Source organism: Heterocephalus glaber, unplaced genomic scaffold (genome assembly GCF_053883595.1).
Source record: "Heterocephalus glaber isolate CG9 unplaced genomic scaffold, H.glaber_assembly_v1.0 deba00000331, whole genome shotgun sequence".
NCBI classification, from domain to species: domain Eukaryota; kingdom Metazoa; phylum Chordata; class Mammalia; order Rodentia; family Bathyergidae; genus Heterocephalus; species Heterocephalus glaber.
The window spans coordinates 30360071-30432159 of NW_028258142.1; the positions used below are offsets into that span (position 1 = coordinate 30360071).

The window sequence follows — 72089 nt, forward strand, 5'->3', positions numbered from 1 at the left end:
TCAAATGGGAGATATTAAAGCCAAAATCCTATGAACTATGTCTCAAGAAAATACTTTTAGCAAGAGAAAGCAGAGCAAGGGAAAAGACAGAGTTCAAACTAATATTAGAGACCAGGTTTGCTGGCAGACACACCCTACCCTTTGAGTACAACCACCCTCACAGGTGTGCATACCCGGAGGTGTCAGGAGCACGGTCCTGGTAAGAGAGAGGGAAGAGCTCACCTTTTCCCTGATGTCAATGGCCCAAGCCCCCCACCTTCTCCATGACGTTTTAAGAAACACTTGACCCATATTCACTTTACCTTCACCTGCCACACTTCCACCACAATCACACAAGCCTTTCCTCTGCCCAAGCCTCCAGGCCGACCCCTCCCTGCATCTCAGGAAGACTAGAGCCTTTCCTTCTTTCATATTTCAAGACCATCTAACAAAGCCCCTGAACTCTGTCCCCTGCAGAACTCCCAGTGCATATGTACAGTTTCCATGCCTCCATTCTCAGAGGAAGAAGTCTCCAGGTACACCCTGGTTCCAGCCCTTTCCTCATCTTCTGGCTCCCTTGGTTCTCCCACTAACACCTGAAATCTGGTTTTTCTATTTTTTTTAATATATGCTTTTGGCTGCTTAATTGTATCTTTCATTTATTCATTTATAAGAATTTATTTATACTGATCTGTTATAGTATTTTCCAAGTCTCATCTTCACCTAACATATTGTATATAATATTGAGCATGGACTTGCATTTAGCCTCGTTACAAATCAGCCAGGGTAGCTGACCTTTGGTCCACCTTATCTTCTTTGTGAAGACTATAATTTCACTGCTACTTTAACAGGAAAAAAATTAAATTACAATTGCAACTTTTCTGCATTTTACCCCTATCAGTTTTCACTAGTCTTTTCTCCATCTTATAAATAAATCCATCACAAGTGAACAAATACTGTCAAATTTTCAATACATTTCATTGTTTCTTTTCAAATTTGTTTGCAAGAAAGTAAAATTCACTTCCTTCAAGCCTATAATTTATTATGCACCCAAAATTTACCTTTTACAATCTTTTTTCACATTTATACAATCAGATATTTTCTACTTTAAGACAAAACTGCTTCCTACTCTATTTTTTATTCTTACCATCAGTCAACTTGTCTCCCTTCTTATTTTTCAAACAAACCTAAAATTTCCAATGATTGTCCTATGGCAGTTTATTTCACTAGTCTAGAATACAGCATTTCATTTTATATATATTAATCAACTCAAAGTGTTGCATCTTAATAACTACAATTTTTAATTGTCAAAATAGTGTGGCTTAGTTTCACTTGGTAAAACTGATATAGTCACACACATTTTTAATCAAAAAAGAAAAATACTTTATACACAAGCCCATTGGAAAAAGCAGCAAAGTAAAAAATAAAATATTAAATCTACTTTACAATAAAAAATAATAATTACTGCGCAAGCGCAAGGACCCAAGTTCGATCTCCAGTACAAAAAAAATTAAAATTAAAATTAAAAAAATAACAAACAGGTTAATAGATGGAAAATGAGGAATATGCCAAAAGTCAAAAAAGCATTCTAGTGAATTAAACGGAAAATCCTGTTAAGTTACATGATCTGTTCTCCAAAGCAGTTATGTTTTAATGTGAAGTTTTAAATACCACACACATACATTCAATGTAGAATTTAGACGGTGATATTTAAACTTTAAATTTTATGTTCTAGGTTTACTGAAAAAACACTAATAGCCTAGTATTTGCAGAAATCTAAGTTTAGTTAAATATTGTATGTTATCACAATTACTTGATACTACAAAGTCATGATAAATTCAGAATTAGGAGAAAATTCATCTTAGTAATATTTCATTTGATTAAAATACAAGGCTTGCATTTTCTAAATGAATCCCCAAAAATCTTTATGATCACCAATTAAACATAGTCTGTATACCTTTCATTGCCACAGAAATCAAAACAAAACGACACAAAATGTTAAGGCTTTTATACCTCATCATGTAATTCTTCCGCACTTACATTACAAGCAAGAACCTGTGTGTCTTTGTAAATAGTCTAGCAGTTAATGCTAAAACTCTCCTGATACCAAAATTTCCTTGTAGTGACCACTTAACTGGGTTTTCCTGGCTTTTATAAACCCAGATCATGTACTATGTATTTTTATACTTTTGGTGTCTTCTGCTTTCTGCACAGGGGAACCATATCCTGAAGCTTTTCTTTCTGTTTGAGTTACATTAGAAACTCGGGGTACCTGTCTCAGGCTTTGCTGGTTCAGGCAGAGGGTGGGTCTCTTCACACTCCCTAAAGAGCTCTGGCAAGTCCGCAGACTTTGTTGGCCAGGTGGTCTGCTGTAAAGGGTAGCAACTATTTAAATACAACTGAACCACTGATGATTATGAAATGTCTTGTAGAACGTGGGACTGGCCCAGAAAAGGGTGTTGGAAGGGAACACCAAAGACATTTTTAGCTTTATCTGAATTACAGAAAACTCTTCAAAAAGACCTTCCCATTCTCATATCTCCAACTCACAGGTCTTCAAAGACTAGGTCTTTGAAGCTCTTAGACTAGAGTTGATTGCCAGTAAGACTGGTAAAGGTAATGTTCCTTTCATGTTTCATGTAACAGGTCAAGTCAAAACCAAGAAGTCCAGAAGCAAGGACCTGTTAAGTCAATGTCCATACTATTTTTCCATTCCACATGGGAGAGCCATACTTTGCTTTTTTCAATTCCAGGGTCTTTCCACTTTGTCATCTAAATACTCCAGTTTGTCAATATAATATTAGAATTCTGATTCGCCTTTCTTCAAGTAACAGCAGAGGTAACTCTTGTGTTATTAATACAACATTCACTAAAGCTCAACAGCAAGGCCTCTCAGAGCATGTCTAATATTCTCTTTGAACACTAAAGACTGTTTAAATAGTCAAGGTTGAGGAACATCTAGGAAGTTCCTAAAATGTTGTTTTCAACTGAAAGGAGACTCGAGATATTCTCAAAAGTCAATGACTCCTGGATCTTGTTTCTTTTGAGAAAGAACTTTGACCACCAGCTTAAACCACAGTAGTCTTTAGACACATTTAAATTTGGAAACCGGTTCACAAGCAAGGACACAATCTGTTCCTCTATTCTACCAGTTTTGATTGTTTTTCCTATTCTTGCCAACAAATCTTCATGCAGAGGTATGGCAGCTTCAAATCACCAAATATATTCATGAGTTCATCCTCAGAAACAACAGGCAACTATAATATGAACACATGGTGCACTTTCTTGCAGCCTCCAGACCTATTATGAACCCTTGCTCCCCTCAGGACATTTCTCATGTTAGCATCAAAGTTTGCATTTCTCAGTAATTAAAGGTTCCCCTACATGATTATGACAGCCCTGGCCACTATGCATTTCTTAGTACGCGTTGGAACCACCGATCTGCTAAATGACTTTTGGGCTCAAGCCTGGACTGTGTTGAGAGAGAGAGAAAGAGAGAGAAAGAAAGAGAGAGAAAGAGAGAGAGAGAAAGAGAGAGAGAGAGAGCGCTAAAGCTCATGACCTCACCAACTTTTTATCTTCATTTTCTTTTCAGAATGAAGTCCAAAGTGGATGAAGGCATTTAAAAATGTGAAGGAGCTACCTCTCCAAGACAGAAAAAATCTCTCGTCAGGATCCGGTCCTGACTTGAAGTGTTGGTTGAAGCCTCAATGATACCAAAATACCAAGCCCTGCGATCCAGAGGCTTTGTTTCTGTGGCTGAGCTACTATCCTTTTGTTCCCATTTTTTAAATAAAGAATAACTTTTTCCAGTTCTCCAATCCCCCTTTCCTTTACTATAAATCATCTTAAAAAGTAATAATGATAATTCCTCATACTGTTGTCAATTTTCTGATGTTTCATTCACCCTCCTCACCTTCTCTAGCAAATATAAACTATATTCTTAAATTTTATGCTATGATTTGCTTACTATCCATTGTCATAACCCAGGCTTCAAAACACCTGACTCCACAGCTTCAGAACAGTGCTATTAACTTCCATCCCCAAATTCTCCCCTCCCTGTACTATCAGAAGACAATGTCACATTATTGTATTCTGACCTCCCTTCCTCCTTTAATATTATTCCTGGGTGATCTGTCCTCAACTACTCTTTCCTTTTCTTTCTTATTTTTTATTAGTACACATTTGTGGTACATAATGTTTACACTCCTTGGGGGAGAGTTGGTACATGTACATAAAACATCTTAATTCCTTCTTCCCCAATCTCTTCTTTGCCTCTCCTTCCATCCTTCTCTTCTCCCTACTTCCTACTGTCTATCTCTTATTTTGCTCTTTATTTATATTTTGGGTTTCTCATATAAGAGAAACTATGCAATATTTAAGCTTGTATGTCTAATTTATTTCACTTAACATTATGGTCTCAAAGTACATTCATTTTCCTACAGATGACTCAAGTTTATCTTTCTTTATGGCAGAGTAGTACTGTAATGTGTATAAATACCATACCTTCTCTTTTGACGCTCTCTTCTCTATACACTTTAGTCTGATAAAGATTTGCACTGCAATCTTTATGAAAAAATATTATCAAAATCCACATCAGTATTGTGTTTTATGAATATTCATGGGGAAAAAATGGTCAAATGCAGCAGGGAGGGCAAACTCAAGAGAAGTGGTATTATGGTTTTCATCTGGGGTGTCACCCAAAAGCCTCATGTGTTCAGTTCAGAGGTGGGGCTTTTGGAGGTTGATTGGATCATGGAGGCACTGTACTCACTGGTGGATTCACTGACTAAGTTTGCTGTTGGGAGGTGGGACCTGGTCAGAAGAGGCAGTGGTCACAGGGGATGTGGCCTGGAAGAGTATATCTCCCTCTTCACTCCTCTCTTTTCTCCTTCTCTGCTTCCTTCCCCGCCTTGACATGGGCAGCTTTCTTCTAGGCAGGCTCTTCTTCCATGCCATTTCTGTGCATTTCAGCCTGCCAACTATGGACTCAAACTTCTGAAACCAAAATGAACTTCTCCTCCTTTAAATTGTTGGTGGCAGTTATTGTGTCTCAGCAACAAAGAAAGTAGCTAAGACTAGTGAATTCCCAAAGAGACAGTGTTATCAACCCAGATGTCTGTGATGAGGTAAGGCTATGTAATTCACAATGAGCTATCACTTCACACCCAGTAAGAAAACTATTATTTAAAACATGGAGAAAAAATAAGTGTTGGTGGACCTGTAGAGAAATTTGAACCATTGTGCATCACTAATGGGAATATAAAATGGGGCAGCTACTGTGAAAAATAGCTTGGAGCATAAGATTTTCATATATTCCAGCAATTTTATACTCAAAAGAACTGAGAACAAGACTCAAATACTTATGCATCAATGTTCGTAGCATCACTGTTCAACAGCCAAAACATAGAAATACTTAAATGCCCACTGACAGATGAATGCAATGTTTAAAATGTGGTGTATACATACAATAAAATGCCATTCAGCTATCAAAAGAAAGGAAATCCTGACACATGCTGCAGTGTGGATGACCCTGAAGATATTATGCTAAGTGAAGTAAGTAAGCCAGGCACAAAAGGACAAATGTTATATGATCCCACTTACAGGAGGGACTTCAAACAGGCAAATCCATAGAGATATAAAGTAGAATAGAGATTACCCTCGTCTGGTGGGGGGGCTGTACGGATTTGTTGTCTAGAAGACACAATTTCTTTTGTGGATGACAAAAGTTCTGGAAGTGGGCAGTGACAATGATTGGATGACACTGCCACAATTATGTACTTGTCATAATTTCATATTACATATATTTTATCATAATTTATTTTTTATTTTAAAAAGCAAAAAGCAGACTATGTGAATGGCAATAGAAGTAGAGGGCAAGATATATCTGAAATGATTTCAAAGGAAAAAAAGAGTTAGTAGCAGATAATCACACAATCATACAAAAATACTATCTGTCAAGGGGTAATAAATACCCTAAACAAATTACAAAACTAGGAAAGAAGAAATGAAAATAATGGACGGGGGAGTTGGAATGCTATTTTATACACTGTAGTCAAAGAAGACCTTTCAGTTAAGTGGCCCTGATCACAGGGGAGCAAGAGAGTAAGTCACATAGATATTTGAGTAAAAAGCTTTTCAGGCAGAGGAAATAGTAAAGGCAAAGATCTTGAGGTTAGAGAGTTCAAGGAAAATAGCAAAGAGCCCATGAGTCAAGTCTGTGAGCAACAGAGAAGGAAGAATTGAAGTCAGAAAGGAAGTGAAGAAGAGATGGTGGTGCAGGATCCTGTGGACTTTGGCTTTCACTCTACAAGAAACTATAATCTGATTCATATTTAAAAGCTTGTTATAAAGAAAATGCATTGTTGGGGGGGTTCAAGGTGATCTTTCATGACCACTTTTAGACTCAGTGATTTGTTAGAAGTACTCACGGGTTTTAGCAAAAAGGTTATACTCACCATTATGGTTTATTTCAGTGAAAAAATACAGATTAAAGTCAGAGCAGTGAAAAAAGGCCTAAAAAGGGACAGGCTTCCATTTATCCCTTCCTTGTCAAATCATACCAAAATTAATTCTTGTGGCAACTTTGTCTGAATTGAAAAATCTCTCAAAGCATTGCCACTGAGGGAAGCTCACCAAAGCCTCAATGTTCAGGGTGTTTAGTGAATGTTGGCCCTGTAGTCATTGCTGACTACCCACGTAGCTGACTTCAATTACTCAATATATTAGTCAATGTTCTCCAGAAAAACAGGACCAACAGGATGTGTACAGATAGACCTATTTTAAGGAAGTGGCTCATGTAATTGCAGAGGCTTGGTTGTCCAAAATCTGATGGGGTGGTCAACAGGCTGTAGACTCAGGAAAAAGCTGAGGTCCAAGATTTGTCAGCAGAATTCTCTCTTGCTCCAGAAAGGTCAGTCTTTTTTCTACTAAGATCTTCAACTGATTGGATGAGGCCTACTGACATTATAGAGGGTAATATGCTTTACTTATCGTCCACTGACTTAAAAGAAAGAAAGAAAGAAAGAGAGAGAGAGAGAGAGAGAGAGAAAGAAAAGAAAGGAAAGAATAGAATCTGGCAAGAAACATCCAGAATAATGGAATAATGTTTGATCAAATATCTGAGCTGTATGTAAATAGACCAACTCCCCATGATGAATGTAATCAACACGTACTGAAAACATGTATTAATAAAAATTTCAACTTTCTTTTAAAAATGAACAAATAAATATTTTAAAAAACAAATATCTGGGCTGGGCAGTAGACCTGTCAAGTTGACACACAAAATTAACCATCACACAGCCTCTGTTCCTCAGAAGCAAAGTTCATACCGATACTGTGTGGCTGAGGCTACCTCCATTAATCACGTTGTTAGTATAAATTATGTACAGGCCTGAGATCTCAGATAAGCAAAGGCACTATTATTAAGCAGGATATTCCAAAGGCTTTAGGTTATTTCCTAGCAGCCAAGCAAGGGCCAGCTGTTCTTTAAAATGCACAAGTTTTGAACAACCAAATGTGCTGTGTTGATCCTCTACCACTCGGGGGGGGGGGGGGTAAGGGAGAAATAGAGGGGTGAGTTAGGTTTTTATCCATCTATTGAGAAAAATTCAGCTGAGAAATGACAGTACTGTAGTTTGAAGGAGGGCAGTAATGATGAATATGAGAGTGGACAGATCTTAGATACATTTTCCTTGTACATGTGACAGGGTTTGCTGTTGGACTGGATATGGGATGCCAGAGAAAGGTTCAGGGATAACACTAATGTTTTTAGTCCACACAGAGACTTGGACTAAGGCTAAAGAACACAGATTTGGGGCAGCAGGAGAAGGAAAGATAAGTTTGATTTGGACATGTTAAATTAGCCTAATCTCAGAGGAGATCCAGCAGTTGCAGTTGCAAGTGAGAAGAGTTTGGAACTAGAGACAAAAATATTAGGAGTCATTAGTCCATAGGTTGAGTAGGAAGAAAAATGTCTAAGGATTTGCATTCTTGACCACACCAACAGAAAGAGTGACTCTCAGATATTCAAAAAGAGCACCCAGGAAAGCAAGATTGAATATATTTACAGAGAAAGGAAGATTTTCCAGAAGCAAATGGTCAGTAGTGTCAAATGTGTATGAATGGGTCAAAGGGAATACCTTCACATTCATCACTGGACTTGGTGCTTCATGTGTCCTAAGTGACCTTGGCAAGAGCAGTGTTAAGGAATAGTAGAGACAAAAGTCTGACTGAAGTTGGCTAAAGAGAAGAGCAGAAATAGGGATAGTAGCTATAGTTAGCTTTTGTCTTTGTCTTGTTCTTCTCCCTCCAGTATCTTGGCACCTACTCACTGCCCTGTGCCATTTGCCTGGACTTCTATAATTTCAGCCTTTAACAAATGCTGTATCAGACCTGTTGGCCTGTGCAGCAGAGTCATTTTAAGGAAGCCACACTTCTCTCTACTGCTGTGCCATGCTCCCCTCATGACACCATGTAAATACACTGTATGTAAGTAATAGCCCTCACTGAGGCACAGGAGCTAGTCAATGAACGATGACACTGAATGTCAAATACAACTATTCCCAGAGTCCAAAGGAAAAAGACTAAAAATTAAACTCTTCATAGGAGGTTACCTTCATTGGCATACCCTAGTTTCTGATCTTTCTCTATCTAGATCTTCCCTTCCCTCTCTCCTCTCCCAATGAGCTACTGTTATAAAGACGGTCTTGGCCCAAGATTTATCCTCCACCACCAGCACTGCAATCCATAGGACACAAAAATTCCTCTGCTTTGTAATATGTAGTCTTCATTTTCCAGTTGAGAATAATACCATTGAGAACTACCTAGAGACATGTTGCTTCAGCTTTAAAAAAAAAAAAAAAAGCTTCATATCTGAGCTATTCCAGGATTTAAAGCAATGGTTCTCAAAGGTTAGTCTTAGAAGCTTAATATTCATTTTAGGATTTGTGCATATTCCTGAGCTCCAGCCCCCCACAAATTTTCATTCAGTGAGTTTTAAATGAGGCCTGCCATTTTAAAGTCATACCTAAACATTTCTTTTGCAGATATTCCCCTGGTTTCCCCAGTTACAGTGCTGTGGTCTTCAGAAGTTCATTGCGTCATCAGTGGTCCTGTTTTCCTTCATTGTGTGTGACACCCTGTTCCATCTGGTTGGGCCTACAGAACCCTGTACAAGAGACGGGAGGGTGAGCTACAAAGGCTCCTCTTCCCTCACTATCCACAGAGTGTGCATTCATCAACACAGAAGGGAAACACACTAAAATCAAGCACTAATTAAACTTGGGTCTGGTTTCTTGGCTGAAATCTAAATAAATTCATTTCTCTGTCCCTGGGGCCTGCTCAATTTCATACATCAGTCACTTGGTGAGTCCCACTTACAGAAAATTAAGTGAAATAAAATAACCATCCTACTGAAACCAAACATCTGTTAGATGATATGCAAGACTCGAATCTGCATGTCTGCCCCATATGACACTTGTCCCTGGATGCTCAAGTGGCACATGTGGCTTCTCCTTAAGGATCCTGTCTCTCCTAGAGACCCGTCCTTATATCACTACTTAATACCTTGACTTCCTCTTCCAAAGAAGCATTTCCTTGTCCTCTTTCATGGCTCATTGTGACATCAGTGACCCATGGCATCCAGAGCTAATGGGGTTTCCTTGAGAGGTAGGAGAAACCCTCCTTGTTCAGACACACAGACATGTTCAGCTTCCACCAGAGTAGCTTTTGTCTTCTTTGAAATAGCAGGCTGGAAAAGTACTTTCTGAGGAAAGATTTCTAGCCTCCTAATGTTTTAGCAGCAGAATGTCTTCCCTCTCAAGTCTTCTACAAAACCTGCTATCCACTTGTACAAAAGTCAGGTAGAAGTCATTTTTATGATTAGAGCAGAGTTTGGAGCTGAGAGCCTAGTCCAATCTGCCTGTTAGCTCTGGATAGTGGTCCAAATAAAGTAGCTGGACAAGTCCCTGTTCAATGTGATAATGATGGCTTCTAGAAGCTTCACAACTTTGGGCCATAAAACCTCCCAGCCTCAAGTCTTATCTCACACACTGAAGCCAACTGGATTCTTGTCTTCTGCCTGAATGAAAAACTTTGCACATCTGTGAAGTCCTATACTTTCCATGTTGCTACAAACTCCTAACATTGGGCCAGACACGGCTAGAGAGGAGGCCGTACTCCCCACAGCTCCTCATGCTCAACTCCCACAACCACGGCCCCTTTCCTGCTGGCACCAGCACCACATGCCTCTCACTCACTCCAGTGTCAGTAACATTTCTTGAACCATCACATTCTTCTCCTTTCTGCCTCCCTTCTCCAACTATATTTCTCTTTCTCTTATCTTTGTCCTTCAAAGCTTTACCCAGCAATCCTTTCATAAGTTAGTAAAAACAATTAATGTCAAGGTTCATCTATAAACAGCGATAAAATAAGACACTGAAAAAAAAGCAGCACTGAAAAAGGCCAGAAATCTCCACTAAATACACAGAATTGTTATAAAGGTCAATAATACACATTCACATAGAAGTACAGTAAATATATATATAGTACATATACACTACATATATATATATATATATATATAGTACATATATACTATATATATATATATATATATGTGTGTGTGTGTTTTAAGATGTTAAGACCCAAATCTTTAAACAGCAGATAGATAGATGCAATATTATAAGGTAGCAATAAATTAACTCTGACTTTCATTTCTTTAAGTATTTAGTGCATGCACAAAATGCTGAAGCATAAATTTAAAATACAAAAATGTTCTGCATGTCTGGTATTTCTTCCTATTTTTTACTTCTAATTACTTATTTCATGACACTAAGAAAGTCCAATGAGAAAGAGTATCTATTCTTTCAGATCAAACAAATGGAGAAGAAAAAAGTCCAATTATATTCCAGAGAACATTTGCTGTGTAATGCATTTTTTAAGTGCTGGGAATCAAACCAGGGCCTTGCCCATGCTAGGCTGCACCCTACCACTAAGTTACAACCACAGCATATAATGCATTTTTTAAAAATCAGCAAATGCCCCCAAAGTTTGGTAATATGTCACTAATATAAATTAAGAACTTGAATTTTTTCTTAGAAGGTATCTTTAGCCAATGTAAAATATCCACAATGCTAAAACTACTAGCCTTGAAATTAATTAAATTAGTGTGATAGGCCATTAAATTAATTCCCCCAGAGACAGCTGACCCACACTTTGAAACTTTCCCAGGTATTCTAGTTGTACTGATAATTCTTATGTCTAAATATTTACTGCAAAAAATGTTGAAGTGTATAATAGCATGCCTGACAGACAATGTAGAAAGGTCAAGTATGCTCATGGGAATCAGAGATAAATGGATCTTGGCATGTGAATGCTGCCAAGTATCCCAGTTGGCTCATCCCTTTGTGTGAGCTGCATTCTCTTCTATCAGGTGCCACCTTCCACATGTCACCAGACACAACCACCTTATCTCTGGCTCTAGAGAACATGTGGAACCCAATGTCTGGGTTCTCAATAGTCAGGAATCCATCCACAAACTGGTTGTTTTAGGGGCTCCATGGAAGCATGCCTTTAAGTGCTACCCAAAACACGTGACTGGAAGGAGCACTCCTTAGTAGCAGGGAGTGCTGTTTCTGGGCACACAAAACCACAGACATTAAACACAGTCCCTAGGTACTGATGGTTTGTTTGGCAAGGCTGTAACACAAAGAGCAATTAAGCACAGGAGCTCTCCGGAGGCAACACAGGATCTCTTAGGAAAGGGACATCATAGAAACTTTGAAAACATTATGCTAACTGAAAGAAATCAGTCACAGAAAAGCACATATTGAAAAAGTCCATATATTAAAAATGTCGAGAATAGGCACATCTATAAATATAGAAAATAGATTAGTGGTTGCCTAGGGCTGAGGTGAGGTGAGGAGACATTTGGAAATGACAACACTGGGAGTCACTGTTAAAGGTAAGGGGTTTTCTTCTCAGGGTGATGAAAGTGTTCTGAAATTGGTTTTTGTGATGGTTGCAGAACTCTGTGAATATACTAAAAGCCACTGAATTTTACACATTCAATGGGTAAACTGTATGATATATGAATTTTACCTAAAATTGTTTTTAAATGAAAAATGATATTATAGAAAGGAACTGTTCAACTTTAAAATGCAGACTGATCATCGCTAATCCGAAAATCTGAATTCCAAAACTTTTTGAGCACCAACATGATAGCATATGATGGCAAAAGTGTAAAATTCTACACCATGAAGCTGTTTCACATACAAAATTCTTAAAAATATTGGATAAAATTACCCTGAGGCTATGTATATAGGGATATACAAAACATAAATAAGTTTTATATTTAGACTGGGGGCTTATCCCCTAGATAGCCTACTACATATACGCAAATACTCCAAAGTCCAAAATCTTAAAACTTCTAGTTCAAAGCACTTTAGATAAGGGATAACAACCTTTAACAGAACTTTTGTCTTAAAGTGATGAAACTGAAAATGGTAAGTTGTAACAAAGAAAATAATTTAAAACTAATTTATATTTATAAATAAATCAAAGATCTCTACTATAGGAAATAAGATGACTAAAACAGGAATTTTAAAGTAATTAAATATCAGGGTGATACATTTAAAAGTAGAGACTAAATTTTGAAATAAATTTTAAATCTGCTCTTCTATTTTTACATTGTTTCTCAATCAATATTAATTTGCAAGAAGTTTTTAAACTTTATTTCCTACCCTCATGCTGGTAACTTGATGGCACACACTCTGAATGTTGTGGCAAAGTGGAACAGCTCGGTGCTATAGCCAAGTATTACAGTTCCGAGGCACCGGCACAGCCAAGCGCCATAGCTCAGTGTCACAGCTACCGAAATTTGAAGACTCGAGAATCCGATGGTCACTCGAAGACGTGGAAAAAAGCAGCAGCTGGCTCGACTGAGTCTGTTCACACTCTGATATCTGAGTGCCTGACTAGAACCGGAAGCCTCCTTATATAGGAGTCTAGGGTTACGTGAGCACGCTCACTGAAAGGCGAGGGAGGGCGGAGTTATAGAACGTTCCTGAAAGGCATAGTGGGCGAGCATGCTCACAAAGGCAGAGGAGCGGAGCTAACAGAACATTCCTGAGAGGGGCAGAGCTAACAGAACATTCCTGAGAGATCTCCTTAAAAAAACGTTTTGGTACCTTGGGCAGAAGCGCTACCCAGCAACACAAATTTACATTTCTGGAACAAAACATTCTGTGGAAAAAAACATGGAGGCAAGGTAAGAGCCTGTCTTATTGTATACTATTGCTCTATCATGATGACCTGTGAAAGAATATGCTGCTACACAGTGGAATTTGGAGGAAATAAGAACGAAATAGGGCCAGGGATTTAGCTCAGTGGTTCTGGCGCCTGCCGCGCAAGCGCAAGGTTCCGAGTTCGATCGCCGGTACCAAAAAAAAAAAAGAAAGAAAGAAACTGAAGTACATCATACAGGAACTTAAAAAATAAAACCTTATTTCACAAAACATGTCTGATTTCACTTGTGAAAACTTTTCAGCCCCCTAGCCACTCCTGAAAAACACTAGAAGGACCACCCAGAGGTCTTTTTTTTGCCCCTGCCAAGCTGGGACTGAGACTCCCAGGCACTGTATGCTGGGATTCCCTGGCCTTTGATTTCTCAGTTTGTAAAGCAGATTTCCAGCCATTTTCTTTCCATTGAACAAAATTCTTAAAAATATTATATAAAATTATAATATTTTGTAAAAATTAATAAATGTAATGTATAGATTTAACAATTTTAAAATTATATTACAATTTAATAAGAGTGGGAAAAGGCACAGGGCAATCGCTATTTACACAGTGTATCACAATTTTTTGTTGTTGTTCGAGGGATCGAACTCCGGACCTTGGGCTTGTGAGACAAGCTGCAGAACCACTGAGCTAAATCCCTGGCCCGGTGTGTCACAATTTTAACAGCACAGGCATCCTTCAGGTGGATTCCCATGCAGCACAGATCACACACACACACACACACACACACACACACACACACGCCTGATATTAATAGTAACTAAGTAACAATTATGACTTCTGAGGTTATGTACAGATAGTAAAAAAATCTAGTTATTCATGGGCCTGAATCATATAAAGAAGTTGGAAAGGTTTGTATCCCCTAATCTAATCAGCAGCATCTGTTATACAGCTGCATCCTTGTTGGGAGCAATGCTACATAATTTTAGGGAAAAATCCTAGTTCTCCTGCCTACAGGCCAGCTATGGCATTTTGAGACATAATTCCATTTTGCCGCCCCCCCCCCCCCCCCCCCCCGGTCACAACTGAGACCTCAGTGATCCAGTGATGGTGTGTTGCTCCAGGACAAGATTACGCCAGCTGAAGATATCCTGGGAGGAACAATTGGATTGTTACACCTTGTTTATCCCGATGTACTGAACTCTGCAAGTCATTTATTTCTCCGGATGTACTGAATAAAAGGTGTGGCAAGCTCGGGTGCTTTTGTCTTTGCCACCCAGAGCAGCACTGATCAGACCCAAAGCTCAGCTTCTTCTCAAAGTCTCATTTTTCTACCTTTGTTGTATAATAAATTAATTCACCTTGTGCTGCCATGGCTCACAGGAGACTAGGACTCACTGCAGAGGTTTTAGTAACATCCCCTTTCCCTGTTCCCTACACATCCTCATCTAGCTGACACAATGATATCAGCCAAAACAAAGCTATTAAAGATTATTGACAACAGTAGTCTTCCTAGTGCATCAAAAGATAAATCGGTCTTGAGAATTATGTGACTAGTTCATTGTACGAAGCACAAAGTTCATTGCACAAAGAGAAGGGCTGAGCCTCTGGAGTCAGACTGTCTGGGGTGCAACCACAGCTCAGTCTCTTATCGGGTGTGCCTGCGTTTCCTCATTTGTAAAATGGGGATCATAGTATCTGCCTCATAGGATTTTTCCAAGAATTAAATAAGTGCATGTCAAACACCTGAGACACAGTAAATGCTCAATAAATGTTAGATGTTATTAATTGTAAAGAACAGTCCAGTAAGACTGGGGAATTCCATCTAGAGGCCCAGAAATGGAATTATAGTAATAATTAATGTGATCTGTAAATAAAACTTCTAATTGCTACCCTGCCCAAGATAAAGCTATTTTCATTCCCAATTTTATTTTCCTTTTCTTGTGTACATCACAAAGTCCAAGGAGGCATTGGTAAATACCCAATAAACTAGGTAATCAGAAATTTCCTATAGCTCATAAAATGAGATTTTTTTAAATGTTTCCCCCAGGTTTGTTGATATAATGAATACATCCTATTTGTTACTAAACAGGAAAAAAAAAAGAGTCTAAAGAGTAACTTAAAGACAATTAGCCTTTCTGACAGAAGCTGGGAGGAAATTTTACTTGATGGATAGTATTGGATGTTATTATCTCTTATAAATTCAGATGAGATTGGGCTCGTTCAGGGTGGTATGGCCGTAGACAATCTTTTATAAATTCAGAATGCTGCTTTTTGGGCAAAATTTAAAACGTAAAAAGCATTTTTATGGACCATTGAAATTGATATGCCCAAATGGCAATGTTTTAAAACTCAAAATGGATTGTATGACCAAAATTAAGGTCTATAATAAAACATTCTAAATTCTATAGTAAGAACATACCTGAAGTGTCCTGCAGGGTGAGGTGGGCTTCAGCTAAAAGTGCAGTCCAGCAAGAATCAGCTCACATAGCCAGATGAAAACCACGCACCCAATATCTTTCTTCCTCTGTACTTACTAAAGGGATTCAGGGGAACCAAGGAGGCCACAAAAAGCCTGACTGATGCTGAAAGACAATCCTCTGTTTGCAGCAACTGATTTTCAGTGTTCAAACTCTCTAAAATATTACTGTGGCTCTAAAATGTTATATTCTGCTCTGGTGCCCAGGAAGAACATCACTCCAATCTCAGGCTAATCAAGCTTCTCTTCCCTGATGCAAACAAATATGCCAAAGTTGTCCATCAGGCAGGAATTACAGTGGACCTGAAAAAGTGTTAGACAAATCGGTCTCAGAGTGCCTTAGGGAATTCTAGAGGCACTGCACATATGTGGTTCATTGATGATAAGTCTAGTTGCTATAACAAACAAACCTCAGATTGAGTAATGGCACCAATACAATGAAAGCTGATTTCTCTCTCAAAGTCCAACTAGGAGTTACTGATTAGATACAACCTCCTTATCTTGTACTTCTGACTATAGACAATACTGATAAATAAAAAATTATTGAGTGATCTTGATAAAAACAATAAGGCAAACTTTATTCAGAACCATGGCAATGAGTATAAGGACTATTTGCAATGAAGTCTGGTTTTGGGGAAAAAGATTGGATTCAGTTCCAAATACAGCATGGGCAAGTGAGAATTTATGGGTAAGTGGGAGCAGTGGGAGTTGAAGTAGAGTCAGTGAGTAGAAATTTACGAAGAGGAAATATCAGAACCAATGGGATTCTAGGCAAACTAACCTAATAGGATTTTTGTCAAAGGCAGGTCTGGGTGATCAGACATTACTTGAGTGATGGTAATGAGGAACATGATCAGATATGGAGGATGGGTTTTTTTCTTTCTTCTTTCTTTTTTTCAAAAGTGTATTAGTAGAGTTCTTTACTAAACCTAGATTTTATGGGAAAGTATACAAATAGGCCTAGGAAAAGGTTCAGAAGCCTGACAGAAGTTTGACAGGCAAAGACTCCTGTCAATACATGACTTTCAAGTTTTATAAACTTGTCTCATCAAGCCAAAGAAAAGAGAAAAATGACGCAGAGTTCCCATCAGAAATTTTTATGGGCCAACTCATTTCTGCCCACATTCCCTTGGCAGGGACTTGGCCAGATATCCAGACATTACTGCATCAGAGTGGCAAGGAAATCTGGTCTGCTGTGAACTTCAGGAAGAAGAGGAAACAGTCAGGTGAATGTGTAGGCAGTTTGTGTATGATATGATTGTCCCTTCTTTTTCACCCCTCCTTGTACTGAAGGTCTTTTCTATAAAGCCTTGCAGTGCCCCTCCAGTGTGGTGGCCTGCTCCCCCTACTCTCGCCTCTGAGAATGGCCTTATCACTTATAACAGAAGCAACAGTTTGCTAGGTCTGAACCTTGGCCTTCAGAGATTTGCACCTACCTGCTCTCTTTTTCTCTGTCATTACCGTGGAAGAACCACCCTCAGCAAGCTTGCCAGTCCTAGGAGAAGGGTCAGAGACATGGAACAGAGCCACTCCAGTCCAGCACAGCCCAGATCAGAACATATTTAGCCAACCTCGGATCTATGAGAATAAGTTTTTGTTTTAAGCCACTGAGTTTTGTAGTAGTTTGTGAGGCAGCAGATTTTGACTGTAGCTGATTGTTACATTTTGCCACAGCACTGCTGAACAACAGGTTTTTCTAAACTCTAACAGTTTCACCATAAATATCACAATTAGGGCTGGGAATTTAACTCAGTGGTTCCACTGCCTGCCTCGCAAGCGCAAGGACCAGAGTTCAATCCCCAGTACCAAAAGAAAACAAAACAAAAAAACATAAATATCACAATTAAGGGTCATTCCTTCCTCTTTTCATGTTAAAAAATATATGATAGTCCATTTCAAATGCATCTATTACAGCCAAATTTAAAACTATATATTACATTCCATTTAAAAAGCATATATTTCAGTTCAAAATTAAAATGCATATAGTATAGTCCACAATTAAACTATAGTTATTTTAACTTTAGATTACCTCACACACAATTGATAATACTAAATTTGAATAAAAATGTCTGCTTTTAAATGCATCACTGCTTATATTGATAGTGTATGATTTGGTTGAAGGAACTAATGCATATTTCCTGCCTATCATACTGAATATTTGATTATACATAGCATTATTTTAAGACATAATTTTAATATACCTGATGAAGAAAACTTATAATGATAAAGGTAAGAGCATTGTTCGTTGTGAGAACTCAAAAAATATACTCTAACTTGAGATCCAAGAGAGTAGTAATTCTTTATTCATTCAACAGACAGTGCTTCAAAGCAATTGCTGTACCTTTTACTTTGTCTTCTCTAGAGAGATCTGTAGAGAGACACAGTCTGGTTGGTTAATGACCAGCTGGTGGTATGTGCAACAGTTGTCCACCCTGGTTGCAATCAAGTATACAGGGGTAGGGAAGGGAGAGATGGAGAAAATAATAAAAGGAAAGAGGAAAAGAAAAGGAAAGGATGGCAATAACACAGTACAACTATGGCATGAGATGATAAGGCTGGGTAGTTCCCAGAGAAAACATATAAGAAAAACAGGCACCTTGAAATAATCCTTCCTACACTACCTGAAATGCCTGGTACAGGTCTCCAGGCAGGGGCCATAGTATATGCCGGAGCCTGGAGTGAAGAGAAGATGCCTTTGAAGTTGCCCTTCAGTGTTCTTTCAGCTCTTTCTGTGGTAGTTCTTTATGTCATAATCCACTATTTCCTGATAGCCAAGACTGGAGGAGGTGACTTTGTCCCACCTTTCCAAGCTCCCTAGAATTACTTCATTCTGTTATCTAGCACACCAAATAGAAATTATCTGTCTGCACATCTGGTATACACTATGAGCAGCAGGAACTGTGTCTATTTTATGCATTGGATCCCCAGAATTAACACAACACCTGATATACAGGAAGGAGGCAATAAGCACTGTCCAAGTCAAGAGCATCAATTTGCCTGTAAGCCCTTGTGCTTGAGGAATCATAAATATGCACAATAGATACACACATTTGCAAACATCTCATACTCAGTTTCAAGAGAGGTTTTTTCATTTTGTTCCCTGAAATTTCTTGGAGATTCTGAGCCCAAATGTTAAGAGATACCTAGATAAATAAAAATTTAAAATATATAATAAATTCTTGTCAGCCTTGAATCCATTCAAAATGACTTTGAGAATAAGTCTGCTGATATGATGATCATAATTATATTTCATTTTTATACATTATTTATCCATGTAATTATGAAATTGATGAAATACAATATAAGAAATTAAATCACAATGTGTTGCCTCTGAGGATTTCATGAATTATAATAACTATATTTCCTTCTGAAGTATTTAAAAGTTTATGTCCCTGAGAAATTAATTGTTTATATAGAAAACACAATCTTTAGAGGAATCTGGCTTTTTCCCCTTTTGATTTATTAAAGTAAAACCTATTTATATAAGCTTTGCAATAATAAAAACTATTGTAAAGTAATACATGGAAGATTAGATTAAAATAATGAACTAAGAGCAACTCCATTATAATTCAACATCTTTTGAAATGGTAGCTATATAAAATTTTAAATGAATAGGCACATATAGTTCTAAAAAATCAAAAGGCATACAAAAATTCTTATAAAGTAACAAGCATAAAATCAGACTGGCAAAGATATAAGCATTCAAAAACAGGTCAAAAGAATGTGACTGGAAATCAGAGCATTTCCAGAAGCCATACCAGCAAAGTCTACATATTCTAACAGCAAGAATGTTACAGTGAAATGTGATAGCTCAGTGTTACAGCCAAGTGTTATAGCTATCCGGAGGTGAAGAAGGTGAGAGGCACTCAGAGAGATGGAGGGAACCACCAGCTGGCCTAGAGGAGTCTGGACTCCAAAGTCTGAGCCCCAAACAAAAATGGAAGCAACCTCATATACAGATCTATGGGGTAGGAGGGTTGGGTACAAGTGCCAGGCAAGTGTCTTTACAGAAGCAGAAGGATGGAGTTAGCAGTACATCTTGAAACATCGGATAGGAACATCTTACAGCTGGCACAGTTACACTGCTTGAACTGTTGCATTTGCAGTGCGGGTACCTTTAACAAATCATGATTCTTGGCAAAAAACATGGGGGAGGCGGAGCTTGAGAACAGACAAGGGTCTGCCATGTTGTGTATTATTTCCTTATTAAGAAGAGACATGGGGACAATAAACATTCAAATTGTTTTTAGGACAGCAGGCCTGAACAGTAGCCACTAAGTCTGAGGTCTGCTGGTGCCAGAGTTGGAAGCAGAGAGAGAACAAATTCATTTCTATCCCTCGAAGGCTACAAAGAGTACAACAAGAAGCAGCATGGTTCCCACATTGGTTCTCTTGATCAGTCCATGCAAAAAGTGCTATAAACTGAATCTTCTGACTCTGAAGTCCCTTACATGTCCTGCAGCTTGAGAAACAGGGTAGAGCTTCTACCAGTTGAACTGGTCCTCTTCCCAAAACCAGAAGACAGGCTTTCTGCACCAGCTGCTTGTTACAGACCACCCCAGGCAATGGTGAAAAATATTTTTTTCAAAATTACTGACTATTGTACCAGTCAGAATCCAACCAGGAGGGAAAAAAATCATACCACTTATTTGAACAGAGAATTTAATATGAATTAAAGAATTGCTAACTAGATAGAAGGAATTGCCACACATACCTGGAAAGGTAAAAAGAGAACTCTAACTCAAGTACCCATTGATGAATGGATAGCAAAATATGGTATATGCATACAATAGAATATCAGTAAGCCTTGAGAAGGAATGAAGTACTTTCATTCATTCATGTTACAACATGGATGAAGTTTATTGTGGCTTGAATGTCCCTGCCAAAAGTCATGTCGAAATTTAATCCCCAACCTTGGTATTTAAAAGGTTAGAAACTTATTCTATGGTATTTGGAGGTGGAACCTTTGAGAGATAATTAAAGTTAAATGGGATCATAAGGGTGAGACCCTAATCAAATGAAACTATAACTTTGTAAGAAGAGGAAAGAACTGAGCTAGAACGTTCTCTCTCACCATGTTATGTCCTGAAATCACTTTGGGACTCTGCAAAATTCACACCATCAAGGATTTCATCAGATGCAGCTGCCTGACTGTGAACTTCCAAAGGCATTAGAACCATGAGCCAAATAAACCTTTTTTCTTTACAAATTACTCAGTCTATAGTATACAGTTAGTAGCAGAATGGACTAAGACAATTCTTTCCTTTTTGGTACCAGGGATCGAACTCAGGACCTTGTGCTTGGGAGGCAGGCTGTGGAACCACTGAGCTAAATTCTTGGCCCAAGACAATTCTTGAATATAGGTTAAGTGAAATAAGCCAATGGACAAATATTATATAATTCCTCTTACATGAGATGACTAGTCAAATTCATAGACATGGAAAATAGAATTGTGGTTGCCAGGGACTAGGGTGAGGGACAAGTGAGTTACTGTTTAATAGGTTTCAATTTGGTTGCACTTAACACTACTGAATCTTACACTTAAAAGTGGTTCAGATGCTAAATTTTATGTTATATACATTTGTCACAATTATTTTAATTTGGGGAATTTAAAAAATTTAAAAACAAATATAAAAGTTCAAAGGCCTCATGGAGGTATCTAGTATAGGAAACAGCTACTGACTGTAGGATTACTAGAATCAAAAGGAAGAAACTAGGCTGAGTGTGGTGGCACACACTCAGTACCCTGTGAGGCTGAAGTAAAAGGATCACAAATACAAGCCGAGCCTTGGCAAATGAGCGACTTAACAATACCCTCAAAATAAAAAACTTGGGGGGATACCAGGGATCAAACTTGGGACCTTGCACTTTTGAGGCAGGCAGCGGAACCACTGAGCTAAATCCCTGGCCCCAAAATCAAAATTTTTTTAAAGAGTTGGGGATGTTACTCAGCGCAAAGGCCCTGGTCTCTCTCCATACACACATACTCAGACACACACACTCACACACACACACACACACACACACACACTGGAATTAATAACATTTGAAGGGCTTCAAAAGCCTTAAAAGAAGGGATGCCAGAAGGTACTTCCTTTGGTGCATCAGAGATGGGACATCACAAGTCTGATTCTACCAGGGTTGGAAAACTGCAAACTGGAATTAGCTGGGAGGAACTCCTACTGCCAGGATGTGGGAGCCCAAAGTGACTCTCATAGGAAGAGTAAGAAAACAGAAAATAGCAAGGCCTTTCTTTCTTCTCCTACCTTTCCAAGTCCCTCTAGCACCTCCACACACACAATTGCATAGACTAGCAAGAAGCTAGCTGGAAAAGCACAAAAATATTTTTTAAAGTCCCAGCTCTAGCACCACAAAGCCAAATACTAAAGAGTCTATTTGGAGCTGAGAGACAGTAGCTTAATACCAGACAGTAACATTAAAGAATAAAAGTATAGAAGAAAAAACATTTTCCTTTACTGTCTTTGATTCTAAGACTGAGGATCAGTGAATTAAAATGACTAAAGATAGATTAACTGAAGCAAAGGTATACAAACTTTATTTGGTGCTAGTATCTTAACTTTTACACTCATGGAAGCCTACATAGAAAAGAAGTGAAGATCCAAAGTAGTTAACCTTAAGGAGCTTATATACCATTTCAACAAAGGGCAGTAAACTATAGAGAAGTAACTAAACAAAAGAAAAGGGACTCAAGTTTCTAGGGGAGATAAATTGTGGAAAGGTAAATGGATGGGGAAACTAATAGAAGAAAGGATTATTGTACTAAAATGTGTTTGTATAGGCTGATTTCATTGCCAACTCAGTTCCAAATGATAAGCATTGTCCTCTTGGTAGGGAAGAAGGAAGGAGGAAAGCCCTCACAAAGGGAAATTTATCTTTGTTTTTGGGAAGACAGGTAAAAGACAAAGGTTCTTTCTGTGTTTGTGGCTTTTTAATTTCTTTTAGCTCAAAATAATCCTTAAGCCAAATTCATATATTTTGAGTGGCATGCAGTACTAGCTTTTCATTGCTGTGAACAAATACCTAAGGAAAATAACTTAAAGCAGGAAATATTTATTTTGGCTTACAGTTTCAGAGATATCTTTCCATGGTCAGCTGGACCCAAGGCAGAAGTGTCACAGCAGAAGAACATGGCAGAAGAAAGCTTCTCATCTTATTTCATCCAGGAAATAGAAAGAGTGAGGAACCCAGGGAGGAAGGGAGCAGAGACCAGGTACAGTCCCCAAGGTCACGCCCACATGATCCAGTCCCTTCAACGAAACCCCATTTTCTCAGTTTCCATTACCTCCAAATCATGCTGTCAAATTATGATTTCATCAGTGGGTTAATCCATCGATGAAGTTTAGAGCCCTCATGGTTAACTTCTAAAAGCCCCATCTCTGAACACATGAGACGTTTGGTAGACATTTTGTATCTAAACCATAGCAGATCACATATTCTGATCTTTTTTAACAGCAAGAAAAAAGTACCAAATGTACTTAGGATTTTCACCATATTCTAAGTTTCTTAAATTCTACTTTAAATTTTTTCAATAGTAAGCAATTATAAAGAAAACTAGAAATAGTATTACATAATAGCAATATATTACAGTGGTTTTAAATCTACATTCACTTGTAAATATGTCTTGTCTATAATGTTCAAGAAATATTCAGTCTCCATAGAAATAATCTTTATAGATGTTAACTTTAAAATTGATATGTAAATCTCATGTCTTTCACTCATTGAAATGTTTTTGTTTCCTTATATATTTACTGCAGTGTTATTTTACTGCATATTTCTCACATCAATTTGATTCAGAAAAACTTTTCTCCAGGCTTTTTAAAAAATATTTTAATACTTTTAAAAGTGAGTAGCTAAACTTGTATGGCTTTGGATTTTTTGTAACCTTGGAAAACATCGTTTATACTAAGTGATGGTCAACAGTATCAATTGAATGTTAATTTCTTTTTCTGCCATAGCTCATAATCACTAGGTCGAGAATCTTCTCTTTCTCTGCCTAAACCTTCTAATGTACTTTCTATACTATCTAAATTAAATCTAGTTGCTTTCACAACATTTCCCAACCATGTTATCTGACAGTGGTTGCAAGATAAAATTTGACATGAATTTCTTTAAAATATGCCGATTTTCACTGCTCCAGAGATTATCAGAAATTATCTCTTGAATTATGGCCCCAAAACGTGATTATGTTACGTCTTCTACTAACAAACTCTAACTGTGCACATTAACTGACACAAAGAATAGTTTTGGATATTTCAAGCCAAAGTCTAGCTCACCCATCTCTTTACCAATCATGTCAATGTGATTGCTCTGGACTGCACTCCTCAGTCTTTCAAATTAATACCTAATGTCTAAAGAAGACTTTTTTAGTTCTTCAATTAAGTTTTTCTTTTTTAAAAAGGTACTCATTACAACTGTCATAAAATCAATAAAATACTCATTTTGACCTCCGTATTTTTGTCTCTTGGTCCAGCAATATATACAATAAGTGTTTAACATTTTGTCCTTTCCACAATCTGACTGAATTGAGTTATATAGACCTTTTAAATTTTTATGCATGGCATTCTGTCCTACTTAATTACCTGTTAAATTAATAATTGCACGTTAAGCTGTCTACATAGTGACAATTTGTTTTACAATTGCTTGTCAATCTTATATGTTTGGCCATCCTAGCAGTAAATTTTGAAATTATTTCTAGTGAATTCAGGAAATTTTCTATTCTTCAGTAAATGCTGTGCCACAAAAACCATTGTGCTTTGTTGTAAAAACATCATGCCAAAATTCTCTATCACCATTTACTTGTCTGTATGGAGTACTATTGATTGCTATTTATTTGGTCTTCTTTGTTCCGTTTAGTAATTATGTGTGAGGATTTTTGAGTTAAAGTGGCATTTATTGATTGTAATTAAATCTTCATCAAGGAAGAAGAGAAAGTTGCAACATTGCAAAGATTCTTCTGATCTGCTATGAATTTCCTTAAAACAATTTTCTGTCATTCTTTCTTTTAATCATCGTAAAAAATTTAATGGCCTGTTTGCAATTCTTATCTTGTTGTATTCAGTGGAAATCTGTTGCTCATTGTTGTCATTGTTGTTCATCTGTTGATGAACATTTAGGTTGTTTTCACCTTTTAGCTGTGTGAATAATGCTACATGAACTTTGGTGTGCAAGTATCCATTTGAGTGTTTGTTTTCAGTTTCTTAGGTGTATACTTAGGAGCGGAATTTCTAGGTCAAATCTATGTTCAACTCTGAGGAACTCATGCTTGCCTTTTGCACCTAAATTTTCTTTACTTTAAGTTTTCTTAAAGGTGAAGTTCTTCAATCCACACAAAATATTTTCCTGATAATTATGTGTGGGACAGAGCTAACTATATTTTTACATGAATGTATAGTCAATTATGCTGATCTCTATTTATTGCATAGTATACTTTTTTCCACTGCTTTGCCATACCCTAAATTTTCATATAAAACTTGAGATTCTTTCTGAACTCGTTCTTTCCACTGAGCCCATCCACAGCTGAACAGAAGCCTGCATTGTTCTTTTTTGAAAGTATTCTTACCTTTTCTCATACATGTTTTCCTCTAGATAAACTTTAAAAAGAAGGGCAATCATTAGGGGCACGGTAGACTAGGGAATTTCTAACTTCAAATTTATAGAGTTTAATTAAAACTTTCTATGGACATTAATTGGAATTTTGTTGATTGACAGCTGTATGGCTTTTTACAATATTAAGCTCTTGCACCCAGAACCTTGGTCTTTCCTCCATTTATTCAGGTCACCCTTCAGTAAAAACCTGCATTCTCTTTACTTATTTCTAAATTTTGTTGCTACTGTGAATAAAGCATAAAAATGTCTGTCTTGGCTGCAGTCCGACCGGGAGGAGGGCAGTGTAGTCTCCTTGGTGCTACGGAGATCTCCAACCAGGACAGTTCTCTCTCTTGGGGCCTCTCCTGTCCTGCCCTTGAGTGTCCTCGCCTCCTAGGCCTCTCGTATCCAATACCGTGGGGCGAGGTGAGAGCAGGCCCGGGGAGGGTGATCAGTCGGAGGAGCTGCAGTCTCTACGAAGATGATAGAAGTACTGTCAACAACTGACTCCCAGAAACTGCTACACCAGCTGAATATCCTGTGGGAACAGGAGGCCAGATGTCAGCCAAAGGTCTGCCGCTTGAGACTAATTGAATCTGCACATGATAATGGCCTTAGAATGACTGCAAGACTGAGGGACTTTGAAGTGAAAGGTCTTCTTAGTCTAACTCAGTTCTTTGGCTTTGATACAGAGACATTTTCTCTAGCTGTGAATTTACTGGACAGATTCCTGTCTAAAATGAAAGTACAGCCCAAGCACCTTGGGTGTGATGGACTGAAATGCTTTTATTTGGCTGTAAAATCAATAGAAGAGGAAAGAAATGTCCCATTGGCAACTGACTTGATCTGAGTAAGTCAGTATCGGTTCACGGTTTCAGACTTGATGCGAATGGAAAAAATTGCATTGGAGAAGGTGGATTGGAAAGTCAAAAGCTACTATTGCCTTTCAATTTCTACAACTCTGTTATTCACTCATTTAAGAGAGCTTGCCATTTGAAAGGAAAAATAGCCTAACTTTTGAAAGACTAGAAGCTCACCTTAAGGCACCCTTCTGTGTTGGCCTTATCTATCATTAGAAATCCAAGCACAGAAATGTGTAGAGTTAACAGAAGGAGTAGAATGTCTTCAGAAACATTCCAAGATAAATGGCAGAGACCTGACCTTCTGGCAAGAGCTTGTATCCAAGTGTTGAACTAAATATTCATCAAACAAGTGTTCCAAACTGAATGTTCAGAAGTTGAAGTGGATTGTTTCTGGGCTTACTGCATGGCAACTGAAGTATAGCTACTATAGAATAACTCACCTTCCAACAATTCCTGAAACAATTTCTTAATTAGTAACTTTGGTTGTTATTCTCCATATAAAAAAATTGTATAATTTTCTTCTACAATTGAAGTATTAAAATATTATCTTCAAAATAAACCAACTGGATTTGGAATAGCAAAAGGGAAAAACTGATATCACCAATCTAGTCCACTAACATTTGAAGACATTTGCTATATATAAGGTACAATACCCAGGCATGGTGGTGCACGCCTGTAATCCTAGCACTTGGGAGACTGAGGCAGGAGGCTCGCCATGAGTTTGAGGCCAGCCTGGGCTACATAGTGAGTTCAAGGTCAGCCTAAATTACATAGCGAGACCTTGTCTCAAAAAAAAATTTTTTTTAAAAACACCCTTAGAAGTTTCCAATCTCTCATATATATATATCATATATATATATATGATATATATATCTCATATATATATATCATATATATGGGATATATATATATCTCATATATATATCATATATACGGGATATATATGATATATATATACCATTTACATTAAATAAGCAGCTTAGAAAATAACATCTTCTTTAATAACCTGAATTTTTAAGGTAGTGCTGAAGTAATTTTTTAATTGCACATTTTGCTAAATATAGACCTAAGCTCTAGCTCATTTAAAGTTGTAATAGAACCAAAAGGTTGATCGATATATGAACTAATTTGAGACTGTTAGCTTATAAGCAGAATCATTATGAATTTGAATGTTACACCTAAAGAAAAGGTAATACGAAGCAGATGATCTCTTTTGGGTTTCTGAAAATTGCCAGTATGTCTCAACATACTGCTATTGCAATTAGAATAATAGAAAATAATTCTCTTCGTAAAAAATATAAATTCAGAATGAAGAAGACCTAAAAATTCTAAACAACCCAATATCAATCAGCGAAATTGAAAAATATAAATTCAGTCACTGTATATATTCTATATGTTCTTGCCATCTAAATTTATTAACTTACAGCAATGATTTATCTTTTCCTACTCAAAACTAAATGTTAATATTTAACACATATAAATATGATTATGAAACTTAGGTATGAAAAATTTACCATTAATAGCTGGTAGTATTTTGATAAAGTTTTGATAAGTTCTTTACATAAATATTATTATTGCGGCAACAAAAAATTTTCTTTGAAGCCTTCCTCCATAACCCTAAACTATGGATTCCATAATGTTATAATGGATTTAAGTTATGAACCCTCAAAACATCACAACTATAGGGCCGAGGATTTAGCTCAGTGGTTCCAGTGCCTGCCTCGGAAGTACAAGGTCCCAAGTTCAATCCCTGGTACAAAAAAATAAAAAATCACAATTACATTAGTATGATGTTCTCCATCTTTGGAAAATTGCCTAATTAATATAATGCTGCAGTAGGATTATTTAGATTTGAACTGATCTGTAAAGCTAAAGGCATAAATGTGAAACACTTAACACATGCCTGAAAAGGTAAACTTTTCAGTTTACCAGTCTTCATTTCTAACATTAATTTAACTTTCTATATTGGATCGATATATTATATTTAGGTGATATTGAAAATGGTAACCTACTTAATTTAAATGTTAAATTTTAAATTATGAGGTTTACATCAAAACCAACATTTCACACATGCACGTTTTTAAGGCATGATAAAGGTTATGTTCTAGATAATGTAATGGTTTCTTGGCCCTCATAATGCAAGTAATAGATAGCTCAGAGATGAGAATATTATTGCTATATGGGAATTACATTTAAATTTAAAAACATTTTGTATTAAGCCAAAATACAGGCCTACTAAGTTTGGCATATTCATTGAGCTGTTTCTTCTAAAAAAAACAAGTGACATTTATATCAATGATAAAAATTTCTATACAGAATCTACTCCCTCAGTCTATCTAGATCCATTTAAAAAATGTTATATTACAAAGTCAAAATCAATCATCACTCTGAAAATTTGCTTTACCCTAAGTTCTGGCTAGATAAAGCACTCCAGGTTTTACTATAGACTGTTTCTATAAAACTGCCATTGCTTCCAGTTTTTTTTTTAAAGAATAGAATACACTTTCACATATTTCCATAATGTGTCTTAAGAAAAGTAAGGAGGCACCACTATAATTATAAGATTGCTGAGGTAGTGTTTGGAATTCTCCATGTGAGCCAATCAATGTAAGGAGCTGTACATACATTGTTAGTGTTGTAGACAGTTAGTGCAGCCTGAAGCTGAGTCTATCCAGAATGGCTGTAATCAATTTTGACATCATGTTAGAGATAAATAAGCATTGAAAAATAAACCAAAGAATCACAATATATTCTACCTTTAACTTTTTGTAAACCATGTTTTGTGGATATTTTCATTTTTATCATAAAGCTGATCTATTTCAACATTTTGAAAACATCAGTTGGCAGAGGTAACCTAATCGACTACCATTACATTTGCTACTAAGAGATATACCTTTCAATAAAATTATTGAAAAGCAAAAAAAAAAAGTCTGTCTTTAAATGCTTTAGGGAAATATCTATTTAGTAATAATAATATTACTCCTTTAATAGTTCTTACATTTTTAGACATTTAAGCTTTTTCAACTTCCTGCTGTTATAATTTAGGAGTATGTTACACATGAATCTTTAATGACACTGTAGATTTTCCCTTAGAATATTTAGAACAGACTTCACATTTTTGGACAATCGTAAGGTTCTTGAGGCACATTCTTGACATACTGATTTCCATTACACTAAAAATAAAATTCAGATTCTTCACCATTGTCCATATAGCCAACCTTACACAGTTTCTACCACCCTCTCTAACGTAATCTCCTGCCACTTTCTCTCTAGTCCACCATGACCCAAATGATTGCCCTTCTCTTTTTCTAGAATAAACCAAGCTTATTACCCAAACTTCAGAGGATAAATGCAATAAAAACTTATCTCACCCTCACATAAATCCACCATATTGTAACTAGAACATCTGGAACACGTGGTTTCCAAAACTATTGGAAACTATTCCAAAACTATTTCCAAAACTGTTGCAGGTGTGCAAAGAGAGTTCTTAACTGTCTTGACCCACATGTCATATATGTCATAGTCCATTAATCCAAACTGGTCACATGATCCAGCCTGACTGCTAAAAAGGCTTGGAAGTGCCAACACAGACATGGAAAATTAGCTGAGCACACTTGTCTCCGGCACAATGACCAAGTAAATGCTTTTACCTTTCTGTCGTTTTTCTGGAAATTAAATACACTCTCCTATATGTTTATTAGCTGGCAGTATCATGCTTTTATGAATCACTTTTGCATGTCTTTTCCATAATTATCCATAAAAATTCTGGCTAAATTCTTATTTGACCACTAGACCTATTTATATATGAAGGCTTTTAGGATTTTAAAGATTCCATTGCCACCTATTCCAAATATTTTTTCTGCATTTACTTCGCATTTTTAATGTTACATATTTTACTGGTAAAAGTATGTTTTATGTTAAACTAATAATCTATATTCTATTTGTTTACTTTGACTAATAATCCATTCTGTTGTTTTCCTTTTTAAATTTTTCCATTGCTTTTAAACTTGAAAAGCCCTTTTCTTTCTAAATACCAAATTCACTTATTTCTTATTTTTTATGCTTAGAAATAATTTGTTGCTAGCACATGAGGGGAAATGAGGAACTCCCCAAAAACCTAAAAATGAAATCACATAATAGACCAGAACACAGACATGCATCATTCCACTAGACAAATTGGCTACTAAGCCAGAGCTTTATCACATAAGGATATGATAGAAGCCAAAAAGACATAGTCCAAGGAAGGAGTGCCACCATCAGATCTATGTGACAGCTGCTTCTCTTTGGAAATAGACACACCTGGTTATCACCAGCCACTAGAACATCCAACTCTGTTTATGATTTCAGGGTCTCAATGCTCACTTCTAATTATGAGCTGTCTTTCCATATTGCTTGCCTCCAGTGAGAGAACACACTGATTAAGGAATACAAATATCCAGTCTACCTGACAGCTACATTTGTGTTGCAAATGATGGGGCTGACACTCTAATTTACACAGCACTGTGTGTGTCTACTTAGAAAAAGTCAGTTCTCAGAAGCTAACTTTTTGGCTTATGATCAAAGTCAAATTTCAGAGCCTTGAACACAGAGACAACGCTCAGAAGCTGTTCCTTATTTGGACTGGAAAGCTATCATCGTCCCCAAGTGGCACCTGTGTATAGCTCAATGCACGATTACTCCACAGACCAGCACACTTCCTGAATCATTTGTATTTTCCTACAATAAGAACCATACTAACATTGTCTAAATTATTGCAGTTTCAGTATTTGTGTTACTGAAGCAAATTCATTTAAAGTCTAAATCAGCATCAGCAAGTGGGCCAAATGAGATCTGCTGTCTGTGTTTGCAAATAAGGTTTTCTTGAAACACAGCCATACCTATTCATTTTGATATTATGTATGGCTGCTTTCACTCTCAAACACTAGAGTTAAAGTAGTTTTAACAAAAAGACATATGGCCCATGAGCCTAAAATGCATTCTATCTTGCCCTTTATAGAACAAAGTTTCTGCCCTAGTGGATGGCATAGCAAAAAGATTTTTAAAAAAGAAATAAAACCTGGATCCCTGGATGAGCTGATGGAATAGAGCCTACATGCCCATCTTCAACTAGACATTAGAAATGCATCTTGATTATACTACTGAATTTTTGTGGTGTCTGACCATAATTAACCGTCATCTAACAATTCATCTTGCTAAGTGATTATACCTGGTGTGATCAAAAGATATGTGAATGCTTAAATTTTTTTAATGCAGTGAATGTTTAAATTTAAAAATTAAGTAAAAGCCAAGCTTTGTGGTGCATGCCTATAGTCCCAGCACTCAGGAGGCTGAGGCAGGCAGATTGCCTGTAGTTCGAGGCCAGCCTGGGCTACAAAGTGAGCTCAAGGCCAGCCTGAATTACATGGTGAGACTCTGTCTCAAAAAAAAGAAAAAAGAAAAAAACCCTAAAAACTAAGTAAAAGACACATTGCTGTTAATAATCCTCCAAATACTTCCCCTTGCTTTGAACACTCTTATCTCATTGTTCTTGCTACTTTTCCGAGAAATTTACAGTTTATGTTTACGGCAATTTCTATCAAATAAAAATATTACATTGTGTCCTCATCCACATTATCCACCAGATCTGGCACCATGCAATTTCTGACTCTTCCCCAAAGTCAAAATGACTGTGAAAGGAAACATTTTGAATCAATTCAGGACACTCAGGCAGCCACAACAGCACAACTAAAGACACACATGAAAGAGAACTTCCAGAACTGCTTCAGAATGTGACAAGAATGACGGGATAAGTTTTTGAAGGAAGAGGGAGTATTCTGCGAGGGATTGATGGCAATGTGTCTTTTACAATAATGAAACTTTTAACATATATTCACATATTTTTATCACGTCTCATCCTTATCAGGTTAGGCTATGTTATGCTGCACTACTCATAACCCTTAAAATTCTAAGTGCTTGTAAGACATAGCTTTATTTCTCACTCATGCTATATGTCTGTCCCGTATAAGTCAGCTGCCAGTTATGCTTCACATCTTCTCACTCCAGGACAAGCAGAGGGAGCCCCCATCATTTGAATCATTATTGTTACTGTGAAGGGGGAAAGATAGGAAAATCATGAACCATTTCTTTAAGCTTCACCTGGAAGTGATATTCGTCACTTTTGCTCATATTCAGTTGACCAACACAAGGTCTGTGCCATCACAGATATGAGTGAGGCTCTGTCCATTCTCCTCAGATACCAGGGCTGGGCTGAAACACAGTGCAGTTCCCAGCAAGCTGGCAGCTTCCCACCTCAAATGTCTGCTTCTCTGCTGTTTCCAAGTCCTGCCCCAACACTTGAGCTTGGTCCCCACCTATGGATCCAACCCAGAGACACAAGGATGCTAATGCTGCTGGAGCAACCTTCAGCAACTGGAGGATGAGAGTTAGCCATACGTACCCAGCACCTCCTTCCTTTGATAGCACAAATCTTAGGCATGGTTCACTTGATCCCTCAGAGGGACCGCAGCAGAACTGAGCATCAGCAGAACTGAACATCAGCTTTGCCCCCATTCCTGACTCACATCCTCATTTACTCACTTTTGTTTCCTGAGGTCACCCTCACTTCACTTAAGTCTTTGTCTCCAGGCTGGATTTTTCCCCTTTATTTCTATGGTTAGTCCCTGAGAAGCTCGGACAACATGCTCCAGTCACACTGAAGCATGCATTGTTTTCTTGCACAAGCCTTAATTTTCTACATTTATGCCATTAGTCATTTTTCTGTCTGAATCAATCCTTCCTGTTTTTAACATTTTTAACTCAGATTATTCCTCCTTTCTGGTGGGAAATGATTGATTTCATGAGAGTGAATTTCATGTTATTACATATTTTCTATCTTCCAGAATGCATGTTTTTTTTAGTATTATCTTAGCTCATGCAGGTCCTTGTAACAAAAATATCCTAAACTGGGTGGCTTATAAACAACAAACATTTATTTCTCATAGTTCTGGAGTCTAGAAGTTCTAGGTCAAGGCATCTACAGATTCAGTATCTGGTAAAGGCTCGTTCCCGGCAAGTGAGTTTCCTCAGGCCTCTGCCTTCATGTCGTAGTCAACTCCCAGAGGCCTCGCCTCTTAATACCTCTTCATACTTGGGCATTAGGTTTTCAGGTATGAATCTGGGAAGGATATAGTTAGGCCCATAGCAAGTACATTTGAATGTAAACTTTCTTCAAGACAGATGACAATGTCCTCCCCTATGTGTGCAATGTAGGGGTCCTAATACAAAAGATTTAAATAACAATAAAACTTTATCTTTTAACACCAAGTCTGCTTAATAAATTTGGAATGCAAGATAACCTAGAAGAGTCTAGTCTACTGCATGGTTCAGCAGTGATGAATTAATCAGTCATAATTTAACACTGACTATGATCAAATCAGAACTATGATTAGGAGATAGGCAATGGAGAGTACATACATGGTAGGCAGAAGGAAGAGAATTCAAAAGATATTGCCTAACACTGAAACAGCAGAGGGTAGCCATACAACATGTTAAACTGAGACAAATTAGCCCAAGCATTGAAAGAGACTACCTTGAAGCAGGAAAAAATAAAGAAGAGCAAGCGGGGCAGGAGAGCTGCTGGTTTTCATAACAAACATTGCAGAACCGTTTGTTTGCAATACATGATAACTTATTTTTTCCCAAAATGTAGGATATAAAATGGTTTTTTAAATAAATAAATAAAACTGTTTCTAAGTGTCTATCTTTTAGGTTAATTTTCTTTATGGCTCATATAAATGAGAACCCCTTCCACTTTTCTGGATCAAGAAGGTGACTGCTAGTTTCTACTGTGTAGAGTATCAGGCAAAGCTGGTTATTCATACGTGGTTACAGGATCAAAAGTCAGCCTTTCAGAACCACGATGCAATTAATTACTGTTAAGTGCTGTATATTACTGTTTAAAGTATTATGAAAGCATAAGTTAAATAGTGATTATATTAAAATGACTTATAGAGGTGGCACAGTAGTATGTACCTATAATCCCAGCTACTCAAAAAGCTGAGGTAGGAGGATCATTTGAGCCCAAGAGTTCAAGGCCAGCTTGGGAAATATAGTGAGAAGCCATTTCAAAAATAAATAATTAACGGGGCATAGTGGCACATGCCTGTAATGCCAGCACTCAAGAGGCTGAGGCAGGAGGATCGCCATGAGTTCAAGGCTAGCCTGGGCTACATAGTAAGACCTTGTCTCAAAAAAATAAATAAATAAAAATAAATAAATAAATAACAAAAAAGATAACCTAGAAGATAATAATCTCTTTTTGAACTCCATGGCAAAGTTCTGAGAAGTCCAGGTATGTTCTACACTTGAAGAAGTTGTCACCTCTCTTGTGTTCCAACTTCATAAATGGGGGAGTAGATGCAAATGCAAAACCAACTATGAAGCACATAATACCCCTACACTTCTTGGAAATAGTCCTGCATTGTGTTGATGATCTAACATTCTCAGGTTCAGAGAAATGTATGCATTTAAAAAATACTGGTTGAATTCCTATTATGTGCCACAGTATGTGCTAGGCCCCAAGAATATGAAGGCATACAACAATCATACTTCCTGCTATGGAAAACTAACCTCCCCATGTGTGCATGGCTGGGGAGGGAGATATCGTAGCTCAGTTCTTTTTTAACTAAATGATTTTGGGTAAGTCACTAGGTATATTGTGTATTGTGACCAACATTTGTGTGTGTGTGTGTGTGTGTGCATTTTATAAAGATTAGATAATGCTCAGAGCCCTGGTCTTCTTGCTGAACAACTCAGATGACCATAGACTTAGCTATCACTGAGTGTGAGTGCCCAGGCAGGGAATGAATAACTGGATGGAAACCATGATGTGCCCAATGGAGTACTAGAGCTCTTTGCACATTTTCTCCAATGTCAAGGGCAGGTAACACCCCTTTGGGCATACCAGGAAAAGAGAGGCAGCTGTCTCAAAAAACTATGACTGCCTGGAAGGAATCATATAAAAATTTTCAAGGAAGAAAAAGAAAAAATTTATTGTATATGTATTTACTACATAAATAATAAATTTTTCATATATATATGAAGTTTATAAGACTCAATTTTTCCAAAGTCTGGCCATGATGGGAATTAGGTCAGGGTCATGTGAGATTTTAGGCTGATGCTGCATTCAATTGTCTATCCTCAACACCTAGGGAAGGTTCTTTCCCAATTGTTTCCTAGGTATTCATTTTAAGAAAGCCACCATGGGAAACACTTTTTCAAATGGTTTTTTATCTGAGGGGAGATAACAAAAAAAATATGCATCTGTTTATCGTGGGCAGTTTCCAAATCCACAAAAGAAATGTGTACTCTAGAACAATATTTCTCAGGCTTTTCTCTTTTCATTGTCACCCAAAGGAGAAAATAAATTTAATTTAAAGTTAATTTAAATTAATTAATAAACTTTAACTTGAAAGGAAATTTCTCCCCTAAAGAGAGAAAGTAAGTACTAACAGCACAATGTTTTCAGGTAGCTTTTGAGCTTTGGTATGGGGGACACAAACCATTATAATATATAAAAACTTTAATCCCTTAGAAACCAATTTTTGCCTCCTTAAGGACAGTATTATCCCTGTTGAAAAGGCATGCTCTGTAGAAGCATAGAGAATTCTTTAATATGTTGAGGAAATATCCTCTGGGGCCCTCCCAATCACTTTTCCCAAGTCTTGGGCAACCTAGTGTACTGAGTGCCTTAATATGTGCCTGAATATGTGACGCTAAAGAGAAGGCCCTCTGGATGCCAAGCGACCACTACAATGCAAGTGTCTTGTGAGTCTCTGCCTACAACACCCACAATCTTAATATGGAAAGAATAAAGTAGCAGTGAAGTCAGCAACCCAAAGAGTTTTCACCAAGCAATTCAAGTCAAATGCCAGACTGACTGTTTCATATTTATTCAACACCTACTCTGTGCAACATTCTGGGATAAGATACTCAGTGGGGTTTGTGGATCTTAAACAATGTCTGGTTTTCTTTAGTCACCTGCAGTGAAAACATCAGGGAGTCCTACAAGCATGGAGGTTGAGGTGGTCTTCACACAAGAAGGACTTTCCATCTTCACATGCAGCAATTCACTCTTCTAAAATATCTTACTCTATAACCCTGAATTAAGAACAGTCTTCAGGGAAACAAAGGTACTAATGTACTAAGTACTTTGTAAAAAGGTACAAAGGCACTAAACAAAGATACCTATAGCTCATCTTTCTCCCAGAAAACTCTTAACAGGGAATGAATCAAAAGATGTAACTGAGTTAATAACACTTTGGCATAGAGGACCAAATGTCCTCACGGCTTACAATGATTTGTCACTTTATATAAGTTATTTCTGATTTGGAATCCTGTTTCTTCATCCTTCTTAGTCTCTCACTGAAATTTCACACTTTTGCCAAAAATCTAATACTCAGGAGAAATTAAAATCAACAGAAAAATTCATAGGTCAGATCCTTTAGAACTATGCAACTCTGTGAGCCAATTCTACTGCAGAGAAAATTGGGCTGCTTGAGGGTGTAATTAAAGGCAATTCAAATCCAGATGTGGGGCAGGGTTAGGAAGATGAGGACAGATGCTCAATATTAAATCTTCTAGGAAGGGTGGGAAGGAAGGAGAGAGGAGGAAACTGAAGGGAAGGCAACTTAACAAGATGATAAATACTTAAGTGAAATTATGTCACCAAATGTACCTTGGCCACATTGTCTTATTTCACATCATTGGACAAAAAAATTTTTAAATTCATATATAAGTTCGTAAAGCTAAGAGAAACCAGACTGCCAAAATTATTCAACATGAATCTCCAAAATTTAAGGATGAGGCAGGCAACATTTCATTATCACAGTCAAGTGCAAATCAGACCATAGAGAATATCTTCTAGTTGAGATTTCAGCTGTATTTTATTAGGAACTGAGTAGAATTATTAATCTGCACAGACTTGAGAGCTGTTTTGCATCTTCAGCTAGTAGTTATTCAAAATGTCAGAGGGAAAACCATCAGACAGCTTTTCCAAATGAGCAGAACAAGCATATTGGGATATCATAGGTGTTTGTATTGGGCCAGAAAATGCAAGTAAGGGAACAAATTTAAGCATTTGTTTATATATGGGAAAGTGGTGATGATTTATTTGCAGAGTTTTTGCAGTTCGCTTATGAAATTGATGGAGAAATAAATATGAGTTTACTGGCTTTTAACCAGTATTGGACCACTGAGACTTATATAAAACATGTAGGTACACTCCAGTTTCCCACCCTGGTACTTTCTGGAACTGGCAAGATTCCTTAAGGAAGAAATCTTGAAATTATTTAATTTCTTTGTTGATGTTGCTTGTATAGTTCCATCAACATGATCATGCACATGGGAAAGAGAGAGATAGAAAGTGTCAGGTCAAATTCAGCTTTGTAACGCATACACTTGGAGTCATAAACAACTAGAAAAGAATAATTTTTCAGACACTTCAGCTGATTTGACATAATACCAACTGAAATGAATACTTGAAACAATTTGATTAGTGTAGAAAGCCAGTTTGAATAATGCTTGAATCAGGAAGTGTTTTTAAACTGAATATATTCTGGTCTACTTGTTTTAAATCCACTAGACATTTTGTCAAATCTCTGCTGCATTTTCTGTTTTGTGAACATGGTGTTATTTGCATCACCTTTTCATGGGGTCCATCCAAGGCAAGTGGTGAGAAGATAATTGACATTTGCCAACTAATAGGAGTTTGGGTTTGCAGGAAAAGTCCTATGAACCTTAATATTCCAAAGCAACTGGATTTTAAGTAATTGTTTCATTAAAAGTGAGCTAAGCTGAACATGGTACTCAGGAGGCTGAGGCAGAAGGATTTCAAGTTCAAGGTCAACCTGGGCAACTTAGCAAGATGATGTCTAATTTATAAAAAAGGGCTGGGGCTCAGTGGTAGAGCCCTTGCTTAGCATGAACAGGCCATGGCTTCGGTTCCCATTACCACAAAAAGGGAAAAAACAAAAGCAAAAGTAATCTGTATGATGTATGTTGCCAAATGTAATTTTGATTTCATACATTTAACTTACAGCTTAAAACATTGTATGCATTTGTGTGCAGTATGTGTGAATATACAAATCAAAGTGTGGAAAGTCCTTTATCAGACCCATGCCCTGGTTTGGAAAATAGTTAATTCTTAAGTATTATGTAGATAGCCCAGAAGCTACAATCCGTCAGTGTCAATATCTTAGGTTACAGCAGTGGTGTTCAGTGGGAACACCTGGCGGTGTCTGGGGACATTTCTGGATATCACAGTTGTGCAGGTGTTGGCATCTAGTGGGTAGAGGCTAGGGATGCTGCTTTAAAAATCCTACAGTGCACAGGACAACCTGCCATGACAAAGAACTATCCAGCTCCAAATGTCAATAGTGTCAAAGGCAAGAAACTCTGGGTCATGACAAAGAAAATGAAATTAGACTTTTTTCAGGAATAACTGCTGAGTCTCAGAACATTTCTCCATATGATTACAAGGTGGAGGGAAAAGAAAAGCACTGAACAAGAAGTTATGAGTTATTTCTACTCATTTCTCTGTCAATGTGGGTAAAAGAAAAGGACAGAACAACTTAGAAGTAGTAATAAGTTACTTAGACAAATTATTTATATGATCTTCAGTTTCCTTATATGTTAAATAAGGATCTCAAAGTATTACATCTACAAACCTTCCAATTGTGCTTTCCAATCAAGCCAGAACTCAATTTCATGTAATAGTTTGCCATTTTTTAATTTTTTTCTACATTCATCATTGCATTTACTTAAATAACATTATTGAGTAATTAATAGCATTGACATAATTTGGATTCTTAGAAGAAAAGCACAATCCTATAAATGCTTAGAACTCTCCAAGAGACAAATTTTGCCCTGCTGTCTACCTCTGCACCCCCCACCAAGATTCAGAGGCTGCATCCCCTCCCCTTGAGTCTGGGATGGGCTTGTGGCATGTTCAGGCCACTGCAATCAGTACCAGTGCTGTGCCAGTCCCAGGTCCAGGCCTAAACATGACCAACGGCTTTGGGATATTTTTTATTATTAATTTTATTGATACATTTTAGATATACATAATAATCACATTCATCGTAGGAAATTTATACCTGTACCTGATATATCTTGATTCTTCTTTATTCTCCTTTCCTTCTCCTCCTTTCAACCCCTCTTCCCCTCCTTATTTATGAAAGCTTTGTTTCCATTTTTTTCTTCTATTGTGTTTTTTTTTCCTTTTCCCTTCCTTCTTTACACCCTCCCCCCTCACTAGTTCCCCTTCTTATTTGAACAAGTTCTTCCTAGTTCACAATATCTATTATACATTTTGGTCCTTATTCACACTTTCAGTTTCTCACACCAGAGAAACCCTGCCATATTTGAACATGTGTGTCCAACAGCTTTGTTTTTAAACTCTCAGATCCAGCTGTGGCCCACAAAGAAGTCCAGACAGAGTCATATGGGAAGAGTCCTGGAAGATGAGAGGACAACTTCAGTGCTCATCACTGGCTAAGTCCCCAGCTGAAGACAACTATAGGAGAAAGCCAGTCAACAGCTCACGGAGTAGAAGGACCCTAGGTAAACCCTACTGGATCCTGACTCACAGAACTCAGAGTCATGCATCACAGTTATTTGAAGCCCTTATGAGGGGATTTTTTAATCTCATTGCAAGAGAGCTCTATCAGAGGTCTGGTGGCAACTCAAAGAAAGCCTCACTTCAGCCTCATATTTTAGAGACCATTTTCTCAGTCAGAGACAAAAACAGACACATGATTGTTCCCAGGCTGTTCAGTGTCCCATCGCTACCTTTTTCTATCTTTCACTTGTACTAACCAGAACAAATTTTAATCACAACCAACTTACTTTCCTCTCCAACTAATCTAATTAGCATTACTGACAAAGTTAGCATGATGTGATTAGAGAAATCAAGAAATCACACAGGCCTATTTTCCCAACTATAGCAAAAATTGTGCAGAGTTTTACCTGCTTCTAATGTATGCAAAATTCAGCCAACTCACAAAACTCAATGAACTCAGTACAAACAACTCAAAAAGGCTGCACCCTGTCTGGGATTCCTTGTTAGTTTCCAGGTAAAATACAGATTCCCAACTGTTGGAACACTCCCTTCTTCAGACTAGCTTTGGCTTGAATAATGTTGGGAAAGAACAAGTGAGGAAAATATATAGTATGATTCCAGGTACACTTGGGTCTTGATTGGGGTGATTCTAGGTCAGCTGGTTAGGGGCAGGCCTTGAGGATGAGTCACCAGGCCATACTCACTTCTTCTAGGCTGCCTTTCAGTTTTCTGCTTCTCTTAGAAGAAAACTTTACCACCTAGACCAGTGACCAGCTACCCTGAGTACAGAGAGAAGGGAAGGACACTCACTCTTGCCAGTCACCTAACTTTGTCCATTCCTTCTCATTATTTTCCAATAAAAAGTTTTGGTGGGGTGATATAATAACTAGAACACTGGGAAAGAGAGTCTAATAAAAATATGGATCTAATAAAAATCTCAGAGTCAATGTAAAAGGCCCTCTTTCTAGTATCCACAAAGCCCCAGCTCTAAGCACAGAGGAAATCTGAACTTTGAACTCCGCTACTGCTATGATGCCCTACATCCTACCTCCTTATCCTTATACCCAAACAGCTTTATTTTTATTTCTCAGAACATTTCAAGTGTATTCAAACATTGTATGATAGTCCTTGTGTTTCTACTATAAAAATAGCCCTTTGAATGTTGCCAAAGCGTGTCCTATGAAAGTATTTCAATTTATGCTGCTACCACTTTCGCCAAAATATTACCAACACAAAAAATAACTACCTTAATGATTAAAGCTGGCTTAGCAGTTGAGAAATTATATTTTATTATTTTTTAATTCCCCTTTTTAAAACAGGGATGTTTACAGTGTTTGTCCCATAGGAATCATTTCAGAATCAAACACATAGACATTGAATACTTTTGGTAATGAAAATCAAAAGAAACCAAGATCTCCAAAATTTCCATATTTTTGCATTTAACAATTCTTATACCTCATACAACTAGAAATGAATTCATGTAAAATAACTTAGAGGAAAAATCAAAGGGCTAAGAGTGTTGATTAATTCAGTATATCATTATTTACTAAATGCAGTCAGAATATGAGCAAGTCACTTTTAACTTAATTCTTTGACATTTGACAAGAATTTTTAAAAGACTATTTTAGTAGTGGGTAACTACAATAATACTAGGCAGAGATAAAGAAGCCGTGTATTTTTGGATTTCAAAATTGTGACAGCAGATGAGATTACGCAAAAGATTATACAGGTGGAAACCAGCCCAGGAGTAAGCCAGCAGTGACAGTAACACAATGTGGACTGGCTTTAAAAAAATGCTGAAAGGCCAGAGATAGGCCTACAAACAGGGCCGGGAGAGGACAGGCTTTCTGAGCCTGAGAGAAAGGAATTTAGGAAGAGATTGGGGCAGGAGGTGTGTGTGGGGGCGGGGGGGATGTCTAGCCATAACAAGCAGAGATGTTAAGGGGCTTTAAATGGCAGAGGAAGCTTTTCCACTTGAGTCTGAAGGCAGAATGCTAATGGTGAGAATTGAGAAGTGACTTAGTCATTGGAGGGCAGGTGTGAAGGATGCAGGACAATGAACTATCAAGTTATTTTCAATGATTAAGAAACAAATCAAGGCCATCACAAGGTTCAAATCCACAGTGTTCCAACAAAGCAGAGATGCAGGTCTGTGTCCATGGAAGTTGGAAAGTGGGAAGTCAAGAAGAACAGTGAGAGGACCTCTAGACAGGGACATCCAGGCATGAGTTCTAGTCCTTCCTTCCTGATCCCTGCTCTGGCAATATTGGGTAAGTGCAGCACTTCTGGAAGGATTGGGGTGGTGTCCAACTCTAAGGTCACTCCTAGCTCCAAATACCTATGTGCTAAGGGAGACTTGCACAGGAGGAGAGATGGGGGGAGGGGGCTGTACAAACCAACACATAAGGTGGTAAATTAACCCCCTTCTTTTTGAAACGAGATAATGGACAGCAATTTAAATTGGCATTCAAGGACCGGGGATATAAATACATAGTAGAGCAATTTCCTAGCTTGTATAATGCCCTGATTTCATCCCCAGCTCTACAAAAACATAAAATAAATACACTGTGACTCAAAATGCCTATATCAGCCACAATACTCATGAAAATATTCCCCTCTTTCATACCTGCGTATCTGAGGCTCTACATAGGAAGATGAAGCTGTTGAAAGGAAGTGTAATCTGTTTCCCTAAATCAAGGGTCAGTCAATAAACTAGAGCCTGTGCACAGACCAAATTCAGCTGCTGCCTGATCTTGTAAATAAGGTTTTATTGGAACACAGACATGCCTACTCATCAACATACTGAGGATGGCTGTTGTCCCACAGTAAAAGCAGCACTGAATACTCTCAACAGAAACAGTATGGCCACAAAGCTAGAAATATTTACTACATACCATTTTTAGCAGTTTACCAAACCCTACCCTAAACCAATGGTTCTGAACCCTAACTACATATTGCAATCACATGAAAAGCATTACTAAAAAAAAAAAAAAGTACTAATGCCCACATCCTACTGTCAAATTTTACTTAGTTGGTCTGAGAAATAATCTGAGCATGAGGTTTGTAAGAAACATCCATCTATGTGATGTTAATGTGCAGACAGGATTGAAAAATCATTACTGTCATTTCCCTGAGCCAGATGGCATTAGGTTAAAGATTAGATCTACAGAAGGCAACATACTCACATTATATTTCAGTTTCCCCTAGAAAAGAGCTAAAAGCTAATACTGCTATTGATATCTCTGTTTTCAGAGAAAAATGATGTGACAAGTGTCTACATAAAGAACATTTCTCTATCTTTTGAATAACCAAAGCCAAGCATTGACCAATCCTCTTCTGAATGGCCCTGATGAAAGGGGCCATTCGGTAAAGTCTGAAATTCAGTGTCAAGGGGAAAAAGTAACTCTCCTGATAAACTTGCAACCTTTCTTTTACCCAGCAACTGGAGCTACAAATACCAATGTCCTATGTGCTTTACCTTCCTGGCCAGGAAGTAAATGCGGTGCTAAACAGAAGGAATTACAATCAGCCCAGGTGTCTGGTATATCTGTTCATTTGGTTCATTTATTGGGTTTTGCTTCAGTCATATTTTAATTATTCTATTAGATTTATCATAAATCAATTATTTAGATCCCTATTCTAAAATTTCAAATATTAGTAAATGGAAGTATACACAGGCTTACTTCATAAAAATAAAATAATTAAAACAGGCCTGAAAATCTTTTAGCATTCCTACTATCAAGAAGTAGGATCTAGGTCCTTCCCCCTAGAATCTGGGACAGCTTTTGTGATGAGCTTCAAATAGAGTACTGTGCTAATGATGCCATGTGTCCTCCAAGGCTATGTCCCAAAAGACAATGCTGTCTCATTGGAAACATGAAGCAATTCTGAGCCACTGTCTTCACCCATCCAGGCTACTATTACACAGTACCATAAATAGAGTGATTTATAAACAATAGCAATTTATTTCTCACAGTTGTGAAAGCAGGGAAGCCCAAGATCAAAGCACCAGTAGAGGGGCCAGGGATTTAGCTCAGTGGTTTCACTGCCTGCTGCACAAGCGCAAGGACCCAAGTTCAATCCCCAGTACCAAAAAAAAAAAAAAAAGAAAAAAAAAACACAACAAAGAACCAGTAGATTTGATATCTTCCAAGGACACACATTCTGGTTTATAGATGGTGCCTTTTCATTGTGTCCCTCCATAGTGGATGCTTCCTGGGGAAAGTTCTTTCTTGTCCCTTCTTATAGGGGTACTAATCTCATTCATAAAGGCTCCACTGTTCTGACCTAATCACCTCCCAAAGGCCCCATCTTCTAGTTTAATCACTTTGGAGAATAAGATTTTAACATATGAATTTGAGGGTAAGGGACACAAACGTTCAGACAAACATTGCAGCCACCATGTAAAAAAGTCCTACATGCCCTGAGCCTACCACATTGGGGATATTCAAACTAACCCTGCAGAAATTCAAACTAACCATGCAGAGAAACTACACAGGGAGGCCTTGAGATGACAGAGCAAAAGAAATTCCTAGCCAGAGTCCAGATTTCTAGTATCCTATTTTTAAAGCTACAGACCCATCTAACAATAATCACATGAGTAGCTCCAAATTAGGAGCATCCAATCATGCCCTTCCTGAATCTCTGACCCATAGAGACCAAGATAGATAAAATAATTATTGTTGTTTAAAAATCAGTGTATTTTGAGATCATTTGTCAGGCTGCAATACACAAATGAGCATATGCATAATAAGTATATCCAGGTTCCACCACTCCCCGTCCAGAGGAAGGGGCTTCTGGGCCAATGTTGCACTGCTTGCAGCCCAGAGGAAGTGGCTTCTGGGCTGTCCATCCACTGCTCCCAGAGCAGAGGAGATGAGCCATATGAGCATCAACAGCACCCCACCCATCCAAATGAAAAGACATATAAACAAGTCGCAAAAGCAGACTTCCAGATCACCTACAGCAACCCCAAAGGGAAATGAGACGGAACACTCTGATACTCAACCACCTGGACTCCCTGAACTGGCAACAAAAGAGGATATGGAAAAAATGAAATCAGAAATAATTTCTCAGATAACAGCAGAGATTGTGCCCGTAGTGCAAGACATGATTCATACATCTAGAGAGGAAACAGATAAAAAAATAAAGAAGCCGAGGAACATGATGGAATCCCTACATAGGAAACAAATGGAATCCATAAAACACATACAAACAGATTTCCAGGAGATTAAAAACTCCATTGAAAGTCTACACAGCAGAATGAGCCAATGCAAGGACAGAATTTCAGATATAGAAGACAGGATTGCAATTAGTGACCAGGAAAAGAAAAATCACTTCAAAATTCTAAGGGACCACAAAAAATCAAAACAGCAGCTGCTAGATGATGCAAAGAAGAATAACATAAGACTGATTGGAGTCAATGAAGAAATAGGAGAGCGTGCAGATAACATAAACAAAGTGTTTGCAGAAGTAATGGCAGAAAACTTCCCAAGCAGGGGAAAAGAACTTCACATACAGATAAGTGAGACATACAGGACTCCAAATAGCCTCAATCAAAAAAAAATCTACACATAGGCATATAATTGTTAAGATTCCAGAAACACAACAGAAGAACAAATTTCTACGAGCTGTTAGAGAAAAGAAACAAATCACATACAAAGGAAAAGCCCATCAGAATGACAGAAGACTTCTCATCACAAACCCTCAAGGCAAGAAGATCTTGGAGTGACCTATTCCAAGCCCTAAAGAAAAACAGCCTCCAACCCACATTGATGTAACCTGCAAAATGATCTTTCAAAATTGATGGAGAAATAAGATACTTTCATGACAAAGAGCACCTTAGGAATTTCATGAATACCAAACCAACACTACAAAACATTTTAGATAATATCCTAGGAACAGACAGTGAGGATCACAACCCCAGGAAGCACAGCAGAATGAATCCATCAGGCACAAACAAGAAATTAAATGTGAAGGGGGAGAATCCAACAAACAGAAAAAGTCATGACAATGATAAGTCAGTAAGTATCAATTATAACCATCAATGATAATGGTCTCAATTCACCAATCAAAAGAAGTAGACTGGCAGAATTGGTCAAGGGCAAAACCCAACAATATGCTGCATACAAGAAACACACTTAATTCAAAAAGAAACTCATAGATTGAAAGTTAAAGGATGGAAAACAATACTCCATGTGACAGGAATCCAAAAAAGGCAAGAAGAGCTATCCTCTTTGCAGATCAAGTAGATTTCAAACCAACACTGATTAAGACAGACAAAGAAGGACACTACATCCCTGAAAAGGGAACAAGCCAGGAGGAAGAGATAACAGTCATAAATATATATGCACCGAACACTAGTGCACCCAACTATATAAAACAAATACTAACAGACATGAAAAGACATATATGCACTAATACAATAGTAGTGGGGGGACCTCAATACCCCACTGTCACAAATACATAGATCAACTAGACAAAAAACAAGCAACGAAATACTAGAACTCAATCAAACTCTTGAACACATGAGCTAAACAGATGTTTACACACTGTTCCACCACAAAGAACCAGAATACAAGTTCTTTTCAGCTGTGCATGGGTTATTCTCCAAAAGAGACCACATACTCATGCATAGAATGTGTTCAAGTAAGTGCAAAGGAAATGAAGTTATACCCTGTATATTATCAGACCATAGTGTGATGAAACTGGAGATCAATAGCAAAAGAAACCGCAAAGATTACATAAACACATGGAAATTGAACAACACACTTCAGAATAACCAATTGGTCATACAGGAAATTAAAGAAGGAATCAGACAGTTCCTTCAATTAAATGAAAACGACAATACAACATATTGGAATCTATGACACAATGAAAGCAGTCTTATGCGGGAAATTCATAGCAGTGAATACACATATTAGGAAAACAAAGCAAGCCCAATTAAACAACCTGAAGCTGCACCTCAAGCTTCTAGAAAAAGAAGAGCAGGACAAACACAAAGCTCATACAAGGGAGGAAGTTAGAAAGCCCAGAGCAGAAATCACTGCAATGGAGACTAAGAGAACGATACAAAAATTAATGAAGCCAAGAGTTGGTTCTTTGAAAGAATAAACAAAATTGACAAACCCATAGCCAACCCTATCAGAAAAAGGAAAGAAAAGGCCCAAATCCATGCAATTAGAAATGAAAAGGGTGAAATTACAACAGACCCAGCAGAAATCCAGAGAATCATCAATACCGACTTTGAGAGCCTATATGCCAATAAGATGGAAAACACAGAAGAAATGGACAGATTCCTAGATACATATGAATTAACAAAGTTGAACAAAGAAGACCTAAAAATTCTAAACAACCCAATATCAACCAATGAAATTGAAAATGTAATTAAAAACTTATCAACTAAGAAAAGCCCAGGCCCTGATGGCTTCACTGCTGAATTCTACAAGACATTTAGAGAGGAACTACTGAAACTACTCTAAACTCTTCAACAAAATTGAAAGGGAAGCAATACTCCCAAAATCATTCCTGGAAGCAAGCATCACCTTGATCCCCAAAGCACAGAAAGACCCAACCCAAAAAGAGAACTATAGGCCAATCTCACTAATGAACATAGATACAAAAATACTTAATAAAATACTGGCAAATAGAATGCAGAAGATCATCAAGAAGATCATACACCCTGATCAAGTGGGATTCAACCCAGGGATGCAGGGATGGTTCAACATATGCAAATCAATCAATGTAATACACTATATCAATAGAGCCAAGGATAAAAACCATATAATTATCTCCATAGATGCAGAAAAAGCATTTGACAAAATCGAACATGCATTTATGATAAAAAAACCCTACAAAAATTTGGAATAGATGGTTTCTACCTCAATCTGATAAAAGCCATCTATGAAAAACCAACAGCCACGCCCTACTGAGGTCTTGAGTCGCCTATGAGATGCTGAATCAACCCACTGCAGACAGGCAGGTCAGTACACGCCCTACCGAAGTCCGGAGTCACATGGAACATGCCGATTCAACCAGCGCCCTGGCAACAATCCACTGGACCACCCCCACTCCTCTGTACAGACACCTGGTTCCACACTACAAAGACACAGAGGACACCAGACTACCAGACCAAGGAACTGAGTCCCGCTGCTCCCAGCCCAGATGTAGGGGCTTCTGAGCCGCCGTCCCACTGCTCCTGGTCCAGAGAAAGGGCCTTCCCAGTCACCATCACTCCTGCTGCTCACAGCCCAGAAGAAAGGGCTTTTGGGCCACCTTCTGTCCCGCTGCTCCTGGCCCAGAGGAAGGGGCTTCTGGGCCACCATCCCTCCTATCGCTCCCGGCCCAGAGGGAGGGACTTCTGAAACACCATCCCACTGTTCCTGGTCCAGAGGGAGGGGCTTCCCGGCCACCATCCCTCCCCCTGCTCCCGGCCCACAGGAAAGGGCTTTTGGGTCACCATCCCTACCACTGCTCCCAGCCCCATCCCACCTCTCCCAGCTCAGAGGAGGTAATCCATGCAGGCGCTAACAGCCGCCTGCCCCAGTCGAAATGAGAAAACACATAAATAAGTCTCAAAACCAGACTTCCAGATCACCTACAGCAACCCCAAAGGGAAATGAGATGGAACACTCTGATACTCAAACACCTGGACCCACTGGACTGGCAACAAAAGGGGATCTGGAAAAAATGAAATCAGAAATAGGTTCTCAGATAACAGGAGAAATTGTGCCCTAGAGCAAAACATGATTAATAAATCTAGAGAGGAGCTCAGGAACATGATGGAATCCCAAAATAGGAAACAAGTGGAATCCATAAAACAGATGCAAACAGATTTCCAGGATATGAAAAATTCCATTGAAAGTCTACACAGCAGAATGACCCAATGTGAGGACAGAATTTCAGATATACAAGATAAAATTGCAATTAGTGACCAGGAAAAGAAAAATTGCTTCAAAATTCTAAGGGAACATGAGAAATCAATCCAGCAGCTGCTAGATGATGCAAAGAAGAATAACATAAGACTGATTGGAGTCAATGAAGAAACAGGAGAGAGTGCAGATGACATAAAAAATCTCTTCACAGAAATAATGGCAGAAAACTTCCCAAGCAGGGGAAAAGAGCTTGACATACAGATAAGTGAGGCATATAGGACTCCAAATAGCCTTGATCAAAAAAAATCTACACATAGACATATAATTGTTAAGATTCCAGAAACACAACAGAAGAACAAAGTTCTCCAAGCAGTCAGAGAAAAGAAACAAATCACATACAAAGGAAAGCCCATCAGAATCACAGCAGACTTCTCAACACAAACCATCAAGGGAAGAAGAGCTTGGAGTGACATATTCCAAGCCCTAAAAGAAAACAGCCTCCAACCCAGATTGATGTACCCTGCAAAACGAGCTTTCAAAATTGATGGAGAAATAAGATACTTTCATGACAAAGAGCACCTTAGGAACTTCGTGAATACCAAACCAGCACTCCAATAAATTTTACACAATATCCTAGGAACAGACATTGAGGATCACAACCCCGGGAAGCAAAGCAGAATGAACCCATCTGGCATGACAAGAAATTAAATGCAAAGGAGGAGAACCCAACAAAAAGAAAAAGTCATGGCAATGACAAGTCAATACGTTTCAGTTATAACCATCAGTGTTAATGGTCTCAATTCACCAATCAAAAGAAAGAGACTGGCAGAATGGGTCAAGAAGCAAAATCCAACAATATGCTGCATACAAGAAACACACTTAATTCAAAAGGAAACTCATAGACTGAAAGTTAAAGGGTGGAAAACAATACTCCGTGCAACAGAAACCCAGAAAAAAACAGGAGTAGCTATCCTCTTTGCAGATCAAGTAGATTTCAAACCAACAATGATTAAGAGAGACAAAGAAGGACACTACATCCTTGTAAAGGGAACAATCCAAGAGGAAGAGATGACAATCATAAATATCTATACACCAAACACTAGTGCACCCAACTATATAAAACAAATACTAACGGACATGAAAAGTCATATATGCACTAATACAATTTAGTGGGAGACCTGATTACCCCACTGTCAGAAATAGATAGATCAACTAGACTAGAAATACGTAATGAAATACTAGACCTCAATCAAACTCTTGAACAAATGAACTTAACAGATGTTTACAGAGTCTTCCACCCCACAAAATCAGAATACACATTCTTCTCAGCTGCACATGGGTCATTCTCCAAAATAGACCACATATTCACACACAGAACATGTTTAAGTAAGTGCAAAGGAACTGAAGTTTCCCCCTGTATATTATCAGAACATAGTGGGAGGAAATTACAGATCCATAGCAAAAGAAACTGGAAAAATTTCCTAAACACATGGAAATTGAACAGCACACTTCTGAATAACCAATGGGTCACAGAGGAAATTAAAGAAGAAATCAGACATTTCCTTCAATTAAATGACAATGACAATACAACATATCAGAATCTATGGGACACAATGAAAGCACTCTTACAAGGGAAATTCATAGTAGTGAATACTCATATTAGGAAAACAGAATGAGCCCAATTGAAAACCTGATGCTGCACCTCAAGCTTCTAGAAAAAGAAGAGCAGGACAAACCCAAAGGTCATATGAGAGAGGAAATTATAAAGATCAGAGGAGAAATCAATGCAACGGAGACTAAGAGAATTATACAAAAAATCAGTGAAGCCAAGAGTTGGTTCTTCAAAAGAATCAAAAAAATTGAGAAGCACTTAGCCAACCTTGTCAGAAAAAGGAAAGAAAAGGCCCAAATCCATACAATTAGGAATGAAAAGGGTGAAATTAAAACAGACCAAGCAGAAATCCAGAGGATCATCAATACCTACTTCCAGAACCTATACGCCAATAAGATGGACAACACAGAAGAAATGGACAGATTCCTAGATACATATGAATCACCAAAATTGAACGAAGAAGACCTACAAATTCTGAACAACCCAATATCAACCAATGAAATTGAAAATGTAATTAAAAACTTATCACCTAAGAAAAGCCCGGGCCCTGATGGTTTCACTGCTGAATTCTACAAGACGTTTAGAGAGGAACTGCTGCCACTACTGTTTAAATGCTTCAATGAAATTGAAAGGGAAGCAATACTCCCAAATTCATTCCTGGAAGCAAGCATCACCTTGATCCCCAAAGCAGAGAAAGACCCAACTGAAAAAGAGAACTATAGGCCAATCTCACTAATGAACATAGATGCAAAAATCCTTAATAAGATAATGGCAAACAGAATGCAGAAGATCATCAAGAAGATCATACACCCTGATCAAGTGGGATTCATACCAGGGATGCAGGGATGTTTCAATATATGCAAATCAATCAATGTAATATGCTATTTCAATAGAACCAAGGGCAAAAACCATATGATTATCTCCATAGATGCAGAAAAAGCATATGACAAAATTCAACATGCATTTATGATAAAAACCCTACAAAAAATTGGAATAGATGGTCTCTACCTCAAACTGATAGAAGCCATCTATGAAAAACCAACAGGCAATATCATACTAAATGGTCAAAAACTGAAATCCTTCACACTAAAATCAGGAACAAGACAAGGATGTCCACTATCACCACTCTTGTGCAATATAGTTCTGGAAACATTAGCCACAGCAATTAAACAAGAGAAAGAAATAAAAGGAATAAAGATAGGAAATGAAGAAGTCAAATTGTCATTCTTTGCAGATGACATGATACTGTATATAGAAGAGCCCAAGAACTCCACCAAAAGTCTTCTAGACTTAATAACCAAATTCAGTCAAGTTACTGGATACAAGGTCAACACACAAAAATCAATAGCTTTCCTCTACACAAATGACAGACTCACTGAGAGAGAAATAGGGCAAATAATTCCTTTCACAATAGCATCCAAAAAACTGAAATACCTAGGAATCAACCTAACGAAAGAAATTAAAGACCTCTTCTCTGAAAACTATGGCATTCTGAAAAGAGAGATTGGAGATCATATCAGAAAATGGACAGACATCCCCTGCTCCTGAGTAGGAAGGATTAATATAGTGACAATGGCCATACTTCCAAAACTGCTATATAGATTTAATGCAATTCCAATTGAGATCCCAGCAGCATACTTCACAGACTTTGAGAAAACAATCCAAAAATTGATTTGGAGCAAGAAGAGACCCAGAATAGCAAAAGCAATTCTAGGTAACAGAGACATGGCAGGGGGTATCACAATCCCCAACCTGCAACTCTACTACAAAGCTACTGTGATAAAAACAGCCTGGTACTGCCAAAGAAACAGACCTGAGGACCACTGGAACGTATTAGAAGATGCAGAAACAATGCCAGACACACTCAGCCATCTCATCTTCGATAAAGGAGCCAAACACCCTCACAGGAGGAAAGATAGCCTCTTTAATAAATGGTGCTAGAAAAATTGGGCGTCAACTTGCCAAAGATTAAAACTAGAACTATATCTCTCACCATGCACTAAACTGAAATCAAAATGGATTAAAGATCTAACTATTAAAATAGAAACTCTGAACCAGTTGGAAGAGAGGTTAGGTAGAACCCTTAAAGACATCAGTGTAGGAAAAGATTTTATGAACAAAACCTCAGTTGCCTGTGAAATGGCACAAACAATCAACAAGTGGGATCACTTCTGCAGAGCAAGAGAAACCACCAGCAGTGTGAAGAGACAACCCACAAAGTGGGAAAAAGTCTTCACCTGCTCTTCCTCAGACAAAGGTCTACTATCTTGAATCTATAAAGAACTTAAAAAGATCAGACCTCCCACATTTAAAGACCCAATTCAAAAATGGGCATCTGAAATGAACAGAAATTTCTCAGACAAAGAAGTAGAAATAGCAAATAAATACATGAAAAAATGTTCAACATCACTGGTCATTCGAGAGATGCAAATGAAAACAACGCTGAGATTCCACTTCACTCCAGAAAGAATGGCTGCTATCATGAAATCAACCAATAACCAATGCTGGCGGGGCTGTGGAGAAAGAGGAAAGCTGCTCCACTGCTGGTGGGAGTGTAGACTGGTGCAACCACTGTGGAAATCAGTATGGAGATACCTCAAAGAACTAGGGCTGGAAGTCCCATTTGACCCCGCTATTCCACTGCTGGGGATCTTCCCCAAAGAACTAAAAGAATCATACCACAGTGATATATGTGCACCCATGTTAATAGCAGCACAGTTTGTAATAGCTAAAACTTGGAAACAGCCCAAATGCCCATCAACTGGAGACTGGATAAAGAAAATGTGGTTTTTTAATAAAATGGAGTACTACTCAACCATAAAAAATGAGAAATTAGAGACATTTATAGCTAAGTGGATGCACATTGAGGCGATACTCTTAAGTGAAATAAATAGGACACACATGTATAAATACCAAATAGTTTCTCTGGTGTGAGAAACTGAAAGTGTAAATAAGGACTAAATGTATAATAGGCAATGTGAAATAGGAAGAAAAGGGGCAAAGGGGAAGGAAGTGGAAGGGCTAGGGGAAAGGATAGAAGGGAATGAGATTAATATGAGAAAATGGAAAAATAGGAACAAAATCTTTGTAAATAGGGAGGACTGGAGGGGCTGAAGGGAGGGCTGGGCAAGAGTGAAAGATAAGAACCAAGAGAGACTATGTAAAGGTGCAAATTTCCAATGATGAATGTCATTATATTGTATACCTAAAATGTACCAATGATTAGAATGAATAATCGATTAGGAATGAATAATCGAAATAGGAAGAAAAGGTCCAAAGGGGTAGGGGTAGTGGGAGGGTCAAGGGAAAGGAAAGAAGGGAAAGGAAAAATGATGAGAAATGGAAAAAATGGAAATAAAGTCTTTGTAAATAGGGAAGGGTGGAGGGGGTGAAGGGAGGGCTAGGAATGGGGAAAAAATAAGAACCAAGATGCATTATATAAAGGTACAATTCCCAATGAGAAATGTAATTGTGTTGTATACCTACAACATACCAATAAAAGAATTTAATTAAAAAATAAATAAATAAAACATTAGCTAAATATTAAAAAAAAAAAAAGAAAGAAAAACCAACAGCCAGTATTATACTAAATGGTCAAAAAATGAATCCTTCAGACTAAAATCAGGAACAACACAAGGATATCCACTATCACCACTCTTGTTCAATATAGTTTTGGAAACATTGGCCACGTCAATTAGACAAGAGAAAGAAATAAAAGGAATAAAGATAGGAAATGAAGAAGTCAAATTGTCATTATTTGCAGATGACATGATACTGTATATAGAAGACCCCAAGAATGACACCAAAAGTCTTCTAGACTTAATAACCAAATTCAGTTAGGTAGCTGGATACAAGGTCAACACACAAAAATCAATAGCTTTCCTCTACACAGACTTAGACTCACTGAGAGAGAAATAGGGCAAACAATTCCTTTCACACTAGCATCCAAAACACTGAAATACCTAGGAATCAACCTAACTAAAGAAATCAAAGACCTCTTCTCTGAAACCTATAGTACTTTGAAAAAAGAGATTGAAGACGATATCACAAAATGGAAAGACATCCCCTGCTCCTGGGTAGGAAAGATCAACATAGTGAAAATGGCCATACTTCCAAAACTGCTGTATAGATTCAATGCAATCCCAGTTGAAAGCCCAGCAGCATACTTCATGGACCTTGAGAAAACAATCCAAAAATTCATTTGGAAGAGGAAGAGACCCAGAATAGCAAAAGCAATTCTAGGCAACAGAGACATGGCAGGGGGTATGACAACTCCCAACTTGAAACTATACTACAAAGTACTATGATAAAAACAGCATGGTACTGGCAAAGAAACAGACCTGAGGACCAGTGGAACAGATTAGAAGATGCCAAAACAACTCCAGACACACTCAGCCACCTCATTTTTTACAAAGGAGCCAAACACCCTCACTGGAGGAAAGATAGCCTCTTTAATAAATGGTGCTGGAAAAATTGGGTTTCAACTTGCCAATGATTAAAACTAGACCTATATCTCTCACCATGCACTAAACTAAAATTGAAATGGATTAAAGATCTAAATATTCAAATAGAAACGCTGAACCGGCCAAAACAGAGGTTAGGTAGAACTCTTGAAGACATTGGTGTAGGAAAAGATTTTATGAACAAAACCTCAGTTGCCCATGAACTAGCACTAACAATCAACAAGTGGGATCTCTTCTTATTAAAAAACTTTTCCACAGCAAGAGAAACCAAAGAGTGTGAACAGACAACCCATAATGTGGGAAAAATTTTCACCTGCTGTCCCTCAGACAAAGGTCTAATATCTCGAATATATAAAGAACTTAAAAAAATCAGACCTCCCAAATTTAAAGACCCAATCCAAAAATGGGCATCTGAAATGAACAAATATTTCTCAGGCAAAGAAGTAAAAGCACCAAATAAATATATGAAAAACTGTTCAACATCACTGGTCATTTGAGAGACACAGACAAAAACAACTCTGAGATTCCACCTCACCCCAGAAAGAATGGTTGCTATCAAGAAATCAACCAATAACAAATGCTGGCAGGGGTGTGGAGAGAAAGGAACCCTGCTCCATTGTTGGTGGGAGAGCAGACTGGTGCAACCACTGTGGAAATCAGTATGGAGATACCTCAAAGAACTAGCACTAGAGGTCCCATTTGACCCAGCTATTCCCCTGCTGGGTATCTTCCCCAAAGAATTCAAAGAATCATATCACAGTGATATATGTGCACCCATGTTCATAGCAGCACAGTTTGTAATAGCTAAAACTTGATAGCAGCCCAAATGCCCATCAACTGGAGACTGGATAAAAAAAAAGTGGTTTTTTTAAATGAAATGGAGTACTACTCAGCCTTAAAAAATGAGAAATTAGAGACATTTATAGCTAAATGGATGCACATTGAGGCGATACTCTTAAGTGAAATAAGCAGGACACACATGTAAATTCCGAATAGTTTCTCTAGTGTGAGAAACTGAAAGTGTAAAAAAGGACTAAAAGGTATAGTAGATAATGTGAAATGGGAAGAAAGGGGGCAAAGGGGAATGGGAATTGCAAGGAAACAAAGTCTTTATAAATAGGGAGGGATGGAGGGGTTGAAGGGAGGCCAGGGAAAGGGGAAAAATAAGATCCAAGAGAGATTATGTAAAGGTGCAAATTTCCAATGATGAATGTCATTATACTGTATACCTAAAATGTACCAATAAAATAAAATTTAAAAAAATAAATAAACATAGTAAGTATATCCATAACAGTAACATGAAGAATAATCTACAATAGAGAAGACTTTGTGTTTTTCTTCTCAATTCCTCTATAGCCTGCTCAGAAATTACAATTGGCAAGAAAGTTTATCCATTCAGGAAAAGATTAATAATGGATACTAAAATTATTAGGTGAATGTTTAATGGAAAATCACAAAGATGCCACTTTCCTTTAAAATGGAACAATCTGTCATCATCTTGAACAGAGTAACCAACAAAGCATCACAAATAGTGGGACAGTTGGCCAGATATTACATTTCTCCTTTTATGATGCAATATAAAGTATCCCTCATTGCCATCCATGAGGTATTAGCACCAACAACATCTAACTTGAATCCAACCAATCCTTTCAATTTAACATATATTGTATAGGAATCTCAGGAAAGAGAGAAACAAAAACAAAATATTATGAGAAAAACAGCAGACAAATCTAGAATTTATAATACATAATTCTATAAGACACTAGCCTAATTTTATTTTTAAAAGATGAGGAAGATAATGTACTAGATTAAGAGAAACCCAAAGAACATAGCATTGACAATCTAATGTAGTGTCATCTGCATTATATCCTTGCTTGAAAAGAAACATCCATAAAAGATATTCTGAAGAAAATTAGGACTACTTCAATATGAGCACTGTCTTAGTCACTTTCTTAATTTCCGGGGCACAGTACCCAACATCTAAAACTTAAAGAGGGAGAGGCTTATTTTGCCTCATGTTTCAGTTTGCTGTCAGCCAGCTCCAAAGAAGAAACAGCATGACCAAGGGAACTGGCACAGGAAAAGCTGCTCACAAAATGGCAACCAGGAAGCTGAGAGAAAAGGAGGAGACTGGGAGGTAGGTACACCTTTCCAGGTCACAGCCCCTGTGACCCTGTTCTTCAAACCAGACGCTGCTCCTAACTGCAAGTCAGCTATAAGCCCACATAATCCAATCTCCTTCCAGAAGCTCCAGCTGTGAGTCCATGAGACTTTTGGGGGACAGCTAGATATAAACCATAACAGACAAGTTATCAATGATATCAAGAAAATGTTATCAATTATATTATAAATGATAATGGCATTGTGGTCATATAGAGAACCACCCTCTTCCAGCGATGCATGAAATATTTAGGGGAAGCATAAAATCTGTAATTCAAACTAGTTCAGCTACAAAAGTGAAAAAGAAAGATAGAAATGAAGCAAATATGGAAAAACGTGGTGTTTTAGTTTTTGTTTTTGTTTTTTTGAGACAGGGCCGCACTATGGTGCCCAGGCTGGTCTTGAACTCCTGGACACAAGTAGTCCCCCAAGTGCTGGGATTACAAGTGTGCAAACCCACATTTGGCTTAGGAAAAATGATGATAATTGTTAAACCTAGGCAGGAAGTTGCTGGATGTTTGTACTCCTACTCTTGCTAGTTCTCTGTATGCTTGAAATTTTTCATCAAAAAGAAGTTTTAAAAGCTTAACATCTTGTTGAGAACAATATTTTTTTAAAGTTCATCCAGCTATTGTAACTTTTGTGACTCACTACAATTAAATATACATTCTCCAGACAGATAAACAGCTAACACATTCCCTGCCCTGTCACCTGCCTTATTCAGGCTAATTTGCTTGAAAGGAGCAGAAACACCCCCAATCCCTCAAGCTTGGTCAAGAACTCAGACTTATTATAGAGTTGTAATGATTTCATGAAGAGTCAAGGACAAGAATAGAGGAGACCCATCCTAGGGAATGAGAATTTAGAGTTTGAATGGAGCGTATTTCTGAAATCCATGTACTTATCTCCAGGGAAAGATATTCTTGCATACCTCTGCATCATTCTTGCTTGCTCTCGGGCTCCTTCTCCCTTTTGCTCTCCTCCTCAGTGTTTTGGCTTCTTACCATCAGTCTCTCTGGCCAATATTCTAATTGCAGAGATCTATGTCCCCCATCTAATTGGCCACAGTCTTCTGTATTTCTTAATTCTGATTCATCAGAGCAAGAACCTGACTAGTGCAGCCCATCACCATGTGCCCTGCAATCAGTCCAACTGGTTATGCCCACAAAGGAACTGGACCAAGTGATGAAAACCATGGCTGCTGATGCATTAAGGGCTCAAGGCAGGTAAATTCCCTCAGAGGGGAATGAGCAGAGTGCACAACCAGAGCATCTCTAAAGCTTTGCTGCTTCACAGAGATTATTTTGAGCCACAAGGAGATTTTTGCAATGTTCTAAAGAGGAAATTTCTGAGTTCCTGTATCTCTGCACAGGACCATTGTGTCCTGTGAGATCATTGTCTGGCTGATTAATAAAGCAGTTATATTTCAGAACACAGGGGTTACCTGTTGCTGCTCTGAACTGAGCACTTACGTGAAATTAGATGAAATGAAGTGGCCAATCTGCTTGGGTCTGAACCACACAAATCAACATAAACTTTCACTGAGACCTAATATTACTCTTCCTTTATTTAGTCAGTGAACATGTATGGGGTGAATGTCTACTGTGTGTCTCATACTTTGCTAGAAGAAATAGTGGTGTACAAAAGAAAAAGGCAAAACCTCTGCATATAATGATAGTATACGTGCATTCCAGAAAGTATAAATGACAAAAGCAATTGCATCAATGGGAGTGATCTTAAGTCAATGTAAGCTAAGTGTAAGGTGAGAGCCATGAATACCAAGAAAGACAAGAAGCCTTGAAAATTCAGATAAAGAGCTTTCTAGAAGGAGGTTGGCCTTGGAGGATAGCAAGAAATTTTAAGGAACACCCTTCAAGGTAAGGAGAACAAGAAGACTAAATATAAGAAATATACCAGGCAAGTCTAGAAAATAGCAGGTAAATAAGATTAAATAAGATAGTTTCATTGAAGGCAAGGGAGGTCTTTTTAAAAAGGTTGTGGAGACTAGGTTGTAGTGGGAGGGCCTTGAATGCCATGATGATGAGCTCCATCTTATGAGTAAGGTTCTGGAGTCAGGAAGAGACAGGATGAGATCAGGGTTTTAGGAAGTGCTGGTGTCAGGAGGGGGGATGAGAGGCCAAAGAGTTTTGCAATTTACAAAACATCTTCACATATGAGTCATCTAATTCTCTCTTGGCAAATGGTTTCTTATGAGGCTTTTAGAGACTGGTGCAGGGCAACATTCAGAAGTCTATGCAGACTAGAGTTACAGCAATTAAAAAGAATAAGTTACTGGCGCCACAATGGTCAGACAGATCAATGAAGCAGAATGTAATATCTGGAAATGGACCCAAATATTTATATTTATGCATAAATTTAATGTTTTATTATGGTGAAGAAAAGAGAATAATTTAATAAATGGTTTTAAGACAATTGTCTAACCACCAAGGGAAAAAATAGGTAAGATCCCTGCCTAACAATTTAAATAAAAAGTATTTTTGAATGGATAAACAGTGGATCTTGAATTTTGGCATACATTTAATAATCTGCAGAGTTTGTAAAATAAAGAGAGAAAGAGAGAGAGACTGCAAGACATTCTGATTCAGTAGCACTTAGATGGATCACAGGAACTAGGTTGTTGGACACAGAAATACACACTTAAAGATTTAATATAAAAGATAGAACTATGAAAGCATTAAAAATTAATATTTATCCTAATTTCCTCATCCCTCCCATCTGGATACTATTTTAAAAGCAAACACAAGAAGACAATGAAAGATGGAAACAAGGCAGCCTGGCTAGGCACCTCAGGAGCTGAGGCAACTTCTCTAGGCTGTGCTTTGTTTGGGCCTCATGAATTTCAGACTAAATGATAGAAAAACCAGAAATCCAGAAACATCATCAAGTGCAAACAAAAAAAGCCCCCAAATTTTCTTTCCAGCCGAAGGAAGAGGGAAGAGGGAGCCCAGCAGGTTAACATCTACCCTACAGGAGTCAAACGCCACAACAAACACCGTAGCCTCACCCCAGTCAAAAAAACAGAAGAGAGGACCCAAACTTTTATCCCCCACTCGATGGAGCCAAGGCCCTCTCTGTTGCAGTCACAGCAGAGAAAGCCTAATGGACAGTGGGCCCAGCTAAAATGAGCTATCCCCCACAGTGTCACTGGAGGCCATGTAGGGAGCAATAACTAGGCACCTTCCCTCACCCTGCCCCAGTAGAACAGCACAGCCCTGACAGCAACTCTGCTTCCCCCCTCACCCAGCAGTAACCAGGAGTCTTTCTTGCAGGGTACCAACAAAGGCCAGTGGGTAAACTGAATCATAATTACACATGACAATAGTCCCCCCCCCTTCCCTGCCAGAACAGTGTCAGGGGAAAAAATGCTACCACAAAATATTTAAATAAAATCTAGAGCCATACAGCATATGTATTCATCCATTTCCCATTATTATACTGAGATACCTGAGGTTGGGTACTTTATAAAAGAAAGAGATTTACTAAGCTCACAGTTTTGCAAACCGAAAGTCCAAACAGGTGTTGGCACTGGAAAAGGTCCTCTTGAATGCATCACACCATGGCAGATGACATCATGGCAGAGCATATATGAAAGAGAAATCACACATAAAAAAAGAAAGTTACAGCAGGAGTAGAGTGAGGGAGGCAGACTTGCTCTATTTTATAACAGCCCTCTTGCAAGAACTAACTCAGGGTCCCTTAAATGCCTTCATGTCTTCATATCTTCTCCAATGACCTCCCATTAATCTCTACCTCTTAAGGTCCACCACCACTCACATGACCATACTGAGAATACAACTTCTATCACATAAATTCTTGGGGGTCAAACTCAAGAATTTTGGTCATACCTAAAACACACCAACATAATTTCCAAAATATCCAGATTTAAGTTAAAAAATCACATATTATTGGTAAAAACAAAGAAGAGATCACTGCTTGGATGAGGAAAGGAAATCATCAGATGCTATTGTAGGTTGAATGGTGGTCCTCAAAAATGAATGCATCCATGTTCTAAAACCTTCACCCTGTGAATGTCATCTTATTTGGAAAATGAGCCTCTGCTGATGTAATTAAGGATCTTGAGATGAGATTATTCTGGATCACCCAGGTGGACCCCAAATCCAATTACAAGTGTTTTTACAAGAGACAGAAAATAGCACATAAACACAGAAGAGAAAGCTGTGTGAACATAGAGCACCGATTGGAATTACTCAACCTAAAGCCAAGTGTCGGGAGCAATGCTACATAATTTTAGGGGAAAATCATTTGGTTAGCTTAGTTCTGCCTACAGCCCAGCTATGGAATTCCAAGACATAATTCCATTTTGGCCTCCGGTCACAACTGAGACCTCAATGATCCGGTGATGCTGTGATTCTCCAGGACAAGAAACATCCTTGGAGCTGAAAACACCCTGGGAGGAACAAACATCTACTCAGTTCCTCCTTGTTCTTGGATTGTTACATTTTATTTACGCAGAATGTACTGAACTCTCTGTAAGTCATTTGTTACATTGTCTCTCCCAATGTACTGAATAAAAGGTGCGGTAAGGTAGGGGTTTTCGTCTTTGCCGCCCAGAGCAGCACTGATCAGACCCAAAGCTCAGCTTCTTCTCAGTCTCATTTTTCTACCTTTCCTGTAATTTGCCATGTACTGCTGTGGCTCGCAGGAGACTAGGATTTACTGCAGAGGTTCTAGTAACGTCCCCTTTCCCTGTTCCCTACAGCCAAGGAATGACTGGAGTCACCAGAAATTAAAAGAAGCAAGGGAAAATTCTTCCCCAGACCTTTTAGAGGGATCATGGCTCTTCCAACAACTTGACCTCAGATTCTGGCCACCAGAATGGTGAGGGGGAAGAAATGCCTATGTTGCATTAGGCTATAAATGGGTTGTGCTTTGTTCCCTTAGGAAATAATCCAATAAAACTACTGAAGACACCAACAAGAAGATGAAACAAATGCTAAAATTATCTGACAGGGATGTTAAAGCAGTCATCATAAAAATGCTTCCATAAACAATCATAAATATGCCTGAAACAAATGTAAAATACAAGATTAGAAAGAACCAAATGGAAAATTTAGAACTGAAGAACATAATAACTAAAACTTTTAAAACTTTATGAATGAGTTTAGTAGTAGAAGAGATGATAGGAAGAATCAGTGAATGTCAAAACAAAAATTACCACATTGAATAACAAGAAGAAAACAATCTGAATAAAAAACAAACACTGAGAACCTCAAAGACCATAGGACTAAAACAAAACATCTCATATTTGTGTCTTTGCAGTCCCAGAAAGAAAGGATCGAGAATGTTGCGCTAAAACACCATTAAAATGTTAAAGACAAAAGAGGGAAAAATAATTCCTTCTTATGATAGATGACTTAATATCCCTGGCCAAGATCTAGTTTAGGGTTCCTCTCTCCCCATATTCCTTCTAGAAATCCCTGTCAAAGGGATCTTTCCTTCTCATCGTCCATCTCTTTCTCAGCCAACTTGACTGGCCAGAGATGGTCACTTGATAAAGGGTGGTGTTATGGTTTGGGCCTAGATGTCACCACAAAGCCTCATGCAGTCATAGGTAGCTTTTTCAGAAGTGGCTGAATCTAGAGTGTGTGATGCTGGGATTAAGGACGTGTTATTACTGAACCAGTACACTGATTGGTTTGGCACTCAGTCTAGATAAGATAAAAGGGACAGAAAGACACTGTTAAGGTCCCTTGTTGCTTTTCTGCCTTCTGGCCACCATAAACTTTCTCCTCTGCCAAGCCACCCTGCCTTGGAGGCAGCGGGTTATGGACTGAAACCTCTGCAAACTGTAAGCCAAATAAACTTTTCCTCCTTTCACTTTAGGTGTCAAGTAGTTTGTCTCAGTAACCAGAAAAGTAACTAATATAGGTAGCTTATCCATAGGTTACCAATAACCCATGACAAATCTTTCCAGGAAGAAAAAGTGGTGACAGTTATCTGCCAAGCCATTCTCTCTTTTAACTGATGCTATAAACTATACAGATGCTCCTTGACTTCTGATGGGGTTATAATCTGATAAACCCATAATAAATTGAAAATATTATAAGTCAAAAATACATTCTGACCTAACCTAACAAACATCATAGCTTAGCAACACAGTACACTGCAGACCTAGAATATTTTTGTTTATCCTCATGATCCCATGGCTGATTAGGAACAGCAACTCATTGCCACCACCCAGCACTGCAGGACCACAGACCCACAAAAAGATCAAAATTCAAAATTTGTACTACAGTATTTGCAGAATCCATGTCACTTTTACACCATCATCTAGTCAAAACAATCATAAGTCAAACTGACCACGTGAACAGCTACAACAAATATAAATACCATATGGGAGCAGGGCTAAGATGAAGATAATTATTGTATTGTTAGAAAACCTTTACACCAATTGACAAGAAATTATGTTAATAATATATTGGTGAATATTAAATACAAAATCTAAAAACAAATATACATATATCAAAAATGAACAGGGTCGGGGATTTAGCTTAGTGATTCCACTGCCTGCCTCACAAGGACAAGGTCCAAAGTTCGATCTCCGGTACAAAAAAAAAAAAAGAAGAAAAGTGAACTAGAGTTAAATAGAGGGAAATTACCAGATTTGCTTTTTTTTTTTTGCTGCTATTGTTTGGTTGACTGGGTTTTTTTGCTTGTTTTTTGCTGACTTAAACCTTATACTGCTCTAACAACAACTATGGATTACTTCCATAAATGTTAGAGTAAAAATGTTCAAAACTGGAACAGTTTCTATTCTGCTTTGTTTGAGTTTAGTTATTTGAAATTCACATAACCTATAAATCCTAGTCTAGTTTTAGCTGAGAAATTAGATAAATTTTAACACTTAAATTAGAATATATAAGTCAAAAATGTCCCTTCCACCTACACACTAAGTGATGCTGATTAGAGTGAAGCCATTTTTTCCTAATCTATGTGTCCTATATTACTACCCAGCAAAGCTATAGTGAACATAATAAAGGAGAGCATGTTTATAAGAATATATGCTATTGAAAGAACATGAAGTTATCATATTTATTTTTTCTTTTGCCACATTCAAATAATAGATTATAAGACTAAATAATAAAATAGTAAAATTAACTTATGTGTGAACACATGCACATGCACACGCGCACATGGACACACACACACACACGTGAGTGCACACCAAGAGTCTCCTGCAATATCCAGTGTAACAGAGATGAATTCCCAGAACAGGATTCCCCAAGGCAACAATCACATAGGTTAAATTAAAACAATTCAATCTGTTGAAAGTCACACTGTAGCTTTTACAGGAATTTTGCAGAGAACTGGGAGAACTCTCAGAACCTAGAAAATCTCTTGCTCAGCTGTAACAAAGTTGTAATTGAAAGCTGTATCTTTAAAAACCACAAAAGAATTGTTAGAAGAACCACTGTTATCATATGAAGTTCCAGACCTACTAATTTATACTCAAACTCCACTTGCCCCTAAATAGTAGGTGTTAGCACAAATTACCCAGAAAAATACATAAGCCTCTCCATCTGTGGAGCTCGAAACAGCCACTGGCTGAAGTTCTGGCCCCTGTTCAGCATGACACTCGTGTTTCCTGTGCTTTGGATCATTTAATCCTCACTTTTATCTGGCAGAGTTCTCAATTTTCTCCAACATACAAAAGATAAGCAAAACTCAGAATGAAAGAAATTTGGGGGACACAATTTAATTTAAATTAGCTGAGTATTGAGAAAGCTCATAAAAGCAAAGACATTCACATAAGACTTCAAACTAGCAGATTTACATTCAATCCTTACACCCAGATGGAGTTCCTAAGTAGATGCTACCTGCTCCTTTCCCCTCTTCCTACCAAACCCATCATGCCTGCCTTCAGTTTCAGGCACGGTTTAGCACTCTCTCTCTCTCCACTACCATTAGAACCTCTTCCCCAAAAAAGACTGCTAAATTTGTTCTTTTAAAGCTTAGTAGATATTGAAAGTACTGCTCTCTCCCCTTGGAGAATTTTCATCAGGAACACCTTTGGCTTCCCACCACCAGTGAAACAGCAGCCCTTTCTATACTTTTGAGATCTCAGTAGCAGAAGTCACCAATGGACACTGCAGGATAAATAGGATGTTAGGAAAATGCACCCTCAGTACCAGCTATGTAATTTGCAGAACATGGTACAAAATAAAAATACAGGATCTCATATGCAAAAATGATTAAGAATTTCAAAACTAAAACAACAAAGCATGAAACCAAGCACAGGTCCTGTCTAAATTGGATAACTTGGGCAACTGTCTGACCATGAAGCTAGCCTGGCCCACTGGACTAATTTCTTCCATGCCCTGGGCTCCTGCTCAGGCTCAGAGCTGTACCTCAAGCTTGTGCTTTGGAAATGCAGGCCCACATCTTCCCCTGCCTTCCTCCCTTCTGCCTCAAGGCCAACCCGACTGTCCTCTGCATCTTCTCCCACAATCCTGCTGCACATGAGGGAGCACTGTCTATCTCACATCCCTGAAGATGAGTGCACAATGCCCTTTTCATACTAAGAATTTCACTCTTAATTTCTGGGCTGTGACAAAGGCACAGTGATAACAAGAAAAGAGGATATGGATCTTCCAAGAGTTACAATGGTAGGGTCCCCTGGTCTCCAGGGCCAGACTGCCTTTGGAGATGTCTCAGCTGAGATACTTTCAGCTTTTATTTTTGGAAATGAGACTCATAAAGGTGCCATACCCCATGGAAAGGCATTTGGTAGGCAGTGCTGCCTAGTGATTCTGATGCAGGATCCAGAGCAAGGAAACATGCAGTGAATGTTAGTTCATCATTTGGTACCTGTCTTTCAACAAGTTCTTTACATAGTTTCTCCAAGCCTCAGTTCCTAACCTGTGATGTGGGCATAGTAACATACTGAGCTAGGAAGAGCAGACTGAAACCTGACACTCAGTTTGAGGAGTATACAACTAAAATCACACAGCCTGGCATTTTCAACCTCTCAAATCCTCCCAACATAGGCATCTGTCCAAAATGTCCATAGTTCCAGGGGAATAAGATAAAAGATGAAAAGCAACATAACACACTTTTACAGTGACCATTCAGAAGTTGCCATTGGAAACCCCACCCCTCCACTTCACTGGACATCTAGACTACAGCTGGGATGAGGATCTTAAGGAGGGTATATAGTTCAATCCCTGAATTGGAAGCCAAACCACCTCCTCCTTTCCATGACACTAGCTGTTGCAACACTGGGGTAAAGGCCAACATAGGATATTTCACAGTGGTAAAGCCACAGTGAGTCCCCACACTAGGATCCAGACAGAGAGGAGTTACCAATGGGAGCTGCAGTAGCAGCAGCAGAAGAAGGCACTTGGTTTCAGAGTCCCCATAACACCTGCCTAGTCTATATTCCCTACCACTGTCCCACATCCCAGAGCAGAGGATGAGACAAAGGCTGGGGTGCCAATGGTTCATTTGGTAAGTGATGCTCAGGAGTAGGTTTGAAGGACAGGGAATGGAACAGAGTAAGACACTATCAACTTCCCAGGATTACTGTTTCTTGTGAAGTAAGTTTCAGCAGAAGCTACTTGGAGAAAGAAAGAGGGAAGCATTTATTCATTGACCCTCTTCCCTAATGGCCAAAAGTTAATTACCATTATCATGGCGCTTCTAGACGGAGCTCACACTCTTAACCAAGACATCAGAGAAGCCCAAGGGCAGAAAATGACTTGTTGACAACTTAGGCTAAGGAGCCTCCCTCTGGGTACACTTAAACAAGGCTAATTGAGGGTTGGGGTTGTAACTCAGTGGTGCCATGCCTGCCTGGCAAGCACAAAGTCTTGAGTTTGATCCTGGTAGAGAAAAAAAAAAAAGCCTGTTTAGCACTAGTCACTGCAATAGAAAATAGGGTTATTGTGAGGATGAACAACTAAAAGGTGAATGCAAATGCACTTAGTACAGAGCCTGGCATACAGGAAATGGGCAAATAATATTGGCTTTTGTTGTTATAGGTGGTCCTGCTAGACAGGCCCTTTCCTCCTCAAGGCTGAAGATATTACTTGGTAGAAAAACAGGTGCCATTTTCCCTCTACTTGACCACTTATACATTGGAGTCTCTGCAGTTTGGTGACACACAGACCCCAGGCTTCTCAACTGGGTGTACCCTTGCAGGGTGTTCATCCTGCTATTCTTTTCCATAGGGAGCCTTACATTTTAAATAAACAAAAGAACATAAAATATGTGCAAGTGAAAAGCTGGCCCAGAAGCTTTCGGACATTTTTCCTTTCTTTCCTTTCTAGGAAGGTGACTATTCAAACACGTCATAATCATAGAAAGATTTCTTCAGTCAAAATAGCCATTGACTTATAGCAAAAAAAAAATCAGGGAAATAAATGAGAAATTTAATCAGCCCAAGATGATCAAGAAAATCTTCCAAATCACAGGAGACATAGTGGTCATTCCCAACATCATTACTCTGATGTGAAGAACTCATGTGAGACATTTGATTTAAATTCATAAGTCACTAACTTCAAGCACAAAGAGAGAATCCCAATCTCAGATAATTTATTCCTAAAATCCTTGGGACTCTCAGACTACTTTGTACATTCTCTTTTCCAAAGCAGTCCTCTCACTCTTTCCCTGTGGCATAGTGTAACAATTAATAGAAGCATGAATTTATTGTTTATCTCTAGATGTTTTGAAAGAGCCACATGTGCTCATAGGTGGGTATTTTGGAAGGTAATTGAATCATAGGGCTTATAGCTGAGTTCCTATTAGAAGGGAAGGTCTAAGGCTGGGGATTTGGCTCAGTGGTGCCTGTGCCAGCCTTGCAAATGTAAGGTACTGAGTTCAATCCCCAGTACCAAAAAACAGGGGGAGAGGGCAGAGGAGGCTTCCAGCCACTGTACCACCACTCCCAGTGCAGAAGAGGTAAGCCTTGTGGGCACCAGCAGCACACACACACACCCCACCCCACCCCACCCCACCCCCGGCAAAATAAGAAGAAACTTAAACAAGGCTGAAAACGAGACTTTCAGATGACCTACAGCAACCCCAAAGGGAAACGAGATGGAACGCTCTGATACTCAACCACCTGGACTCCCTGAAATGGCAACAAAAGAGGATCTGGAAAAAATAAATCAGAAATAATTTCTCAGATAACAACAGAGATTGTGCTCATAATGCAAGACATGATTAATAAATCTAGAGAGGAGCTGAGGAACATGATGGAATCCCAACATAGGAAAAAATCGAATTCATAAAATAGATGCAAACAGATTTTCAGGAAATGAAAAACTCCATTGAAAGTCTACACAGCAGAATGAGCCAAGGTGAGGACAGAATTTCAGACATAGAAGATAAGATTGCAGTTAGCAAATAGGAAAAGAAAAATTGCTTTAAAATTGTAAGGGGCCACAAGAAATCAATCCAGTAGCTGATAAACAATGCAAAGAAGAACAACATAAGACTGATTAGAGTCAATGAAGAAACAGGAGAGAGTGCAGACAACATAAAAAAAGTGTTCACAGAAAAGTGATGGCAGAAAACTTCCCAAGCAGGGGAAAAGAACTTCACATACAGATAAGTGAGCCATACAGGAATCCAACCAGCCATGATAAAAATAAATCTACACATAGGCATATAATTGTTAAGATTTCAGAAACCTAACAGAACAAAGTTCTACAAGCAGTTAAAGAAAAGAAAAAAATCACATACGAAGGAAAACCCATCAGAAACACAACAGACTTCTCAACACAAACCATCAAGGCAAGAAGAGCTTGGAGTGACTTATTCCAAGCCCTAAAGGAAAACAGCCTCCAACCCAGGTTGATGTACCCTGCAAAACTATCTTTCAAAATTAATGAAGAAATAAGACACTTTCATGATAAAGAGCACCTTAGGAACTTCATAAATACTAAACCAGCACTCAGAAAATTTTAGGCAATATACTAGGAAAAGACAATGAAGATCACAACCCCAGGAAACACAGCAGAATGAATCCATCAGGAACAACAAGAAATTAAATGCAAAAGGGGAGAGTCCAACAAAAACCAAAAGTCATGACAATGATAAGTCAATGTGTATCAGTTATAACCATCAATGTTAATGGTCTCAATTCACCAATCAAAAGAAATAGACTGACAGAATGGATTAAGAAGCAAAACCCAGCAATATGCTGTATACAAGAAACATACCTAACTCAAAAGGAAACTCATAGACTGAAAGTAAAAGGATGGAAAACAGTTCTCCACATGACAGGACCCCAGAAAAAAGCAGGGGTAGCAATCTTACTTGCAGACAAAGTAGATTTCAAACCAAAACTAATTAAGAGAGACAAAGATGGTCACTACATCCTTGTGAAGGGAATAATACAAGAGGAAGAGATGACAATCCTAAATATTTATGCACCAAATACAAATGCCCTCAACTATACAAAACCAATATTAATGGATATGAAAAACCAAATAAACAATAACAAAATTGTAGTGGGGGACCTCAACATCCCTCTATCACAAATAGACAGATCATCTAGGAAAAAAATTAACAATGAAATTCTAGAACTGAACCAAGCTATTGAACAAATGGACTTAATAGATATTTACAGAGTGTTCCACCCCACAAAATCAGAATACACATTCTTTTCAGCTGCACAAGGGTCATTCTCCAAAATAGATCACATGCTAGCTCATAGGGCAAATCTAAGTAAATGTAAAAGAATTCAAGTTACCCCCTGTATATTATCAGACCATTGTGCAATACAATTGGAGATCAATAACATGAGAAACTGTGAAACACCCACAAACACATGGAAATTGAACAACCAATGGGTGACAGAGGAAATGAAAGAAGAAATTAGACAGTTTCTACAAGTAAATGATAATGCCAGTACAACATACAGGAATCTGTGGGACACAATGAAAGCAGTTCTACGTGGGAAATTCATAGCATTAAATGCCCATATTAGGACAACAGAGAGAACTCAGTTAAATAACCTAATGCAGAACCTCAAGCTCCTAGAAAAAGAAGAGCTTAACAAACTCAAAGCTCATACAAGAAAGGAAATTATAAAGATCTGAGCAGAAATCAATGCAATGGAGACTAAGAGAATGATACAAAAAATCAATGAATCGAAGAGTTGGTTTTTTGAAAGAATAAATAAAATCGATAAGCCTTTAGCCAACCTTATAAAAAAAAAGGAAAGAAAAGGCTCAAATCCATGCAATTAAGAATGAAAAAGGTGAAGGCACAACAGATCCAGCAGAAATTCAGGGGATCATCAATACCTACTTTGAGAACCTGTACTCTAATAAAATGGAAAAGACAGAAGAAATGGACAGATTCCTAGATACATACAAATTGCCAAAGTTAAATGAAGAAGATATAGAAATTCTAAACACCCCAATTACAATGAATGAAAATTGAAAATGTAATAAAAAATTTACCAACAAAGGAAAGCCCAGGTCCTGATGGCTTCACTGCTGAATTCTATAAGACATTTAAAGAAGAACTATCACCATTACTCTTTAAACTCATCAAGGAAATTGAAAGGGAAGCAAGGCTTCCAAATTCTTTCCTGGAAGAAAGTGTTACTTTGATTCCAAAACCAAGGAAAGACCCAACCCAAAAAGCGAACTACACACCAATCTCCCTAATGAACATAGATGTAAAAATCCTCAACAAGATGCTGGCAAACAGAACACAGAGTGTCATCAAGAAGATCATACACCCTGACCAAGTCGGATTTATCCCAGGGATGCAAGGATGGTTCAACATTCGTAAATCAATAAATGTAATACACTATATTAACAGAGTCAAGGACAAAAACCATATGATCATCTCAATAGATGCAGAAAAGGCATTTGACAAAATCCAGCACCCATTCATGATAAAAACGCTACAGAAAATTGGAATAGGAGGTCTTTATCTCAACCTGATTAAGGCTATCTATGAAAAACCAACAGCCAACATCATACTAAATGGTCAAAAACTGAAAACTTTCATGCTAAAATCAGGAGCTAGGCAAGGATGCCCACTATCACCACTCCTGCTCAATATTGCTCTGGAAACATTAGCCATAGCAATTAGACAAGAGAGAAAAATAAAAGGAATAAAGATAGGAAAGGAAGAAGTGAAACTGTCGTTATTTGCTGATGATATGATGCTTTGCACAGAAGACCCAAAAAACTCAGTCAAAAGTCTTCTAGACCTAATTGACAGATTCAGTAGAGTAGCTGGATATAAGGTCAGAACTCAAAAAACAATAGCCTTCTTATACACAAATAGCAGACCCATTGAGAGAGAAATTCGGGAAACAATTCCTTTTACAATAGCATCCAAAAAAATGAAATATCTAGGAATCAACCTAACAAAGGAAGCAAAAGACCTCTACACTGAAAACTACAGCACTCTGAAGAAGGAGATTGAAGAGGATATAAGAAAATGGAAAGATATCCCTTGTTCTGGGGTAGGAAGAATCAATATAGTGAAAATGGCCATACTTCCAAAACTGCTATGTAGATTTAATGCAATACCAATTGAAATTCCAACAATATGCTTCACAGAACTAGAGAAAACAATCCAAAAATTCATTTGGAAGCAGAAGAAACCTAGAATAGCAAAAGTAATTCTAGGCAACAGAGATATGGCTGGGGGTATCATAATCCTCAACCTAAAACTATACTACAAAGCTACTGTGATAAAAACAGCATGGTACTGGCAAAGAAACAGACCCAAAGATCAGTGGAATAGATTAGAAGATGCAGAAACAACTCCAGACATACTCAGCCACCTCATCTTTGACAAAGGAGCCAATCGCCCTCATTGGAGAAAAGATAGCCTGTTCAATAAATGGTGTTGGAAAAACTGGATTTCAACCTGCCAAAGATTAAAACTAGACATATACCTATCACTGTGCACTAAACTAAGATCGAAGTGGATTAAAGAGCTAAATATCAAGACAGAAATAGTAAACTTGCTGGAAGATAAATTAGGTAGAACTCTTGAAGACATTGGCATAGGAAAAGACTTTATGAACAAATCTTCAATAGCACGGGAGCTAACACAAAGAATCAACAACTGGGATCTCATCTTATTAAAAAGCTTCCGCATTGCAAGAGAAACTACCAACAGAGCTAAGAGACAACCTACAATGTGGGAAGAAATTTTTAGCAGCTGTACCTCAGACAAAGGTCTACTATCTAGAA

At 38.0% G+C, this 72089-nt stretch overlaps 1 long non-coding RNA gene across 1 annotated transcript; it reads left to right on the forward strand.

The window, feature by feature from the left end:
- The first annotated feature begins 13032 nt into the window (after positions 1 to 13032).
- LOC110344026 (uncharacterized) lies at positions 13033 to 40992 on the forward strand. Its single transcript, XR_015443503.1, has 3 exons — positions 13033 to 13249; positions 22788 to 22931; positions 39611 to 40992. It is a non-coding gene; the product is annotated as an uncharacterized LOC110344026 (long non-coding RNA).
- The last annotated feature ends 31097 nt before the right edge of the window (positions 40993 to 72089 follow it).